The sequence below is a fragment of the Primulina eburnea genome, chromosome 6 (genome assembly GCF_022965805.1).
Source record: "Primulina eburnea isolate SZY01 chromosome 6, ASM2296580v1, whole genome shotgun sequence".
NCBI lineage: Eukaryota > Viridiplantae > Streptophyta > Magnoliopsida > Lamiales > Gesneriaceae > Primulina > Primulina eburnea.
The window spans coordinates 9,246,466-9,318,554 of NC_133106.1; the positions used below are offsets into that span (position 1 = coordinate 9,246,466).

General features: G+C 39.0%; 2 protein-coding genes and 1 pseudogene across 3 annotated transcripts; 2 read left to right on the forward strand and 1 right to left on the reverse strand.

Moving 5' to 3' along the window:
• The first annotated feature begins 40,967 nt into the window (after nt 1-40,967).
• On the forward strand, nt 40,968-42,626 carry LOC140833806 (non-functional NADPH-dependent codeinone reductase 2-like). Of its 2 annotated transcripts, none has more exons than XM_073198233.1 (4): nt 40,968-41,424; nt 41,516-41,750; nt 41,855-42,034; nt 42,247-42,626. In XM_073198233.1, exons 1-4 carry the CDS (start codon nt 41,093-41,095, stop codon nt 42,469-42,471), a joined length of 972 nt encoding a protein of 323 aa, XP_073054334.1. In that variant the 5' UTR covers nt 40,968-41,092; the 3' UTR covers nt 42,472-42,626. The 2 variants fall into 2 exon arrangements, with proteins under 2 accessions (XP_073054334.1, XP_073054333.1); XM_073198232.1 differs by having other exon boundaries at nt 40,981-41,424; nt 41,516-41,759.
• Nucleotides 42,627-42,815: 189 nt separating this feature from the next.
• Nucleotides 42,816-47,075, reverse strand: LOC140833805 (uncharacterized; annotated as a pseudogene).
• Nucleotides 47,076-49,936: 2,861 nt separating this feature from the next.
• On the forward strand, nt 49,937-51,076 carry LOC140835304 (uncharacterized). Its single transcript, XM_073200793.1, has one exon. It carries the CDS (start codon nt 49,937-49,939, stop codon nt 51,074-51,076), a length of 1,140 nt encoding a protein of 379 aa, XP_073056894.1.
• The last annotated feature ends 21,013 nt before the right edge of the window (nt 51,077-72,089 follow it).

The window sequence follows — 72,089 nt, forward strand, 5'->3', positions numbered from 1 at the left end:
GAATGAATAAAATGTGTTTTAAAGGTTATAAGAGACGCGATCGAGGAACAGAGACGGGGAACCATATGAGAGAAAATATTTTTATTAAATAATTATTTTTAATTGTTTAATGTGTGGTGTATTTTAAATGGAATTTTTGAAAACAAAGTTTTTTTATACGCCAAGACCTATTTTCAACCTACAATCGACTTCGATAAAAATAGGGACTTTTTGATAATTCGCTAATATTTTCACAAACTTTCATAAACAAAATATTTTAAATAATAATTAATGAGCTTAATGAGCCTATTATACTAGGTTAATGAGTCAAAGCTTGCATCATGTGTTTTAATTAAAATAAAAGCCAAAAACCTTCCCCAAAACCCACCAAAACACATAGACACAACACCTATTAACACAAGGACTCTCTCCATCAGCCAAGCCACACGAACACACAAAAATTTAAACTATAAACACGAAAAAGCTTGAAAAATTTCTGCAAAGTCTTCCCCTCGTCGACGTCTCTCGCATCGCAAAATGATTTTCGAGCGTAACATATGCAAAGGCACACCTTAATCTTCCTTCAAACATCTTTCACATCATATTATATATTCAATTATCCTTGCATGAAAAATATGATGCACTACTTGAATTTTCTTTTTATGGCTTTATATGTATAAAAGTAGAGTTTTCCTTTTTCAAAATTTTTTGCTATGATGCACAAAGGGGCTGCCATGGTAGGGTTGCTTGAAGGGACATTTTTCCAACATTTTAAGGGTCTATAGATGCTTAGATGAGGGCTGCACCAGCAGGGACGAGGCTTGAACGAAAATTTTAGTTTATATGGACTAGGGTTTTGGGTAGGGCATCCTTGAGAGCCACGGCTTGTAGCTGATGTTAGGGCATGACCAGGAGACCTAAGGAGGCTGCATGATGGTCCTATGGTGGCCGCACAAAGGTTGGTTGGAAGGCTAGGGTGATCGTGTGAGGCTTGGGTGAGTGCGCATGACTTTGGGTCGGGTTGGAGGGGCTGTGGGTTCTAGGCTTCTCATGCTTGGTCCAGTAGCTTGCCTAGGGTTCAATCATGGTCCTAGGAGGGTCAGCTAGGGTCTGGTTAATGGCTAGGGCCGAAGGGATGCAAGGTTGGGAAGCTAGGGCTTTGTTCAACACAGGGCAGAAAGTTTCAATAGATTCCTAGGCGTGTTCGATGGTATTAATTGGCTCGGTTTGGGTTGTATAAGGTATGGTTAGGTATTAAAAAGTCATGGTTCAATTTTGGTTAAGTTTCGAGTCCATTCGTGTATTTTAATGTTTTATGTTAAGTTTGGAATGATTTGAGTCTTCGTTTTAAGATCTAAGAATAAATTGGGAAAGTTAGGGTTTAAAGGGCAAAACGATCATTTTACACCTGAAAAATGTTAGACGTCTTGGCAGTGCCTTGAATGCTATAATATATGTTAAAATGTTTATTTCAAATGTTTATGAGATTTTATGATAAAACGTTAATGCTAAAAGACATGTTGTATGCTTGGTTTAAAGGAAAAATGATTTATATGTGCATGATTTTTTTATAAGTGATGAAAATATTAAAAGTTGAAGGAGGTGAATTGATTGTGACTAATACAATGATACGATGATATGTAAGGCCAATGCTCAGTTGACGGGTGAGAGTGTCGCTGATTTCCACGCCCCCCAGTACCGTGGTAATACGTAGATGGATCCATCGACCTACATCTAATACGAATGTCACTATTGAGGATCTGAATTCAACAAAAAGAGAAACATATATGTATATGAAGAAAAGGAAAAAATATATGATGAAATGAAAATGTTTAAGTTATGCATGTTTATGAAAAACTATTTTCTTAAAATTATTTTCATTGTTGCTCGTGAATTTATATTTAGTACTTGCTCTCATGATTAAAGTTTGTTCAGTCAATAGACTCACCAGGTGTGATCGATGCAGGTGAACTTGATATTGATGGAGGTCTTGATGGTTGAACTAGCTGGACTGAAGGTGCACACAACCCGAGGACTGTCACTAGTTTCCCGCATTATGATTTATGATAACTTTAAAATTTTACAACTTATATGATGTTGATAGGTTTTGTGAGATTTAAAAGTTTATGATTTATTTTGTTAAAATGTAAATTTAGGTTTGGTTGACGATTTACGATTTTACGTTTTGAATTGAGTTCCTTTGGATTTTCAAATAATAGTTGGTTGGTTTATTTTAAATAGTGCAAAAGTACTTTAAAAAATTTGTCTTATATATATATATATATATATATATATATATATATATATATATATATCATTTCGTCCTACAAGAAATATTAATATTTACAGCACAACATCAACGGCTTACATCAAAAGCACGTTGTTAATGTTTTTATCCGTGACGTGCCCGTGCATGCGTGCTGTTAATAGTATTAGATCTCACACATACAGTAGCGTGCAATAAAAGCACGCTGTTAATGTTCTTATTCGCGGTGCTTGTGCGATGCGCGCCATCGATTCTTATTATTCGCAGCGTGCGTTGCGTGCTGTCGATTCTCGTATATACACGACCTGCAGTATCCGATGTCAATATCATTATTCACATGAAGCATTGTCCACTGTCAATACCTACAAGCATTGTCAGCTGTCAATACCTATGACTTTCAATAGCTTTTAACTGTGCAGCATGTAATGCACATTGCGGAAAGTCCATTTGCACGCTGCGAAAATTCATTTTTGTTGTAGTGTCCAAAGAGTTGGAAAAGACAAAAAAAAATTAATACAATTTAAAGAAAAACAAGTAGTGGATGTTTATAAAATATAATGGTTTGCCATAGATCCTTCCACATTCTGATTGGTGATTGGAGATTGCCTATGGATTCAGCTCGATTTTTGTTTTCGTTGTTGCGAAGTATAAAGAGACGGTGATGATGAGCATAATGAATTTACAGTGGAATCTAGCTGGACAATATCGTTCGACCTACCTTCCCCTTGAGAAAATTTTCGCGTGTAGATAGTAGGAATATCATTCAGGTGAGTGCTGAATTCTTGAAATGGAGTTTTAATGAGCAGAAGAGATTTCATAGTAATTGGGAGTAGAGAAGATCAAGTGAGAATTATAGAAACTGGAAAATTGTGCATTAATACAAGCATTATCTTTGTAATTTTGTAGCCAATTAAAAAACTTACTCTTTATGGCATGATTCATAATCTGCCAACAATATTGGTGCTTCATCCTTTGTAATCTAGAACAACTCACTTTATATATTTTTTGCTATTCAATGGCAAGCATATCTCGCTGACGTATTGAAGTTACTTACGGTTATTAAATGTGGGTTTTCATTTTGCCAACTATATTTGAGAACTGTTTCAATGGAATCTCCGGTTAGTCACCAATGAAGGTCCTTTGATGTTAAAAAGAAAAAAAGGGCAATGTTCTTGCACTTTTTAGATGAGAAGTTTGCGTTAGTTGGTTGATTGTCTTTGTTTATGACTTTATGATCCTTTGTTGTCAGCAATAGATTTTTGTATAAGGATTTTCAAGATTTAAGGACTCAATTGCTTCTTTAGTGTGTTAACATGTTGTGGTCCACCAAGTAATTATTGTTGTTTATTGTTGTTAATCTTATCTTGCTTGGACATAATGGCGGAGCCAGGATTTTAAGTCTACACAGATTGGATTTTTTAACAAAAAATAAAATAATATATGACAATTAAAATAAGAAGATACATGTTCATTGTAATCTAAAAACTTTTATCATTAACAAGATCTTCAATATTTTTGCTATGAAACTCTCAAGATTTGAAAACTTCAGTAAAACTCTGACATTATAATATTTTATATATCCATCACCTTAAAAAATTTATGAAGCTTAAATAAAATGGTTATATCTAAATATTTCCTGACTAAAAGATAAAAAAGATGAGCTGAACATACATACCTACCTATATTACTGAATGTGTAATTTTTGATTATTTAAAGTATAATATTTATTAGTTACATAATCTTAGTCAATACTTAAACAAACTCTCTCTCTCTCAATACCGATCAGATTATAAAGTTACAATTTTTTTGTTTCAAACAACTCTCGGACAAATCACAATTATGAGATAGTTGATATTTTCTAAGAATTCTCGTGAAAAACTACATCAAGCTCATAATGTTATAGCTGACATTTCAAATGATGCATTTCATATTTCATTAGATGCTCCTTCTTACCGATAGTATAAATCTTATCAATGTCGAACCATTAAAATATTCTTTTGGTTCCAAACCACATCGAAGCATAAGTAGGAGATGAAGCAAGTAAAGCAAGCTTCAGGCAAAACTATGAGTTCAAATAGAATAAGACGAGGTCAGCTCAAATATTAATACTGATGCATTTATAAATTGGAATTGATTGCAATGAAACAATGAATTGGCAAGATTTGAGAACTAGAAAAAGAAATAAGATTTGAGGTGAGGATTTGACCCATATTTGTATAAATATATAGTGAGTGTACTTGAGAAATTGGTCTAAGGTTGAGGATTCGAGTGATTGGGAACAAGACAAATCTAATTAAAATTTTGTTTCTTCAATGTTTTCATCATTTAAGGTAGTCTCATGAAGTTGAATGAAATGGATCCAAGTCAAGATCGTTGGGCTTCTTTTACTTATAGATATGTCTATAGGCTAGAAAGTCATTTAGTTTAATTTAATACATAATTTTTTAGGCGTGATGAAAGACTAAAACGGCGATGATATTCTAGACATGATGAAAGATGAAAACGGGAGAAAAGAAAGAGAAGAAAAATATCAATTTTTAAATTTTTTGAGTCAATTAACGAACAAACCCATTAATTTATAAATGAGCTTAATCTCCAATAACTAAAATGTTAAACATTTAGATAATTTCTTCACGTATGCCTCCCATGTTATTTATACTCTTAAAAAGCTTGTATCTGATCTTCAAAATGTTGTATATGTAAGGATTATTTTGTTCGACAGATGCTAAAAATAATAAAAATATCATAATAAGATTAAGAATAGTAAATTTGTGTTTTGTAAGAATTAAATGTTGTGTCAGATGTTACAACATTTCGGACAACATCTACATGCAGCTGAAAATTAACTTTTATAAAATAAATTGACTTGAAATAAATAGATGGACAATATGCACAAGTATAAATACTTGTGCGGTGCCTTATGGCAAAAATTAATCACCAGAAAACCACAATGTTTACACAAAAATCTATCACTAGTGATTGTACCAAAAATCAATTTCCTCAATAAGTTTAGAAAATAAAAGTTCTCAAAATTAAATAACCAAAACAAAAATAAACGTAATCCAGAAATCAAAACTTGATCCCGGAAACCACTATCAATTAGATACAATTTTCAGTCAACATCGTTACGGATATTGTCTATAGATGTTGGCAACATTCAGCGCAACACAAGAATCACCACTCCAAACAGCAACGGCTTCGAGAATAATTTTACTCTGCAAATCTCTGCTACGTGTGTGTATGTATGGTCGATATCGAAGCAGCCTTTATCAATAAGCTTTACCTCTTATTTATAGGTGAAGAATCATATCTCCACAAGGAAACCTAAAATAAAAGAAAAGTGAGAGTTTTATTAGGAATAAAATCTTTTTTATACACTAATACCATATCTCTTGAATTATGATCTCATTATCTAAGGAAGGCAATATTATATTAAATATTTGCTCAATCAAATCAACAAGAAAAACTATATTAGGAAAATAAATAAAATATATCATTTAAAATCGAAATATTATTTCCCTTCAATCTCCCCCTTTTTGCCTTTTTTGGAATGAGATCAAACCCATTTATCCTTGTTAAGATCAAATAAACTCCCCTTGAGTTTTATATTTTCTCCCCCTGAATAAATTACTGTTTGTAAAGGTGTTGTTAGAATTTTTGGCAACACTTGCACCAGTTTCATCAATAGTTTAGAAATAGACCAGGGCAGAGATATTAGCCAAAACAAGAATACAAACAGAAACATTAATAGACAATTAAGAGAAGAAATAGAAACATTTAAACCGACAAAATCTAAACATCATCATCTTCATCTTCCTCATCCTCAGTTTCTTCATCCTCACTGTCCTCTTCCTCTTCATCATCCTTGGTCCCTGACGGACCAGCACCAGTTTGATCATCTCTCCTTTTTTGTCCATGGACGGCCATTTCTAACATGACACTGATGGCATCAGCCAAAATCTCATAGTAGGCCAAGTCGGCCTTAGCTTGGGCAATTTCCTTAAGAGCATGATCGAGATGGGCCTGGGCACCTGCTACGATAATCTTCACATAACCAGGTTTAGGTGGTCGAGATGTGGAACTAGGAGACGGGCCGGTAACAGGAGGTACTGTGGTAGAGGCATTTTTAGAGGTGCCTGCGGTGGTCGCTGGAGGTGATGAATACCAGGGGAGGCCTAGCGTTCGAGTGCCTTTGAAGAATGCAGGGGCAATCTTAAGGGGTTCCCCGAGATCAGAAAGTTGCTCAGTGATATTCCTAACAAAATCTTGTGAGATCAGAAGCCCATAGATCAGACTTGGGTATGGGAGCTTCGATGATTTAAGACCACCATTAGCATACTGCATTACTGTATGGAACACCAGTTTCCCGAAGTTGAAGACCCGATTTGTGCCAAAGGAGTATAAGAACAAAGCTTGGTGTCGAGTGACAGCACTGGTATTTGTAGAGGGTGTACAGTTTCGTACTGACAGCTTGTGGAGCACGGAGTAAAATGAGGTTAATTTTGCTGCGGATAACTTCTGTGGATGGGTTGGAAAGTGAGTAACTAGTCCCCCGGTGAGAGTGGAAGTTACTAGGTGAATGTCTGGGGCAAGACCATCTTCATCTTTGGCAGGAGTCTGATAATATGCATTGATGATTGTAAGATTGAACTCATAGATCTGGTTGCGGACAACCACTTTCCCATACTTTGCAGATCGTTCATCACCTACACCAGGTGTAAGGTTCGCGTAGAATTCTAACACAGACCCAAGACTAAACGGTGTGACTGCAGAAACTGTGAAGAGTAAGGAGAAATGTTTCAGGAAGGTTATCATATTATGCCTCTCAAAGGCATCGGTGTCAACATTCCTCTCCTCAATGAGGTCTCGAGTGGCATAAAGATGCCACTGGACATTGGCGTGCTCAGTGTAAAATTTTGCAGAGAAGGTGGAGTTCAAGTCATATGCACTGAGGTCAGTGTCGTCCTCAGTGTTGGCATCATCCTCGCCAACTTCTTGTGCAACGGGTGCAATTTCCTCAGAGAAAACATCTTCTTCGGTAACTTTGGCAGTGGAACTGCTAGAGTCAGTATGGTCTTCAGTTTCTGGAGGAGCAATAGGAACAGCATAGGCTGCAGGTTTCTAATGTTTCAAGTTGGCCATGAATTGGGCCAACGTGATTTCTTTAGCAGTAGAGGGTGAGGGCTGTTGTGGAGGAACATGGGGTGTGCCCTCATCAGATTCAGCGGCTGTGCTGGAGGAAGAACTACTCTTTTTAGGCGGAGGTGCAGTCGTCTTGCGAGCCACAAACTCGTAATTGGCATCATCATAATCATCCCCTGAGGAGTTTTCAGGATCAACAAGGGATGGACGGCTTGGCCCTTCTCCTTTGCAACGAAATCGCTTTGAGGTGGTCAAATCAGGGTTATACCCTGCTTGTCTTTTGGAACGGCGAACTTGTTGGTGCGGAGGTTTGAACACTTGAATTATTGGTGGATTATCAACATCAAGAGAATTTCCCGGTTCGCCTGGAGCGATTACTTCCAGCGGTGTGGGTTGATTTTCTACAGGAACAATTTCCATGGAGGGATCTATAGGAGATGTCGTGGCTGATGTTGGTGAAGGAGCGACAACACTTTCACGGTATCTCATCTCACTTCGTATATCGTGACGATTGTATCCCTTTCCTGCCATGTGCACGAGATAAGTTCCAAGTAAGGAGAAATATCAAAAGATTTTGCGGAGAAGGAAGTTTTTCAGAGAGAAATAGCGTAAAGACGGTACGGAAAATCGAGAACCAATTAGGCGGTGTAAATTAATGTGATAAGTGTGAATGAACAGTGCAACGGTAACAAAATCAAACAGTCAAATGAGCCCAAAAATGGTAAAACGAAATAATTCATTCCACTGAATTTCTCCCAACGGTAAGAAGGTAACGACACTGTTTAAGAGCTTCACACCTTTTCAGAAATTACTGAGACAATTTTAGACTAACAACTTTTCAAAATTTCCAGAATTAACTCCACATCAAACTTTAGCACCACTAGAAGTCAAAGATTACACGAATTTGAAATACTGCAGAAATTGGATTTTCTTAGAATTTGGACATACGAGTATCCTTGTGACAGAACAAAATTCACACTGTTATGTTTGCATGACTTAAGGGTGCCTAATAAGAGAATGTAACATAAATAGAAACATGTGAGCAAATATGAGAGATGTGTACAGATGTAGTGTTGTCACAAATGTTGGCAGCATCATCTGACAACACCCACAATTCCAAGACATTTTCCAATTTTACTTCACAATGATTTAGGAATTTTCTGAACATAGGAGTGACAGCTCCCACACTAGAAGAACAGTCTTCATTGGACTCCTCTAGGTACCTTTTTCCATTTTCTCCTATTTCTGTAATACCATTTAGAAGAGGTAGCTCCCACACTTAAAGTCTGGCCTTCATTGGGCTACTTTAGGCAGCTTTTTCCATCTCTCCTTCTAAACACAGACCCAATATAATTAGTGATTATATTTCAATATCTCGGGTTACTTGTCACCTTGATTAGAGTCAAGTGATCATACTTAAAATCCTTTTGAGGCTAAGTTTACATGTACATGTAAATTTAGCGACAGTTAAAGAAAAAACTGTCGCATGTTTAAAACTAGTGACGGTTTCGGAAAATTTGGCGACTGCTACAATTATACCTTCGCTCAATCTAGCGATCGTTTAGAATAAACTGTCGCCGATTTATAATTTCGCGACGGTTTAAGTAAAACCGTCGCCATTTTCAAAAAAATTCGTTCCCACCTGAACTTCCCCCCATTTTCTTTCACCACCCTCTATAAATACATGCAAATTTGCTTCAATTTCTTCCACTTCACTTCACAACAATTAAAGTTTTTCTCACTTACACAATTTTACAACTTGACAACACTTAATATTTTTATCTCTTACACGATTTTACCACTTTACAACACTTAAAATTTTTATCTTTTACATGATTTTTTTACCACTTCAAAACAATTAAATTTTTATCTCTTACACGATTTTATCACTTCACGACTTTTAAATTTTTTTATCTCTTACACGATTGTACCAATTCAAAACACAGATTTATTAAATTCTAAATTTTTTTTATTTTACCTAAAATATTAGCGACGGAATGTATAAACTGTCGCTAAATAGAGACAGTTTTTCACATGAGCACCGTCACTAAATAGAGACGGTTTTTCACATGAGCGCCGTCGCTAAATAGAGACGGTTTTTCACGTGAATACCGTCGCTAAATTAACGACGGTTGCTTTATGCTAGCCGTCGGAAATATCTTAGTTTCGACAACACTTTTTCATTTGCGACGGTTTTTCAAAACCGTCGCAAGTTGTAGCTACGACAACGGTCCAAAACCGTTGTCTTTGAGCGGACCATTTAACAACACTGGCTTTAACAACATTTTTAAAATTGCTACGACAACGGTTAAAAACCGTTGTCGTATGTCATTTTTCTTCTAGTGAGGAATTGTAAATGCGTCAGAAAACTATGCTACATAGTTATATCACAGTATGAGTGCAATGCAGTATGTCTAAGTCCTAAAGATGCATATGCAAATGAGATGTTGTCCGAGATGTTGTAACATCTGAGACAACATTAAAAAAAATGATTAGGCAGAACACATGCTGAAAGACTTCCGAAGGTTGGAGAATCTCTCAAAATCTAATGCTTTGGTGAATATGTCGGCCAGTTGGTTATTCGTATCAACAAACTCCATTCGAACCAATCCTTTCTCTACAAGATCTCGAATAAAATGATGTCTTATGTCAATGTGCTTTGTTCGTGAGTGTTGTACTGGATTTTTTGAGATGTTAATAGCACTTGAATTATCACAGTAATAACTAATGGTTCACTCTTAAGCCCATAATCTTCTATCACTTGATTCATCCACAAAAGTTGAGTGCAACCACTTCCAGCTGCCACATATTCAGATTCAGCAGTTGAAAGTGATATACGGTTCTGTTTTTTGCAATGCCAAGAAATCAGATTATTGCCAAGATAAAAACTACCTTTTTAGGAAGGTCAATATCCTTTTGCCACCAATCGCGCCTTGAAGGTCAATACCTTCCCATCCGCCCCAAGTCCCTATGGGAACCGTTCCCTCAGGTGGATCTATAAGATCCGCACGTGGTTTGAATGCTTGGAATTCATCTCAGATTCCATAGCTTCAAGCCATTTGGATGAATCGGCATCAGATAACGCTTCCTTGAAGATCCTTGGATCACATCCATGGTTAGGCTCATCATGGCCCTCTTCAAGAAGCTGACCATACCTCATAGGTGGTCTCGAGACTTTCTCGGATCTTCTAGGAGCTTGTATCTCCTCTCTTGGCTCTTCAGGTGTGGGTTCTATAATTGTGGGTGTCTCTCGAACCTCTTCGAGTTCTATCATCTCCCATTTTCTATCCAATAGAAAATTCCTTTTCCAAAAAAGTTTCATTCCTAGAAACAAACACCTTTGTTTCTTGGGGATGATAGAAATGATATCCAATTGAATTCCTTGGATATCCCACTAAGTAACATAAAATGGATCGACTATCCAATTTATCTCCCACTACCTGCTTCATAAGCAGGGCACCCCCATATTCTAAGATAAGAATACTTAGGAGGCTTACCTATCCATATCTCATATGGTGTATGCCTTTGAATGGACATTTAGTGGAATATCCTTTAATTTTAAGTTATAGAGATCGTTTTCAAGTTATCAAGTACCAATTAAACATTCATTCTTGTAAATGTTGCAAACACCTTTGCTAAATAGACAAATATATCCATCTTTATCACAATAGAAATGGAAACAATGTTTTTCACCAAAAGGTACAAACAAAACATCTCTTAAAAATCAACTTAAAATCATTGTTCAACAATAAGTAAACATCTTCAACAGCCTTGGCAGCAACTCTTGCTCCATTGTCCATCCTCTAGAAGGTCACACCTTCCTTAAGCTTTCTACTTCTTCCCATCACCTGTAACTCATTACAGAGATGTGAGTCACAACCGGTATCTAATACCCAAGAAGTAGAGTTAATTGAAATGTTTACTTCTATTTAGAACATACCGTTTCCAGAACTTTTCTGGGCCAGATATTCCTTGCAATTTCGCCTCCAATGTCCAGGCTTCTTGCAGTGATGAGAAACATCACTAGTCTTGTCAGCCTTAACTGGTGTGGCTGCCACAACGGGATTCGGAGATTGCCTCATCAAGGGCACGTTCTTCTTGGGACGTTGGAAAGAACTCTTCTTTCCCTTCCCATGTGGATCAATCTTCGTACCAGATGAAGAACCCACATAAAGAACCAACTTCTCTTTCTTGATGGTTGATTCAAACGTAACAAGCATATTCACCAACTCCTCAAGGGTCGGCTCCATCTTGTTCATGTTGAAGTTAACCACAAAAGGATCAAATGAGCTAGGCAATGATAACAGCAACACGTCGGTGGTCAACTCCGAAGGCAAGATCAGATCCATGCCAACGAGCTTTTCCACGAGCCCGATCATCTTTAGGCCATGCTCATGGACCGAGGCCCCATCTCGCATGCGCAAAGTGATCAGCTCCTTGACGGTAGCATGCCTAAGAGGCCGAGTCTGCTCACCAAAGAGCTCTTTGAGGTGCATATGAATGTCAGCAGCATTCTTTGCATCCTCAAAACGCCTCTGCAGCTCATCATTCATAGAAGTCAGCATATAACACCTGGCTATCAAGTCATGGTCACACCATTCCTTGTAAGCCTGCAATTCCTCAGGATTGCAGTCAGTCGGAGCCTCAACAGGGGGCGACTCATTCAGTGTATATGCTACCCTTTCCGAATTCAAGACGATTTTTAGGTTTCTTAGCCAAGTGAGGTAATTAGGTCCAGTTAATATGTGTTTTTCGAGTATTACGGATATCGGATTGCGAATCGAAGACATTGTCAATTTGTACTGAAAAGTAAAAACAGATAAATGTTGATGACTATTTTAAAATATTTAGTAAGATATGAAGTTTGGACTTTTACTTCATAAATATTTGCTCCCACTGTTTTGACATCTTTCACTACCCTCTAGTGAAAACGGGAAACTCCTTTCCTCAGTAGGTACGTAAGGTCCAATTAGCGAATTATGATCCCGAATAATATCAGCCAATCACAATTCCTAAAAGGTAGTTTCCAATTGCATCACAATGCAACCCTCTACGTAAACTTTTTTCTCACGTTTGATTAGGACCCAATAATATGACGTCGTTCATCTTCACGTGTCAAGCTTTACCCATCGATGTTGAACCTTAATGGACGGTCGCCATGAGTTCGCCCAATAATATGAGCCGAAATCATGGGAGTTCCACGTAGTTCACATCACCATGTCAATGGATGTCACTGAAAGCGGACCGGTTACGGTGGCCGGAAACGCAACGGAAGCACAAAAATCAAATTTTGTTATGTAAAATTTCGGCCACCCCATGAAAAATCTTGTGTAATATTTACAAAAATCAAACCATACAAAGGATGTTAAAGAAATGTACCTATCAACTTTAAAAAGTTGATTGTGGCTCCAACTTTGTTGACTAGCAACAAAGCTCTTGAATGGATGAAGATCTTCAAGCCTCCTCCTTACTCCAAAATTAAGCCCACCACCAACTAGGTAAATCCCCTCACAATTTGCACTAGAAAAATGTGAGGATTTATCAAAGAGAAGTGTGTGTTCTTAAACAATTCAAGAACACAAAGAAGAGAGAAAAATGGGAGAGAATTTTTAGAGCATGTTTCGGCCATCTCATGGTTGAGGGAAGGGAGAATGAATTCAATTCCTTGTCTTGGTGTTGCAAAAAGCAAAAGTGAAAAGTAGCATGCCTTGCATTATTTTATTAAAAAGTAATCTCCAACCCTTCACCTCCCATGCATGCATATTATATAGTTTTTAATCAAATTAAAAACTTTGGACTAAATTTAAATATCTCAAACACATTTGAGACTATTTAAACATTACTTGAATTTACTCAAGTCCCACTAGTTTAAATAATTATTTTAATTGAGCTCTACAAGACTCAATATTATTTAATTAATCCAACACTTGAATTAATTTAATTATTTGGGCTCTACTAGGCCCACTAGTGTTTAATTAATTCAACACTTGAATTAATTTATTTAGTCCATAATAATGTCTATGAAAATCACAATTTTCAATTACATTATTCACTTGGCCAAATTTTAATTTAGAAACACTTCCATAAATCAAAATTTACATTTCTCTCATAGAAGTCATACTTCTATTTTTCTTTACACTTATAAACACATTTATAAGCCGTTCAACACTTTGAACTATTTTCTCCTTTATAGAAGTCATACTTCTAATTTTCCTTTACGCTTATAAACTCCTTTATAAGCCGTTCAACACATTGAACTATTTTACTTCTCATCGGGATTTACAAAGCTAGTACTTGTGTGGCCCTCAATGGTTCATTGATACAACTAGCCGTGGGTTCACATCTCAATGTGATTCGGACTAAACATGTCCTTATTCGAGCATACCCCAATCGCTCCATTCTTACTTATCAACTCCTTGATAGTAAGAACGTCAGAACTCAAGTCTGATAGTACCCAACCAATCACGTTAAACGCCTAGCAGCATCGCTTACGTGATTCCCTAGGTATCACATGATAGTGCCTGCAAGAACCATTCAATTATGGTTAGCGTACAGTACGGTCCCTTCAACTCATATATCCCGATCGATTCGACAACCATTGGTATATCGAGAGTTGTCCAAGAATCGATACTATGTGTCATGTCGTAGTTGCATCGATGGTGTAATCTATGAAACACCTTTCATAATTACAACCATACTCTGGCCAGAGATTTCGATCTACATACACATGATAACACATAGGATATCCATACCCGAAGGTAAGCGGTGAATCCCCGACTACAATGCATCGACTCCTATGTGTTTCGACAGAACACCCAACCTTGCCACCTGATGACCCCATGAGAGTCGGTAAACAAGTCAAAGTGTAATTCTAGCACATAGAGTCTCAATGTTGTCCCGGGTCATAAGGACTAATTCTGTACAACCATAAACCAGGACTTTTCCACTCGATAAGTGAGAACCACTTGGAAAGTCCTTTTATGGAGGGTTGTTCAGTGCACTCTACAAGGAGCACCTATCTGCATGTTCGGACATCACAATGTCCCCTACCAATGAAACATGGTACTCACATCGCAGATACTAGTCTCTAACTCGAGCGGCCTATATCCTTCTTAGTGGCGGCTGAATCGACTAGGAACTGTTTAGAATATACAGTATTACAAATATGAGTTTCATGATACTCATCATATGAGCATCCCATATTCTTTCTACTATTTGTATATTCAAGGGCTTTATCTATGCAGCTAGCATGGGTATACAGATAAAGATTTGCCAAAATAATAATTTCAAATATTATTAAAATAAAGACTGCTTATACATAGAGTTTCATTGTGAACACTCGGCCAACACTTGGCTCGACGTGCACCTACTCTAACAATCTCCCACTTGCACTAGAGCCAACTACCTATATGCGTAAAACCCATTGATTCGCGATGCTTGTCGAACAATGGTCCAGGTAAAGGCTTAGCTAGTGGATCAACAACATAATCTGCGGAGCCGACTTTGTCAATAGACACTACTCTTCTTTCCACAATCTCTCCGAGGATGTGGTACTTTCTCAATACGAGTTTGGATTTCTGATGAGACCTTGGCTCCTTTGCTTGAGCTAAAGCTCCCGTGTTGTCACACAACACCGGGATAGGAGCAACTCCATTAGGAATGACGCCCAACTCTTGGACGAAATTCCTTATCCAAACAGCCTCTCTTGCTGCATCTGATGCAGCAATGTATTCGGCCTCTGTGCTGGAATCCGTAATATTGTCTTGCTTGGAACTCTTCCAAGAGACAGCAGCACCATTGAGCATGAATACAAAATAGAGGTTGACTTCGAGTTATCGATATCGCTTTGGAAGCTAGAGTCGGTATAGCCTTCCAATTTCAGTTCTCTACCCCATAGACCAAGAACAACTTATTGGTCCTTCTCAACTGCTTGAGGATGTCTTTCACAGCTTTCAGGTGTGGAAGACCAGGGTTCGATTGATATCCTTTCACTACACATAGTGCAAATGCCACGTCAGGACGTGTAGATATCATCCCATACATGATATTACCAATTTCCGAAGTATACGGAATGCGTGTCATCGCCACTATCTCTGCATCTGTCTTGGGAGACAGACTTGGATATGGACACGCCATGACACACTGGTAGACGTCCTCTCATGGACTCATCCATCGAGAACCGCTTCACGATGGTATCAATGTATGTGGACTAGGTGAGACCAAGCCATCTTTTCGATCTATCTCAATAGATCTGTATCCCAATACAAAAGATGCTTCACCCAAGTCCTGTATCGAGAACTCACTCGCTAATCATATCTTAGTTGATTGCAACATTCCTACATCATTCCCAATGAGTAGAATGTTATCAACATAAAATATCGGGAATGTCACGACACTCCCACTGACCTTCTTATACACTCAGGGTCCCTCATGATTCTTAGTAAATCAAACTCTTTGATCGTACTATCGAATCTGAGGTTCCAACTCCTAGATGCCTTCTTTAGACCATAAATAGATCTCTGAAGTTTTCATACCATATGCTCACTTCCGACAGATGTAAACCCTTCAGGTTGAGACATGTAAAACACTTTCTCAAAATCCATATTAAGAAAGACTTGTCTTAACATCCATCTACCATATCTCATAGTCATACTATGCAGCTATGGCTAATAAAATCCTTATGGACTTGAACATTGCGACTGGGAAAAGGTTTCTTCAAAGTCAACTCCTTGTCTTTCAGTGTAACCTTTTGCCACCAATCGCGCCTTGAAGGTCAATACCTTCCCATCCGCCCCAAGTCCCTGTGGGAACAGTTCCCTCAGGTGGATCCACAAGATCCTACACTTGGTTTGAATGTATGGAATTCAACTCAGATTCCATTGCTTCAAGCCACTTGGATGAATCGGCATCAGATAACGCTTCCTTGAAGGTCCTTGGATCACATCCATGGTTAGGCTCATCATGGCCTTTCTTCAAGAAGCTGACCATACCTCATAGGTGGTCTCGAGACTTTCTCGTATCTGCTAGGAGCTTGTATCTCCTCTCTTGGCTCATCGGGTGTGGGTTCTATAATTGTGGGTTTCTCTCGAACCTCTTCGAGTTCTATCATCTCCCTTTTTCTATCCAATAGAAAATCCTTTTCCCAAAAAGGTTGCATTCCAAGAAACAAACACCTTTGTTTCTAGGGGATGATAGAAATGATATCCAATCTTAATTCCTTGGATATCCCACAAAGTAACATAAAATGGATCAACAATCCAATTTATCTCCCACTTACCTGCTTCACATAAGCAGGGCTCCCCATATTCTAAGATAAGAATATTTGGGAGGCTTACCCATCCATATCTCATATGGTATCTGCCTTTGAATGGACATTTAGTAGAATATCTTTTACTTTTAAGTTATAGAGATCGTTTTCAAGTTCTCAAGTACCAATTAAACATTCATTCTTGTAAATGTTGCAAACACCTTTGCTAAATAAACAAGAATATCCATCTTTATCACAATAGAAATGGAAATAATGTTTTTCATCAAAAAGGTACAAACAAACATCTCTAAATTAACTTAAAACTATTGTTCAACAATAAGTAAACATCTCTTAAGGTCTTGGCAGCAACTCTTGCTCCATTGCCCATCCTCAAGAAGGTCACACCTTCCTTAAGCTTCCTACTTCTTCCCATCACCTGTAACCCATTACAGAGATGTGAGTCACAACCGGTATCTAATACCCAAGAAGTAGAGTTAATTAAAATGTTTACTTAAATTTAGAACATACCGTTTCCAGAACACTTCTGGGACAGATATTCCTTGCAATTTCGCTTCCAATGTCCAGGCTTCTTGCAGTGATGACAAACATCACCAGTCTTGTCAGCCTTAACTGGTCTGGCTGCCACAACGGGATTCGGAGATTGCCTCAACAAGGGCACGTTCTTCTTGGGACTTTGGAAAGAACTCTTCTTTCCCTTCCCATGTGGATCAATCTTCGTACCAGATGAAGAACCCACATAAAGAACCAACTTCTCTTTCTTGATGGTGGATTCAAATGTAACAAGCATGTTTACCAACTCCTCAAGGGTCGGTTCCATCTTGTTCATGTTGAAGTTCACCACAAAAGGATCAAATGAGCTAGGCAGCGATAACAGCAACACGTCCGTGGTCAACTCCGAAGGCAAGATCAAATCCATGCCAACGAGCTTGTCCACGAGCCCGATCACCTTTAGGCCATGCTCATGGACCGAGGCCCCATCTCGCATGCGCAAAGTGATCAGCTCCTTGACGGTAGCATGCCTTAGAGGTCGTGTTTGCTCACCAAAGAGCTCTTTGAGATGCAAATGAATGTCAGCAGCACTCTTTGCACCCTCAAAACGCCTCTGTAGCTCATCGTTCATAGAAGTCAGCATATAACACCTAGCTATCAAGTCATGGTCACACCATTCCTCGTAAGCCTGCAATTCCTCAGGATTGCAGTCAGTCGGAGCCTCAACAGGGGGCGACTGAGTCAGTGTATATGTTACCCTTTCCGAATTTAAGACTATTTTCAAATTTCTTAGCCAAGTGAGGTAATTAGGTCCAGTTAATATGTGTTTGTCGAGTATTATAGATATCGAATTGCGCATCGAAGACATTGTTGATTTGTACTGAAAAGTAAAAACAGATAAATGTTGATGACTATTTAAAATATTTGGTAAGATATAAAGTATGGACTTTAACTTTATAAATATTTACTCCCACTGTTTTGACATCTTTCACTACCCTCTAGTGAAAACGGGAAACTCTTTCCTCAGTAGGTACGTAAGGTCCAATTAGCGAATTGTGATCCCGAATAATATCGGCCATCACAATTCCTAAAAGGTAGTTTCCAATTGCATCGCCATGCAACCCTCTACGTAAACTTTTGTCTCACGTTTGATTAGGACCCAATAATATGACGTCGTTCATCTTTACGTGTCAAGCCTAACCCATCGATATTGAACCTTAATGGACGGTCGCCATGAGTTCCCTCAATAATATGAGCCGAAATCATGGGAGTTCCACGTAGTTCACATCACTATGTCAATGGATGTCACAGCTTTCCGGCACCCAGGGCCCCCTCAATAATATGAGCCGAGCCCCGAGTACGGGTAGCGTTCATCATGCACCCATTGTCGATGGAAGACAAGGAAATTATAAACAAATTTATAATTCCCCTTTTCGGGCTTGATATTAATTTTGAATCTTATTCAAAATGAGGGTTTTTAATTTTGAAAGGTCTCATCATTAATTTTATTTTAAAAGCTCGCCATGTTTGATCGTATGTTTGCCGGATTCATGCAACTTTGTTATTATCATAATAATAACGCACATACTCATTATTTATAACATATCATGCATATATTATAAACAGTAAACAAACAAGGATGATCAATCGCCCCAATACTAACGGTCCGTGTGAGCTAAACACGGACCTAGGTCCAATCCTAGGGTAAATGCACGGGATGCAAATGCAACATTTACATAAGCTTCCAATATTTACATGTCTTCGATCTTCATAATCATCATGGCCACCATCTTCCAATCTTGATCATCCACTATACTAATATTTACAAATAAATATCCATGGCAAATAGGGATACATCTCATGGGGTGGGAACGGGCCATAAACCAAGCCCACTTTAAATTGATAATTATTACAATCATACAACACAAATATCCTAGCATACACCTAGCAAATTGGGCTTGGGCTTTTGATCATCCTTCATGCATAATATCACATATCATACACCATCAATTAATTATCACTATAATTAATTGATCCAATATTATATATCTTGATCCAATCACTAACCGCCACAATTATAAATTAAATTAACAAAGTATACAAACACCTTTGTCTACTTTCAAATTAATTTATTTATAATCGAATTTCTTGTAAATCACAATTTACTATAAATAATTAAAGTCTCACTTCAATTATTTATTTTATGAGAAAATATGTGCAACATTTGTAAATTTAAACTTAAGGGCCCAAAAACCATTTTCCACCAAAATTACTTTGGCCCATTTAAATTTCACAAATTATGTTGGCCATCCAATGGCCCAACATCTCAAGGCCCATGACACTTGGATTAACCAAAACACTTTTGGAAACCCTAGCTGTCATCGCCGTCGCCGGAGCTCCGTCGCCGGAGCTCCGTCGCCGGATTCCGGCCACAACAAAAAAATTTTTTTTTTATTTTAAAAACTGCATTTCGGGCAGCCCCTTGGGCTGCCCCTCGGCTGCCCGAAATTCTCGGGCAGCCCCTCGGGCAGCCCTCGGGCAGCCCCCGGGCAGCCCCCGAAAAATTATTTTTTTTTTTTTTGTTTAAAATTTCGGCCTTCACCATACATGCACCAAAAAATTTCTCAAGCGGTTAGAAATCGATCTCAACATAATATTACGTAAATATTACACAAAATCCGTAACCTAAGCTCTGATACCACTTGAAAGCGGACCGGTTACGGTGGCCGGAAACGCAACGGAAGCACAAAAATCAAATTTTGTTATGTAAAATTTCGGCCACCCCATGAAAAATCTTGTGTAATATTTACAAAAATCAAACCATACAAAGGATGTTAAAGAAATGTACCTATCAACTTTAAAAAGTTGATTGTGGCTCCAACTTTGTTGACTAGCAACAAAGCTCTTGAATGGATGAAGATCTTCAAGCCTCCTCCTTACTCCAAAATTAAGCCCACCACCAACTAGGTAAATCCCCTCACAATTTGCACTAGAAAAATGTGAGGATTTATCAAAGAGAAGTGTGTGTTCTTAAACAATTCAAGAACACAAAGAAGAGAGAAAAATGGGAGAGAATTTTTAGAGCATGTTTCGGCCATCTCATGGTTGAGGGAAGGGAGAATGAATTCAATTCCTTGTCTTGGTGTTGCAAAAAGCAAAAGTGAAAAGTAGCATGCCTTGCATTATTTTATTAAAAAGTAATCTCCAACCCTTCACCTCCCATGCATACATATTATATAGTTTTTAATCAAATTAAAAACTTTGGACTAAATTTAAATATCTCAAACACATTTGAGACTATTTAAACATTACTTGAATTTACTCAAGTCCCACTAGTTTAAATAATTATTTTAATTGAGCTCTACAAGACTCAATATTATTTAATTAATCCAACACTTGAATTAATTTAATTATTTGGGCTCTACTAGGCCCACTAGTGTTTAATTAATTCAACACTTGAATTAATTTATTTAGTCCATAATAATGTCTATGAAAATCACAATTTTCAATTACATTATTCACTTGGCCAAATTTTAATTTAGAAACACTTCCATAAATCAAAATTTACATTTCTCTCATAGAAGTCATACTTCTATTTTTCTTTACACTTATAAACACATTTATAAGCCGTTCAACACTTTGAACTATTTTCTCCTTTATAGAAGTCATACTTCTAATTTTCCTTTACGCTTATAAACTCCTTTATAAGCCGTTCAACACATTGAACTATTTTACTTCTCATCGGGATTTACAAAGCTAGTACTTGTGTGGCCCTCAATGGTTCATTGATACAACTAGCCGTGGGTTCACATCTCAATGTGATTCGGACTAAACATGTCCTTATTCGAGCATACCCCAATCGCTCCATTCTTACTTATCAACTCCTTGATAGTAAGTGTAGTGACCCGTTCCAGAATCACCTACTAATCAGAACTTAAGCATGCAATTAACTTAATAAAACTGAATCAGATAAACAGCGGAAAAACAACATATACAGCCCGATCGAATCAGTAAGTACGAATACTAAAACAACCAAATCAAACTAAATCCCAAGAATAAAATACCAGCAACTACAGGTCAACCCCTGCTAGCTCCCTGTCCTCTCCCTCCTGGACCGTCCAACCTGAGACCTGCCCCATCGAATAGGGTGTCCAAAACAGAGATAAACCGAGGACGTGAGCATAAAACGCTCAGTACCGAAAGAATGAGTATACAAGACTATGACATGCATGTATGCAAAATGTACTGGATACCAGGGTCTGGGTATAACGAAAAACTGCTCAGGCAAATGACGTCAAGGTATGTAGCACTCTGCGCCGTCGCACCAGGAGGTGGCTCCCATACCATAAACCTGTGGATATACCGGTATCCTGACCACCGTCGGCCAACGGGGTCCAACCATCCACAACAACCGAGGGCTGAGCACCCTCTGAACAGGCTATCTCAAAAGATAAACAGGCCCAACATGATTATGCAAATGCCGCATAATAAACCATGCATCATATGTCAGATAATAATGCAACACATAAACATGCAACACATAGTAAAGCATACTCAACCAGGATATCTCGGATAGTACTTCCGTACCTCAAACCAGTAGATCCTACTAATCAGCCCTAGAATCAAGCCTACAATCCAAGTGATACCATATCACTAAACCACATCTAAAAGCCTTAACTAGACTAATAGATACTTCCAAATCTCAAGGGAACCTAGAACCATACCTGCGTCCGTAGTCAGCCCACTGATGCCGCTAGCTCCCAACTAGAGCACAGCTCCGCTACAAAGCCAGTAGCTCCCTGCTAGTGCCCGAACCTCGGGAAAAGCTAGAAACCCATCAGAAACGACTAAAACGCTCTGGAACTCTCGGAATTGGTAATTGAAAAGTGAAGCCTCGCGCCTCTATTTATAGACGACGATCGGACGATCCGATCCACTTCGGAAGATCCGATCCTGTGCACTTCGGACGATCCGATCCACTTCGGACGTTCCGAACTCTGCATGTCTTCCACGTGTCCAGCCACCTGTCTTCGGACGATCCGAACCTCTTCGGACGATCCGAACCCTGACACGGTCTACTGTTGACAAGACTCGGTCAGACACCGAACCGAACGGTCCATCCGAACCCACTTCGGACGATCCGAACCTCTTCGGACGGTCCGATCCTGGTTCGTTCCTTCCGAACTCGCAGAATATAATTAATCCAATAATTACTCAATTTAGGCATCGGGATACTACATTCTCCCCCTCTAAAAAGGATTTCGTCCGCGAAATCGAGTCTGAAGAATAACAATTCTGAACAATCAATACATTCATCTCAAGAATGAATTACAAATTGAAAGCCCAAATGAAATTACAATCATAACTGAAAATGCTACAACTAGAACAACTCAGGATGCTCTGACCGCATGCGACTCTCTAGTTCCCAAGTAGCTTCTTCAGTACCTCGGCGCTGCCACTGCACTAAGACAAGAGGAATAGTCTTATTCCGCAGTACCTTATCCTTCCGGTCTAAGATCGAAACCGGTCTTTCTACAAAAGACAAATCCGGATTCAACTGAACTTCTGTCGGATGCAAAACATGGGACTCATCCGCTACGTATCGTCTCAACAAGGACACATGAAACACATTGTGAACACTAGACAGATACGGTGGCAAGGCTAATCTGTAGGCCAAATCTCCCACACATTCCAAGATCTCAAAAGGACCAATGAATCTCGGAGATAGCTTACCCTTGAGTCCAAATCTCAGAATCCTCCGAAAAGGTGATACCTTGAGAAACACTTTCTCGCCTGCATCAAAATGAAGAGGCCTGCGCTTGGTGTTCGCATAACTCGCTTGTCGATCCTGAGCAGTCTTAATCCGCTGCTTGATCACAAGAACTTTATCCTTGGCCTGCTGAATCAATTCTGGACCCTCGACCTGTCGTTCTCCGACTTCCTCCCAGAACAGAGGAGTACGACAACGTCGACCATACAACGCTTCAAACGGAGACATACCAATACTCCTATGAAAGCTGTTGTTGTATGCAAACTCTATCAGTGGCAAATGATCCTGCCAAGCTGACCCGAAATCCATCACACAAGACCTCAACATATCCTCAAGCGTACGAATAGTCCTCTCTGACTGTCCGTCAGTCTCTGGGTGATACGCAGTACTCAAACTCAAAGTAGTGCCCAAAGCTTGCTGAAAGCTACCCCAAAATCTAGACGTAAATCGAGGATCTCTGTCACTAACGATACTCACAGGCACACCATGAAACCGTACAATCTCCTGAATGTACAACCGTGCCATCCGATCGAAAGTGAAATCTCTGTTATACGGAAGAAAATGGGCAGACTTGGTAAGCCGATCTACTACAACCCAGATAGCATCTCTATTCCCCACAGACATAGGCAAGTGAGTCACGAAGTCCATCGTGATATGCTCCCACTTCCACTCCGGAATAGGAAGATTCTGCAACAAACCTCCAGGTCGTCGATACTCTGCCTTTACCTGCTGACAGACCAGGCACTTGGAGACATACTGATAAACATTGCGTTTCATACCTTTCCACCAAAATCGAGTCCTTAAATCTTTATACATCTTGTTGCTCCCCGGATGAACACTCAACTTGCTACGATGAGCCTGGGACAAAATCTCCTCCCTCAAAGTGTCATCCTCTGGTACAACAACACGACCAGATAAGCACAAAAGACCCTGAGACTGATAGTGGAAACCAGAAGTATTATCTCCATCAGCCAACCGAGCTAATTTCTGAACCTTAGAATCAGACATCTGAGCATCTCTAATCCGAGAGTACAACACTGGTTCAGACAAAATAGTAGCCACACGGATACTCTCTGATCCCTTCCGATGCTTATAATTGAATCCCATCGAACAGAAATCCTGAATAATCCCAGATACAGCACAAGTCTGAAGAGCAGACAATCTCACCTTGCGACTAAGAGCATCAGCCGTGAGATTCGCAGATCCTGGATGATACTTGATCTCACAATCATAATCCTTGAGTAGATCCATCCAGCGACGCTGACGCATGTTCAACTCTGCCTGAGTGAACAGATACTTCAAACTCTTATGATCGGTGAAAATCTCAAATCGCTCACCATACAGATAATGGCGCCAGATTTTCAAAGCAAAAACGATCGCTGCTAATTCCAGATCATGAACAGGATAGTTCTCCTCATGAGGCTTCAACTGCCTCGACGCATAAGCAATCACATGCTCATTCTGCATCAAAACACACCCTAGACCCTGCAAAGAGGCGTCGGTGTAAACACTAAAACCACCAGATCCAGCCGGTAAGGCCAAAACAGGCGCAGATGTCAACCGTCTGCGAAGCTCCAAGAAACTCTCTTCGCACTCTGATGTCCACTCAAATGAAACATCTTTCCGAGTGAGCTGAGTAAGTGGCTTAGCAATCTGAGAGAAGTTGACAATGAAGCGGCGATAATACCCAGCCAATCCCAGAAAACTGCGGATCTCGGCTACTGTCGTCGGACGCGACCAGTTCAATACCGCCTCCACCTTGCTCGGGTCAACTGAAACTCCCTCGCTAGAAATAACATGACCAAGGAATACAACCCTGTCAATCCAAAACTCGCATTTACTCAACTTCGCATAAAGCTGATTCTCGCGAAGTATCTGTAAAATAATTCTCAAGTGTTGTACGTGTTCTCGCTGATCACGCGAATAGATTAAGATATCATCTATGAACCCACAACAAATTTATCCAAGAAGTCTCGAAATACCCGATTCATCAGATCCATAAAAACTGCTGGTGCATTCGTCACCCCAAAAGGCATAACCAGAAACTCATAATGCCCATACCGGGTCCTGAATGCAGTCTTTGATATATCTCCCTGATGAACTCGAAGTTGATGATAACCAGACCTTAAATCGATCTTGGAATACACAGAGGTACCTTGCAGTTGATCAAATAAATCATCAATCCGTGGCAACGGATACTTATTCTTTATCGTAGCACGATTCAACTGCCGATAATCTATGCAGAGCCGCATAGAACCATCCTTCTTTTTGACAAAAAGAACTGGTGCTCCCCACGGGGACACACTGGGTCGAATATACCCCTTGTCAAGAAGATCCTGCAACTGCTGTTTCAATTCTTGCATCTCTGATGGAGCTAAACGATAAGGAGCTCTGGAGATTGGTGCCGTGCCTGGCACTAAATCAATGCTGAAATCCACTTCCCGAAATGGAGGAAAACCAGGAATCTCCTCGGGAAAAACATCCGGAAAATCGCAAACCACTGGAATGTCACTGACCCCGACACTGTCTGCGGACGAATCAATAGCATAGATAAGGTAGCCTTCCCCGCCCGACTCTAAGGCACGACAGGCTTTCAGAGCAGAAACCACAGGCATCGGGGGTCGCGCTCCCTCTCCATAGAAAAACCAACTGTCGCCCTCCACTGGACGAAACTGCACGAACTTCTGGTAACAGTCCACAGTAGCTCTATACACAGTCAGCACATCTATTCCCAGAATGCAATCAAAATCCTCCATCGCAAGAATCATCAAATTAGCAGTTAAGATATTACCCTCAAACTCTAGAGGACAACCCATCACTAGACGTTTAGCTAACACCGAATGACCCATCGGTGTGGAAACAGATACCACAATGTCCAAAGAAGTGAAAGGTAAAGCATGACGCTTAGCAAACCTCGCAGATATAAATGAATGCGATGCACCAGTATCAATGAGAACGTAAGCAGGTAATCCACATAAATTACAAATACCTGCAATAACTCTCTCGTTCTCCTCAGCAGCCTGATCCTGGTTAAGAGCAAAGACCTGCCCTTGAGTACGCGGTCGGAGGTTAGAGCCCTGAGTAGACTGTCCCTGCTGTGGCCTCTGATGAACTGAAGCCTGAGAACCAGATCCTGATCCTCCACCCATCTGTGGACAATCTCTCTTCATGTGGCCCATCTCACCGCACCTGAAACAAGCACCCGCAACTCTGCGACAACGCTCTGTCGGATGGTCCTTCCCGCAATGCTGACACGGGCCCTTCTTCTTCCCAAAATGGTGAACTCCTCCAGATCCAGAGGAAGAAGAAGTAGATCCAGCCTTCTTAAATGATTGGGCACGGGGACCCAAAGAACTAGTAGGACGAGCAGACTGCATGGCTCGACCCTTCAGCAAACTGCCCTCTGCCTGGCGACAACGGTTCACAAGGCCCTCATACGACGTCGGATCATCACAGACCACGACCCGATCATAAATCTCCTGATTGAGGCCCTGAAGAAAATGATTATACTTGGCCACCGCATTGTCACTGACGTGCGGAACATATGGGAGCAACTCAAAGAACTTCTGCTGATACTCATCAACAGACAAACTCCCCTGCTTCAGATTGATCAACTCAATCGCCTTGGTCTGCAGAAGAGCTGGCGGAAAGTAAAGCAGCATGAAAGCAGCTCGGAAATCGGCCCAAAGAACTCGGCCCTGTCGCTGAACTATCGGTGCAGAGGTAGACCTCCACCACTTACGTGCACCGCCCTCCAGCAAGAAATCAAGGGTATCCATCTGCTGCTCCGCCGAGCACTGGAAAGACTTGAAACAGCTCTCCATCCTCTCAAGCCAGTTCTCCGCAACATCCGGAGTCTCGCCGCCCGAAAGAGGTTTCGGCCCCATCTGCAAGAACCTATGCATACTGAAACTCCGAGGCTCATCTCGTCGGTGTGGACGACGTTCCCGATGCTCTCGACGACGCTCCCGATCGTCGCGGTCTCCCCAGCGTCCCACGCTGCCATGACTACTAGCATCGTCGTCAAAACCAGACATCTCTACAAAAAGTCACCAGAGATTAGACCCAAAAGAACAGTTCTAAATCCCAAAATCTTAATGCATGCTCTGATACCATAAATGTAGTGACCCGTTCCAGAATCACCTACTAATCAGAACTTAAGCATGCAATTAACTTAATAAAACTGAATCAGATAAACAGCGGAAAAACAACATATACAGCCCGATCGAATCAGTAAGTACGAATACTAAAACAACCAAATCAAACTAAATCCCAAGAATAAAATACCAGCAACTACAGGTCAACCCCTGCTAGCTCCCTGTCCTCTCCCTCCTGGACCGTCCAACCTGAGACCTGCCCCATCGAATAGGGTGTCCAAAACAGAGATAAACCGAGGACGTGAGCATAAAACGCTCAGTACCGAAAGAATGAGTATACAAGACTATGACATGCATGTATGCAAAATGTACTGGATACCAGGGTCTGGGTATAACGAAAAACTGCTCAGGCAAATGACGTCAAGGTATGTAGCACTCTGCGCCGTCGCACCAGGAGGTGGCTCCCATACCATAAACCTGTGGATATACCGGTATCCTGACCACCGTCGGCCAACGGGGTCCAACCATCCACAACAACCGAGGGCTGAGCACCCTCTGAACAGGCTATCTCAAAAGATAAACAGGCCCAACATGATTATGCAAATGCCGCATAATAAACCATGCATCATATGTCAGATAATAATGCAACACATAAACATGCAACACATAGTAAAGCATACTCAACCAGGATATCTCGGATAGTACTTCCGTACCTCAAACCAGTAGATCCTAGTAATCAGCCCTAGAATCAAGCCTACAATCCAAGTGATACCATATCACTAAACCACATCTAAAAGCCTTAACTAGACTAATAGATACTTCCAAATCTCAAGGGAACCTAGAACCATACCTGCGTCCGTAGTCAGCCCACTGATGCCGCTAGCTCCCAACTAGAGCACAGCTCCGCTACAAAGCCAGTAGCTCCCTGCTAGTGCCCGAACCTCGGGAAAAGCTAGAAACCCATCAGAAACGACTAAAACGCTCTGGAACTCTCGGAATTGGTAATTGAAAAGTGAAGCCTCGCGCCTCTATTTATAGACGACGATCGGACGATCCGATCCACTTCGGAAGATCCGATCCTGTGCACTTCGGACGATCCGATCCACTTCGGACGTTCCGAACTCTGCATGTCTTCCACGTGTCCAGCCACCTGTCTTCGGACGATCCGAACATCTTCGGACGATCCGAACCCTGACACGGTCTACTGTTGACAAGACTCGGTCTGACACCGAACCGAACGGTCCATCCGAACCCACTTCGGACGATCCGAACCTCTTCGGACGGTCCGATCCTGGTTCGTTCCTTCCGAACTCGCAGAATATAATTAATCCAATAATTACTCAATTTAGGCATCGGGATACTACAGTAAGAACGTCAGAACTCAAGTCTGATAGTACCCAACCAATCACGTTAAACGCCTAGCAGCATCGCTTACGTGATTCCCTAGGTATCACATGATAGTGCCTGCAAGAACCATTCAATTATGGTTAGCGTACAGTACGGTCCCTTCAACTCATATATCCCGATCGATTCGACAACCATTGGTATATCGAGAGTTGTCCAAGAATCGATACTATGTGTCATGTCGTAGTTGCATCGATGGTGTAATCTATGAAACACCTTTCATAATTACAACCATACTCTGGCCAGAGATTTCGATCTACATACACATGATAACACATAGGATATCCATACCCGAAGGTAAGCGGTGAATCCCCGACTACAATGCATCGACTCCTATGTGTTTCGACAGAACACCCAACCTTGCCACCTGATGACCCCATGAGAGTCGGTAAACAAGTCAAAGTGTAATTCTAGCACATAGAGTCTCAATGTTGTCCCGGGTCATAAGGACTAATTCTGTACAACCATAAACCAGGACTTTTCCACTCGATAAGTGAGAACCACTTGGAAAGTCCTTTTATGGAGGGTTGTTCAGTGCACTCTACAAGGAGCACCTATCTGCATGTTCGGACATCACAATGTCCCCTACCAATGAAACATGGTACTCACATCGCAGATACTAGTCTCTAACTCGAGCGGCCTATATCCTTCTTAGTGGCGGCTGAATCGACTAGGAACTGTTTAGAATATACAGTATTACAAATATGAGTTTCATGATACTCATCATATGAGCATCCCATATTCTTTCTACTATTTGTATATTCAAGGGCTTTATCTATGCAGCTAGCATGGGTATACAGATAAAGATTTGCCAAAATAATAATTTCAAATATTATTAAAATAAAGACTGCTTATACATAGAGTTTCATTGTGAACACTCGGCCAACACTTGGCTCGACGTGCACCTACTCTAACAGTCACAGCTTTCCGGCACCCAAATCTCCCCCAATAATATGAGCCGAGCCCCGAGTACGGGTAGCGTTCATCATGCATCCATTGTCGATGGAAGACATGGAAATTATAAACAAATTTATAATTCCCCTTTTCGGGCTTGATCTTAATTTTGAATCTTATTCAAAATGAGGGTTTTTAATTTTGAAAGGTCTCATCATTAATTTTATTTAAAAGCTCGCCATGTTTGATCGTATGTTTTCCGGATTCATGCAACTTTGTTATTATCATAATAATAACGCACATACTCATTATTTATAACATATCATGCATATATTATAAACAGTAAACAAAACAAGGATGATCAATCGCCCCAATACTAACGGACCGTGTGAGCTAAACACGGGCCTAGGTCCAATCCTAGGGAAATGCATGGGATGCAAATGCAACTATTACATTAGCTTCCAATATTTACATGTCTTCGATCTTCATAATCATCATGGCCACCATCTTCCAATCTTGATCATCCACTATACTAATATTTACAAATAAATATCCATGGCAAATAGGGATACATCTCATGGGGGTGGGAACGGGCCATAAACCAAGCCCACTTTATAAATTGATAATTATTACAATCATTCAACACAAAATATCCTAGCATACACCTAGCAAATTGGGCTTTTGATCATCCTTCATGCATAATATCACATATCATACACCATCAATTAATTATCACAATAATTAATTGATCCAATATTATATATCTTGATCCAATCACTAACCGCCACGATTATAAACTAAATTAACAAAGTATACAAACACCTTTGTATACTTTCAAATTAATTTATTTATAACCGAATTTCTTGTAAATCACCATTTACTATAAATATTTAAAGTCCAACTTAAAATATTTATTTCATGAGAAAATGTTTGCAACTTTTGTAATTTTAAACTTAAGGGCCCAAAAACTTATTTTTCACCAAAAATATTTTGGCACATTTAAAATTCACAAATATGTTAGCCATCTAATGGCCCAACAACTCAAGGCCCATGACACTTTGATATTCCAAAACACTTTTGGAAACCCTAGTCGTCATCGCCGTTCGCCGGAGCTCCGTTGCCGGATTCCGGCCAACATGCCAAAATATTTTTTTTTATTTTCGAAAGGGGACTGTTCGGGCAGCCCCTCGGGCTGCCCGAGCTGCCCGAAATGGGCAGCAACATGCTTCCCGAAACACCCACAAAATGCCTCGGATTTTTTGGTTGCAAAAATTACACTCATGCGGTTAGAAATCGATCTCAATATAATATCTTGTAGTTGCTACACAAAAACGTAACCATAGCTCGGTTACCACTTGAAAGGGGATCGGTTACGGTGATCGGAAGCGCAACGGAAGTTCAAAAAAAATCAAAATTTTCATCAAAATTTCGGCCACCCTTTTGTCTTGTGTAGCAAATACAATAAAACACAAAAATGACATTCAGAGTGTGTTAAGAAATGTACCTATCAATCTCAAAGATTGATTATGGCTCCAACTAAGGTGTAAATACCTTAGCTCTTGTATGGCTAGAACTTCTACAAGCTTCCTCCTTACTCCAAAATTAGGCCCACCACCAACTAGCCAGAGCCCCTCTTATTTTGCACTAGAAAAATAAAAGGATTTTTCAAAGAGAAGTATTTTTCATTCCTCAACACTTGAAGAACAAAAGGAGAGAAAAATTTGGGAGAGAATGAAAATGAAGAATTCGGCCATTGTGTGTGTGTGAGGAGAGAAGGAAGACTAGACTTGGTTGTGGGAAAAGGTGTTCCAAAAAGTTGCATGCCATGCCTTGAAAACTCAAAAAATAGTCTCCCAACCTTTCACCTCCCATGCATGCATATTATATGGTTTTTAGCAAATTAAAAACCATGGACTAAATTTAATTATCTCAAACATATTTGAGACTAATTAAACATTACTTGAATTTACCCAAGTCCCACTAGTTAAATAATTAATTTAAATTGAGCTCTACAAGACTCAATATAATTTAATTAATTCAACACTTGAATTAATTTAATTATTTGAACTCTAATAGGTCCACTAGTGTTTAATTAATTCAACACTTGAATTAATTTTATTTAGTCCATAATAATGTTTATGAAAATCACAATTTTCAAATACATTATTCATTTGGCCAACTTTTAATTTAGGAACACTTCCATAAATCAAAATTTACATTTCTCTCATAGAAGTCATATTTCTATTTTTTCTTTACGCTTATAAACTCATTTATAAGCCGTTCAACACATTGAATTAATTTCTCTTTTATATAAGTCATACTTCTAATTTTCCTTACGCTTATAAACTCTTTTATAAGCCGTTCAACACATTGAACTATTTTACTTCTCAACGGGATCTAGAAAGCTAGTACTTGTGTGGCCCTCAATGGTTCAGTGATACGACTAGCCGTGGGTTCACATCTCCATGTGATTCGTACTAAACATGTTCTTATTCAAGCATACCCCAATTGCTCCATTCTTACTTATCAACACCTTGATAACAAGAATGTCAGAACTCAAGTCTGATAGTACCCATCCAATCATGTTAAACGCCTAGCAGCATCGCTTACATGATTCCGTAGGTATCAAATGATAGTGCCTGCAAGAACCATTCTATTATGGTTAGCGTACAGTACGGTCCCTTCAACTCATATATCCCGACCGATTCGACAACCATTGGTTTATCGAGAGTTGTCAATGAATCGATACTATATGTCATGTCGTAGTTGCATCGATGGTATAATCTATGAAACCCCTTTCATAATTACCACCATACTCTGATCAGATATTTCAAACTACATATACATGAAAACACATGGGATATCCATACCCGTAGGTAAGCGGTGAATCCCCGACTACAATGCATCGACTCCTATGTGTTTCGACAGAACACCCAACCTTGCCACCTGATGACCCCATGAGAGTCGGTAAACAAGTCAAAGTGTAATTCTAGCACATAGAGTCTCAATGTTGTCCCGGGTCATAAGGACTAATGGTGTACAACCATAAACTAGGACTTTTCCACTCGATAAGTGAGAACCATTTGGATAGTCCTTTTATGGAAGGTTGTTCAGTGCACTCTACAAGGAGCACCTATCTGCATGTTCGGACATCACAATGTCCCCTACCAATGAAACATGGTACTCACATCGCAGATACTAGTCTCGAATTCTAGCGGCCTATATCCTTCTTAGCGGCGGCTGAATCGACTAGGAACTGTTTAGAATATACAGTATTCCAAATATGAGTTTCATGATACTCATCATATGAGCATCTCATATTCTTTCTACTATTTGTATATTCAAGGGCTTTATCTATGCAACTAGCATGGGTATACAGATAAAGATTTGCTAAAACAATAATTTCAAATATTATTAAAATAAAGAATGCTTATACATAGAGTTTCATTGTGAACACTCGGCCAACACTTGGCTCGACGGACACCTACTCTAATAGCAATAGCTAGCAAATGTCGGATAGACTCAATGCGGGCAACAGGTGCAAAGGTCTCATCAAATCAACCCGTGTGTATCCTTGAGCAACCAACCTTGATTTGTTTCGAATGATGTTTCCTGATTCATCAGTTTTATTTTTAAAAATCCACTTTGTTCCAATTACATTGCCATGGTCAGGAGACGGAACTAAAGTCCAAACATCATTTTGAACAAACTCCTCAAGTTCATCATGCATATCATTTATCCAAAACTCATCTTTTAAAGCTTCGTCGGCATTTTTTGGTTCAAATTGAGATATAAAGCACGAAAATCTTACCTGTGAGTACGTAGTACTCCTGCACACTAGTCCAACCATTTTTCGGTAGTCGACTTTATCTTTCTTCCAGGTTTGGACATCTTCACGCATTCCTCCAATGATTTGAGACAATGGATGGTTCTTTTGGATTTTGCTTGGAATACACGGTCCATCATCTGCTGCCTCATCATTGCTGTGAGCATCTTCTTGTGGTTTGGTGACTTCAGTGTCACATGTTGTGCCAGATGTTGCAACATCTAAGGCAACATCTGTATTTTCCAGTGAGGTTCGAGTTTCCAGAAGGTCTTCAACGTCATCTTCAGCAGTTTTCTTCTTAAGATCTGCACAATCATCAAAAACAACATTAATTGATTCCATAATAATCCTCGTTCTTAGATTGAACATACGATAAGCATGACTATTAGTAGCATATCCCAAGAACAAACACTTATCAATCTTTGAATCGAACTTGGCAAGTTGATCCCGGTCATTCAAAGTGTAACATACACAACCAAAAACATGAAAATATTTAAGGTTAGGCTTCTTTCCCATTATGATTTCATAAGAAGTCATGGTTGAACCACTTCTTAAATAGACCATATTCAAAATATGGCATGCTGTATTAAGGGCTTCTGCCCAAAAACGCTTTGAAATATTCTTTGAAGCTAGCATCACCCTTGCCATTTCTTGCAGAGTCATGTTCTTGCGTTCGGCAATGCCAGTTTGCTGTCGGGTTTTTTTGTGCTGAAAATTCGTGTGAAATACCTTTCCTGTCACAGAAGGATGAGAAGGATGTGTTTTCAAATTTTTTACTGTGATCAATTCTGATCCTTCTCACTTTTAAATTATGGAAGTTTGATATTCTTGTGAGCAATTGTTTAAACACATCATAAGTGTCTGATTTCTCCCTAATGAAGCTAACCCATGAAAACCGTGAGAAATCATCAACACACAACAAAAGAATACTTCTTACCTCCAACGCTTTCTACTTCCATGGGACCCATAAGATCCATGTGCAGTAATTCCAGACAGCATGTTGTCCCAGATGTTGGCAACACTGGGTGCGACACGCGTGTCTGTTTTCCTTTTTGACAATCTCTGCACACATATGATATTCCAGATGAAAGATTAGGAATACCTCGTACTGCATCGTACTTGCTCAAGTTCTTCAAGGTTTTGAAATTTGCATGTTCGAGTTTTTGATGCCAAAGGTCAAGTTCGGTGATTTGCACATGTTTGCACGAAAGTTCCTCACCTATTTGATAGCAATTATCCAAAGACCTTGTACCTGTCTAATGCACTTGTTAGATTCATCAAAAACTTCACAAGTATGTTTATCAAACTTAACAAGCAAATTATTATCACACAATTGGCTTATGCTTATTAAATTTGAATTTAATCCTTCAACATGAAGCACATTGTGGAGCTTTGGTAGTCCTTCAACTTTCAAAGTACCCTTTCCAACAATTTTTCCTTTAGCTCCCCCTCTATATGTCACTCTGCCACATTTTTGTTCAACATAATCGGTGAGACATTCTCGTGATCCAGTCATGTGGCGCGAGCTTCCACTATCAAAGTACCAATGACCTGCAGTGTTAGTTTTTAACGAGGTATAGACAACTTTATAGTGCGTTTTTACCTTTGGTACCCAAATTTGTCTTACTGTAGGTCAATGGTGGAAGGTGTTGCAGGAAGTGTTAGACAACATTCGGGGCAACATCCTACTCGACTTTCGATTCATACGATCATCCCTGAGTTTAAAACAGTAGTGCTTGATATGTTCAGGCCTAAAACAGTAATAGCACACATACCTTTGTTTTCTCTTCTTAGTAACAGATGCAGTGGGTTGTCTTTTCGGTGGAAGGCTTTTGGTTGAAGATGTAGATTGTGGCGGTGTGAATGTTTCAGTTTTTCTTTTCACAAAGACAGTGGATTTTGAAGATTCACCAGTTTCATATACACTGTCTTTAAATCCCAAACCCTTCTTGTCATCTCTTCCCATTGAAAGAATGGTTTCAAATTTTGATGTGCTCGAATTAAACTTGGACAAGGTTTCAGTTGATTTTTGGAGTTCTTCTTTGATCTTTCCAAGTTCCAAATCCTTTTTGCTCAAAATTACCTCAAGTTTGGCAACTACGGCTTTTAGATCAGTGTTATCCTTCACAAGACTTGTGTTCAACTTGTTTCTTTTGGTCCAATCTTCAAATAACTCTTCATAAAGCTTTTGCACACTTTCAAGAGTGATTCTTCATCATCAGCTTCTGATTCATCATCTCCACTCAAATTTCCAGAAGTTGTGGATTTCAAACATACTGAATTTGTGCAGATGTTGCAGCCAAGTGTGGCAACACTTAGGGCAACACCTAAAGGATTCACCTGCAGCCAGCGATTTTCTGTAAACAGTGCAGTCAAGGAGGTTTGACTTTCTTCATCAGTGGATTTCTCCTCAACATCGGATTTTTCATCGCTTAGAGACACATTGTAGCCTTTGTTTTTTCGCAATCGGTTAGCACATTCATTGTCATAGTGTCCAAAGCCCTTGCACTCTCAACACTGCACTGAATCATACCTTTTTGAATTGTATTGTCCCATGCCTTCATTCATTGGCTGAAATTGTTGCTTGGCAGGGTACTTTTGTGACTTTTCAGGTGCAGGAAGGATAGGAAATTTAGATGGTTGTGCATCCTTCTTTTTATCTCGGATTCTTTTCAAGTAATCACCAAATTTTTTTGTGATAAAGGAGATAGAATCCTCGCAGAGATCAGAATCATTGACTTCTTGAGATATTTGAAGGAGTTCGTTGTAGGAGTAATTTGAAGCTTGGAGTGCAATTGTCTTCCCTTTATCCTTCTTCTGCATGTCCAGGTTCATCTCGAAAGTACGTAATGAACTGATAAGGTCTTCCAATGCCATCTTTGAAGTGTCCTTAGCCTAATCTATTGCGCAAATTTTTATGTTGAATCTTTCGGGCAGAGAACGGAGGACTTTGCTAACTAGACGCTCATTGGAGATAGCTTCTCCAACACTGAATGCCTCATTAGCAATTTCCCGTAGGCGGCGATCGTACTCGAGTATGTTCTCAGAATCTTCCATCCTCATCATCTCGAATTTGGAAGCAAGCATCCTTAATCCGGTTCGTCGCACACTATCAGACCCTTCACAGTGACTTTGGAGGGTATCTCATGCACTTTTAGCCGAAATACAGTTTGTGATTAAACTGAACATGTTCATGCCAACCGATGTGAATATAACATTCAAAGCCTTTGAGTTGTGGTTCGAAGCACTTCATCAGCAGTCCAGTCAGTTTCATGCTTTGGCCGTTTGTCACCCTCTTGATCTATCATGACCGGTGGAGTCCATCCATTGATGACACGCTGCCATGACCGTTCATCTAAAGATTTTATGTATTATCTTATTTTGACCTTCCATAGGCTGTAATTGGTACCATCTAGAACTGGTGGTCGAAGTGCTGCGCTTGCAAATGAATTGTCCATTTGATTAGTTCTGTCAAACAAAAACAAAAACAGGAATCAGCACTTAGTATATCAAGAGTAGGCTCTGATACCACTTTTAAGGATTATTTTGTTCGACAGATGCTAAAAATACTAAAAATGTCAGAATAAGATTAAGAATAGTAAATTTGTGTTTTGTCAGAATTAAATGTTGTGACAGATGTTACAACATCTCGGACAACATCTACATGCAGCGGAAAATTAACTTTTATAACACAAATTGACTTGAAATAAATAGATGGACAAGATTAAATATGCACAAGTATAAATACTTGTGCGGTGTCTTATGGCAAAAATTAATCACTAGAAAACCACAATGTTTACACAAAAACCTATCACTGGTGATTGTACCAAAATCAATTTTCTCAATAAGTTGAGAAAATAAAATCTCTCTAAAATAAATAACCAAAACAAAAATAAACGTAATCAAGAAAGCAAAACTTGATCCCGGAAACCACTATCAATTAGATGCAATCTTCAGTCAACATCGTTACGGATATTGTCTATAAATGTTGGCAACATTCAGCGCAACACGGGAATCACCACTCCAAACAGCAACGGCTTCGAGAATAATTTTACTCTGCAAATCTCTGCTACGTGTGTGTATGTATGGTCGATATCGAAGCAGCCTTTATCAATGAGCTTTACCTCTTATTTATAGGTGAAGAATCATATCTCCACAAGGAAACCTAAAATACAAGTAAAATGAGAGTTTTATTAGGAATAAACTCTTTTTTAAACAATAATATCATATCTCTTGAATTATGATCTCATTATCTAAGGAAGGCAAAATCATATTAAATATTTGCTCAATCAAATCAACAAAGAAAACCATATTAGGGAAATAAATAAAATATATAATTTAAAATAGAAATATTATTTCCCTTCAGAATATATAGTCTCTAAGAGTGATATATATGTTAGACATAAGTATATGGCCGTTAGAAAAGGTTATGTATTGTTTTTGACATTGCAACGGTCATATTTGACTTTCTGACAGGTGCAGGTATATTTCGGTTCTAAGAGCAAAACATCTGATTGAATGAACCGGTCGGTTGAGCGAAACGATTGAGTGGATGACCAAAACGGTGGAGTGAAGTGGTTGAGTGGATGATCAAAATAGTTGAGTGAAACGTTGTCTAGTCTGGTGAATATAGCTCTTGATTCGTTGATTTATGTGCAAAATGATAAACATGAAAATTGTATCCAATTTTATTAGCTTTCTATAGAATCATGAATCACGCCATTTCGAGTTCATGAGAGTAATATACTTGAAATATCGGACTTTGTACACACTTAAGGTCTTTATGCAACATGTGCAGAACTAGCAACTTAATTGCGAATTATCAGCTTCTTAAGCTTTGATTGAGACTTCAATATTTAAAGATGATTTGTAGATAATTGTATTATCTTTTCACACATGCTGAATCGTTCCATTTAAATAATTGAGCTGAGATATCACCGAAATATCAGAGCCAGTCTATCGAGTCGTTCGGCTCGAAGATGTTTGGACGATCAGATTTTGAGACAACCATTTCACCTCGATAACATTCGAATTCACTCGACGGGCCTGAGATATGATTTCTAGATAATTGTGTTGGCTTTCCAACCATTTTGATAGCTAGTCATTTGGAATATTAGTTTGTGAGATATCATCAAAATACTGCAGCTCACCTAAATTTGGGTAATTTCGAGTTTCAACTTCAATATTGAATTAACAACTTCACACTTGAAATAAATTTGTCGGAAACATATAACAAGTTTTGTTATCATCAAAAACAAGATTATTTGAGTTTCTAACAATTTTCTCCTAATAATATATGTATTTGAAATTCATTCTACTTTTTATCGATTATTTTATTTTTAACAATAAAATTATAATCGAAATTTTATATGGATAAGCTTTCGTGAACTCTAACCCTATTGAATAAAATTAACCAAGGTTAGGTACGACATTAATTGAGCCATTAAATTTGTTGACATCCTTTTCTTGAAATTTAGGTACAGCAATTTTTCTTCGTGAGACATAATTAAATTAGTTGAAGGCCATGCCGCCTAACCAACATAAACTATAAAATTATCTATATCTTAGCTATATAAGTTTGAATGTTTTTTTCACATGATTAAAAAAATCACTGGAAAAATAAAATTAATAAGGTAAAAACTTATGTGAGACGGTCTCAAGAGTCATATTTTGTGAGACGGATCTCTTATTTGAGTCATCCATGAAAAAATATTATTTTTTATGCTAAAAGTATTACTTTTATTGTGAATATCGGTAGGGTTGATATGTCTCACAGATAAAGATTCGTGAGATCATTTCACAAGAGACCTACTCAATTAATAAACAAACTTCTAATTTTATTATTAGTATTATTATCATTATTACTTAATTTCTTCAATAGGAGCCCAATTTGACCAAAATTTCCATCTTCTTTCTAGATAAACAAACTACCCAAGTTTTTTCTAAAAAAATAATAAATTTTTTTAGGAGTCATCACTTGTGGATTAAATAATTATTATATTATCTCACAAGTGTGTTTATTCATAAATATTCGAGAACTCAATTGTCATCTCTTACAATTCTTCCGATCAATAAAATTTTGACCTATGATTCGGAACTGACACATAAAATTAAATTTGGACGTTCATATGAAAAAAAAAAATGTGATTAATTAATTATGACAAAAACTTGTGTGAAACGGTTACACAGATCGTATTGTGTGAGACAAATCTCTTATTTGGGTCATACATGAAAAAAATATTATTTTTTATACTAAAAGTGTTACTTTGATTGTGAATATCGGTAGGGTTGACCCATGATAAAAGTTAATGAGACCGTTTAACAAGAGACTCACTCGATAATTAGTTCTAGAAATCGGATTAGTTCTAGAAACCGAATATATTTGACTGCCCAAAAGTCTCGATTCAAAAACATTTTTCAGTTCAAAAACTTTGAATTTCCTCGAACACACAACGTTCATTACACGCGTGCCTACGTAGTTGTAGCAAACGCAATTCATCACCGCCAACCAAGAACATATATAAATACCATCACCTCCATCCTTGAATTCCCAACATTTCAATCTCAAATAAACAAATAAAACCAACCCTTAGAATTTCTGTTCGAGTGATAGTTTTTTTTTTTAAAAAAAAAATTGATCTTTTGATTTGAAGTTGAATACGTGCGATGGCATCAAATAGTTCATACGAGACCTCTTGGGCTGATCAATGGGATCCTCAACCATCGTATAGTTATCCCACAAGTAACACGAATTCGAATTCGTCGTCGAAGTTCTCCGGCAAGGTTGACAAGACCAAGGCGGCGGCCACCACCGGTGTGAAGAAGGTTAAGGCGGGAGCCACCGCGGGATTCCACTGGATGAAACAAAAATATCAAAACAGAGCACATAAGTAGAGGAAGTTTTATATATACCTGGAGACTTGTTGTGAGTTGGAGTTGTTTCGATGTTAGTTTTATTACTTTTTATTTAGAGTTTGTATTGTGAATATATATGTAAAGAATACAGAATTCATTTGATTGTTGTTTGTGAATATAAACCAAATGCTATCTTTTGACTTTCTTGTTTAACATCATGAAATCATATATATATAATACACCAAAGAAATGTAAAATTAACAAATTTTACTTGACATAAAATGGACTAGAGCATGTGAAATCAGCTAGACTCAATGGATGGAATACTCGTGCATTGTTTTCAAATCCACTTTCAAGTTTTTCACACCATCGATCACCAATCCATTTTTCGAAAAACTTGAACAAATAATGCTCATAACTAGCATCTTTTTCGGATAGTATTCATGCTCTCACTACGCTGTCTGGTTCTCCATTTCATTTCCTAAAGCATTTGCCGCAGCTCGGGGTTGATCTGTTTGAATTGTTTCAGGTTGCAAAACATATCAGATAATCACTTTAAAATCTGCAGTTTGCGCCACTAGACAATGGTTTCTGGACTAGATGGTACTTAATTTACTATTTGTATCACCAAATTTAAAGCAGATATGGTGGTCCCATAATCAATTTAGTTTGTGTTCTTTCTATAATAATAGCAATCCTTTCTTACCATCCTACCATTCTTCACTTCCGTTTCCAACACTATTCGTTTTAATATCTTATTGGTTAATGGGAAATGTTGGTGAAAATCTTGGAATAGGGGCAATATAATGATAAATGATGTATCTTTAACTTTAAACCATTATACCGCGAAAATGGAACTTTCCAACCATTTCCACGCCGCTTGTCGTAATGCTATTAAACCACAATCTCATAATATTATACTTTATATTTTTATGATGCAACGCATATATATTACTTGGCTTGTTGTGTTTTATGTTTCATACTTTCTTATATAAAAATGTATAAGATTCCAACCAGCACAAGGCAAAATCGAAAATGAACAAGTAAAACTGACTTGTCAACTATATAAGTTAAATAATATACTCACCACAGCCTCCAAAAAATGGATACCAATCCAATCATCTTACCTATCCCAGAAATCAATCTGAATTCAGGCACTGGAAAGATACCTGTTCTTGGATTTGGAACAGCATCTGATCCTCCTGTTGATTCGGAAACAACAAAGAGAGCTGTTTTAGAAGCCATCCAACTTGGTTACAGGCATTTTGACACTGCTTCACTGTATAATTCAGAGAAACCTCTTGGAGAAGCCGTAGTTGAAGCTGTAAACAGGGGCCTGATCAAGTCGCGGGAAGAGCTATTTATCACTTCTAAGCTTTGGTGTAATGATGCTCATGGCCAATATGTTCTCCCAGCACTAATGAAAACCCTCAAGTAGTATATGCTTTTAATACTTGTCTTTTAGTTTTTGTATGGGAGTCAACTGTTATGGAATGTTTTTTCCTCTGTGTTGCAAAATTTGCAGAAATCTAGATACGGGTTACGTTGATTTGTATCTGATACATTGGCCTGTGAGTGCTAAGCCTGGAAAAATGGAGTATCCCATTAAAGAAGATGACTTTCTTCCTATGGATTTTGCCTCGGTCTGGACAGCCATGGAAGAGTGCCAAAGAACTGGCCTCACAAAATCTATCGGAGTCAGCAATTTTTCTTGCAGGAAGCTTCAGGAAATCTTGGACATTGCGAGGATTCCACCTGCTGTAAACCAAGTTATTGAGATGACAAAAATTTAAGATTGGAAAATATTGTTATTGAAATTTTATAGATGATGAAATGATTGACTAGTAAGTGTTGAATTTGACAGGTTGAGGTGAATCCATGTTGGCAACAAAAGAAGCTGAGAGAATTCTGCAAGGACTGGGGAATTCTTGTTGTTGCTTATTCTACTTTAGGATCAGTCGGAACATTTTATGGGACACAAAGAGTTCTGGAATCAGAAGTGCTCAAGCAAATAGCCCAGACCAAAGAGAAGACTGTTGCTCAGGTAAAATACACTATAGCCTATAGGCCTGAGGTTTAAAATCTTCAAAATTTTGTATATTATTTTTGTAAAACGAAAACTGATGCAAAATAGTTACTGACATCATTATATAAAATTTCCTCTTGTGACACCCCATCCCTTCATTCCCATTCCCTTTTCCTTTTTGGTTACAACTTTTGGTTTCAACTACGAATCTTGTGGGACGGATAACACAGGTTTGCTTGAGATGGGCTTATGAGCAAGAAATTGGATTGTTGGTGAAGAGTTTTAACAAAGAGAGAATGGAGCAAAATGCAGACATATTAGGGTGGTCTTTGAGTAGTGAAGAAGTTGATAAGATTAGCAAAATCCCACAAGGCAAAGTATGTCTTGGATTGGATTACAGATCAGTCCGCGGCCCTTACAAGACAATTGAGGAACTTTGGGATGGAGAAATTTGATTTGGACTTCAACTTCATATATCTTCACACACAATGAAATCTAGTAAGTATAGCCCAAACCCTCTGGATGACTCGAGACACAGCATAGGGATGTTAGATTTTGTATTGTATGATGACGAATAATGCTATATATGTGATATGTACCTTCAACCTCTTGATACGTATCATTCCAACTATATCCACTGTGATACAACGATCAACAGAATATAAATTACACTGTATGCATGTTAGTTTACGGGTTAGTTTTTAACAAATTCACACTACTAACTTTGATTAAATTGCAATAAGCAACTAACATACTCGTTGCTAGTCATTCATAATATAACATAGTATAAAATGTCACGAGTCTAGAAACTTTGTTGAATTCTCACATGGAACCGTAAGCTAAATATTACATTCATCGTAAGTGGAAACTATTGATCTAAGTTGGACAAGTATTATAAGCTAGCACCGCAGTACGAAATTCGATAATTTTTTGTACAATTCTAATCATATCCAAAACCAAAGATCCAGCAATCAGCAATGAGTAGGCCTCTCATAAGTTGGAGGCAGAGAAGGGCAGTTCTCATTCATGTTCGCGTATGGCTCCAAAGTGTTATAAAATGGCAATTCCATTTTATACTCGCCCAATATTTGGCAGAAAGGAAGCTGATCCTCATCATTGTTGCACCAATTTGGCAAATTTGTCCTGTTGCTTTCAAAAATCTTGAGCATGTAAGCGTCCCTGATCTGCAAATGGACAAGCAGAGATTGTAAGATAAAACAGGAGCAAATCCACAAATCTGGGGGCAGAGGTGGTGGGGTTGAGCAGGGATGAGGGGAGACAAGCTGACCAAACGAATGGATTATGGAGGGACCAATAACAAAAAGTCACATAACTTCTCAAGTTTTATTCATCTAAGGGGCCTGATAAATAGATTCCTTTACGGTGGCTGTGTATGGAGACAGGCTCACGGTGCTTACCGTAAACTCAGTTACTTGGATTGAATTTGAAATCGGTCCAAATACTCCAGCTGCTTTATACATGGCAAGAATAAATGCCACGCATGTTGTAGACTTCCCATCACTATAAACCCATTCATCTTGTTCAGGAACAGTGATTAGTTGATCAAAAGTTATGCCACGTTTTTCAGTCTCGGTTATAATTTCATACAAATCCAGATCCTACAAAATTGAAAAAACAAGAGATGAGACATCTGGCAACCATTAAAACTGAAGTTTGGATAAACTTTATCGTTGCTTCCAACGTGTTTAACTTCCGAGTGAGGCCATCAACAGAAGCAAGAATAACGCACATACAAGTTTACTCACAATTCAGATTTTTACCAGTAAAATTAACTAGAAAAAGTGTGATACAAAATAGAGATTGTCTTTTCCAGATCAACAATACATTTATCGCAGTATAATCATCACTGGATTCAATTTTAGGCTTGCGTCATCAGTCATAATAATCAAATTACCCTGAAAATACAGTTTTCAAGTTTGTAGTGTATCCTTCAGAAACTAGCCGGCAAAAAGACAAATAACGAATTCGGTTTTTTTAAAAAAAATAAAAAAATAACAGGTGACCTCAGTCCCAAGTCGCATATTAAGAGCTTCATTCCACATGTTTGCAGCATATGCTGGCTGCATTCTGGTCCACATAGACATGACAGAAATGACCTGCAAACAATCTTCTGGTCAGGAAAAACAAGCAGTCCTCATTCTAATCTGAATTCAGAAACAAAGTCCACTTCAGCGAGCTATTAATGAAACCAACATTAAGATGTCATATGATTGGAAAATTTCATTCAAGAGAGCATATAAAAACACATACCAAGTGAGCATCTAGAGGTGGGGGATAATTGTCAGCTACAGTGTCTATCCAACTAAAGATCATATTGTGATAGCCATATGGCTTGCCGGACATCTGCCGAGCATATTCCCAGGCTGCAGAGTTATTAAACCTTGCTCGCACTTCTGGATGTAAGGGCAGCAAAGCTATTTGTGGATTGGAACTATCCTTGAGCGCCAATTCCCACCATTCATCCCAGGGAAGTACAACAATAATTTCTTCGCCCTGCAGGTAACAAGGAGACCCGTAGCAAAACAACATAAATATCCAAATGTAAATGACTCTCAAGCATCATAACAACTTAAACAGAGAATATGATAAACTATTTAAGAGCCATAAATCTCAATCTCAAAACCCTTCTATTAATTTTTTTTATACAAGATGACAAATAAATATTTCCTACTTGCTATAACAAGTGAAAATACTTCTGAAGAGCCAACTCATCAGGTGTTAAAATAAATTCCTTGACATGATATCCTTGGCAATCTGATGTATCTCACGTGTCATTACTCCAAATTTGCAATTTCAGCCTTACAAAGTCAAAAGCACTATTAAAGATATTAAAGGGAAATCAAGTAAATAACATTTGCATTACATGGTATTGCAACTTTAAAAATTTGTAATGTTATTTTCATCTTCCAATAGCTATCGAGTTTAGCTCACAGGAAATATACTACTGACATAAAAATGCCAAGTTCCCGAATTAATGCTTTCATTAGTGAAAAAAAGAAGGAAAGAACTGAAATTCAAGTATCTTGGAAGCTTCTTCGTTGACATATCATGTTACGAAAATGTGTTAAATCTTAGATGAAAATAGAGGAGAGTCGGTGGAATCAACATTTACATACAGCCAGAAATATATCACACACTGCACACCTTTTCATTCTCGTGTCCAGACTCGCCAACCCAAAGATTACCCAAGTCATCCTTCAGGCATACAGCTGTATGTCCAGCAAATGCACCAGTGACCCACTTCTCCAGTGTCTCAAATCCACCCCCATCGTCCACGGATCTTTGAAACAGCTAAAAAGTCTCCAGAATGCACATCTTGTGGGTTGATCGTAGCACGGGATGGTTGATGACGTTTTTCAAATGATGCACTCATATGTTTCTTGAGAAAAGCCAGGTTAGCATTCTGTCCCCAACCAGTGTTGGAAAACAGAGGCAGTATATCAACCATCGAGAGCAGTGTCCCAAGCATTCCTGAAGGCATAAGAAATACTGAGATCCCATGTTGCTTTACCTGCTCAATGGGGTTCCAAATGTCAGCTTATACTAATCAAAGTTATCATAAGCAAGTAACTGCTAAAAAAACTCGTACATATTCCACTTCAGCAGGTTCCTCCCAAGATTCAATTCTAAGAGTGTGGTCTCGGGCAGAAAAATAGTAGTCCCAAGTAACCCTATAAGGCGTAGCAAATACATATAAATCCATACATGTCCAACTGTGGGCTGCAGCAGTCTGAAAAAAGTAACAAACAGTTTAAACGTAAGTAGAATCTCGATAGATAGACACTAATATTGAAAAAAAGGAAAAGAAAATAGATTCTTTCGAATGGATAGCGCATAGAATTCGATTCACATGTACCAACATATGTAAAAATATATATGATTATCCGGTATCTCCAACCTGCACAGGTCTTATGGAATAACTACATACTAGTCTTAACAACAGCCTTAAATGTATTTATTTATGCATTCTGAACAATAAGACTTCCAATAAGTAGCAGAATTTTCATCAAACAACAACATTATCCAGATTTTTACAAAAATCAATGAACACTTGTATTAGACATAACTCAACCAACAACAATTACGAATTCAACCACATCATTGTGATCAATCTACTTATTTGGCACTTTCCCCAATTTTTTAACTAAGAATGCATCACATCTCCTGCAACGAATGAATTGATAAATCTCAAATAATGCCCATACCATGAACTATCATTTCCCAAACCAATTTTTAGTCTTCAAACTGAATTACACCCTACTCTGCTTGAAACATTTAATTGGGCCACAAAAACCTCAATTACTCACAAATATATCAACAGAGGACGAAAGATGTCTTTTGTGAAGTTTTATCGGTTTGAATCTAAGCATTTTTTAACTTTTTATCTGGATGCCATTGTTCGTGATAGCAATACTCGCACATGATACGTAAGAGCCACATAAATAAATCTCATTCGATATAAAATTATTGCCCACTACCCCAATTTAGCAAAACAAGTATAGCGTCAAACAAATGCACACAATCAAACCAGCATTCCAATTCAAATTTCCACTCACGACACACACATAAAAAAAACGATATTCACGAATATATATCAAGATCACAAACCGATAGATGAATAAGGCCGCCCCCAATCCCCCGATCACCAGAATCGGTGAAGTCAATCTTCGCCTCGTTATCGAAGAAGCAAGCGCCTTTCCAGTTAATCGACCCATTATTCGGCGTCAATGATCCAATGTACTGCGGCAACAAATCCACAGCACTGTGAATGTTGTTGAGGACAGGCCAAGATATCTGACGCGGCAGCACCGGAAGAACGTCGTTCACTCGAAACGGGACTTTCAGTGCTTCCCCAAATTCAAACCCTAATCCAAGAAGGAGGATAAATCTCAGAATCCATGAAATCTTCTGAGAAAATAGCATAGTTTTGAAGATTGAAAGGAATGAAATGAATCCGAATTTGAGGAATGCAGTGATTTCATCTAAAGATTTGACCAGAGGAGAGCTGCCGCCTGCCCCTGGCTTGGAATTTGGATAAAATTTATGGGTAAAATGGTAATTTAATTTAGAGTCCAGGTGTTCGTAGCTTTGAATAGCACAGGCGTTTTAACTTGGTCCGGACATTTCAACGATGCATATAAATTTCATTAATGGCAAAAACTTGTGTGAGACGGTCTCACGGGTTATATTTGTGAGACGGATCTCTTATTTGGGTAATCCATGAAAAAGTATTATTTTTTATGCTAAAAGTATTACTTTTTATTGTGAATATGGGTAGGGTTGACCCGTCTCACGGATTAAGATCCGTGAGACGGTCTCACATGAGACCTACTCTTCATTAATTACCTATTAGTTACTGAATTAGCATATAGAATTGTCAAGATAGGTTAAATTTGTCATTATCTACATATATAACTTTTTATCAAAATAGAAAAGTTCTTGTCCAAATTACTTACTTAAAAAAGAAAATACAATATTAGTTAGCCTTAAAAAAAATTGGTTTAGTATTAAAAGTTATCACTTAAACAAGGTTTTTTAATGGACATTAAATTATCATTTAGTAATTGAAACGACCTCGAAATTTTCTTTTTAAACTTAAATCATAAATTCTAAATTACTAAATAAAATAATTTAACATAATCATGAATCATAATAATCTATCAATTTAAATCTCAAGAGCATGAATTAAAATCCTAAATCGATCTTTGAAAAGATCGGCCAACCATAAAAATAAAACATAAAAATATCTCTAATAAAAATCATTAGCAAAATCTTTAAATCCTTAAATCTATCTAGCTAGTGCGGAAACATAAAGGCCCTCGGGTGTGTACTGCTGCACTCGATCCCCTCAATTGTCACCGCCTTCCGTAAATCATCAAATCCTGCATCATACAAACCTAGTGAGTCTGAAGACTCAACACGTTCTAAACATAGATAACAAATAATATATATACAAGCACATGCATTTAAAAATCATATTTTTATTTAAAATAGTTTTTGGACATAAATAAACCATTTAAAAATCATTTGAAATAAACTTTAATCATCATCATGAATCATATATCATAAAAATCATTTTAATCATAAGCTTTTAATTATATATCGTTTTGGGTGAAGTTTGATCCTTGAAAGTGACTAGCTTTTATCCTTTGGTCGATGATAAGCACGAATTATATAGCATTTTAGGGATTTTATTTTGTCGTATTCGTGCTTATTTGGCATTTTCTATTCCGAGTTTTGCGCTTATTTCGTCTCATTATGGCTGTTTGCAGGTTTGACCAAAAGTGGGTGTAAACCAAAGAAATGGAAGAAAAGTCAAGCCTCGCAACGCCACATCAGAAATACCCGGAAAAATAGGAGAAAACACAAAAGCTTTGGGAAACAAAGGCCTATACACGGACCCCGGAGACGGGTCCGTGTCATTCAACCATAAAGAAGAAATCACCCGAAGAAGCACGGGCCCAGGCACGGACCCCGGAGACAGGTCCGTGCCATTCAATTGCCGAGAACCCAACTTAGAGGGTCTGCACGGACCGCCAGACGGACCCCAGGACGGACCTCTACACGGGGTCCGTGTCCAGTGTTCCGGAAGAATTTTGAGGCAGAATCTACACGGACCCTTTCCCGGATGCAAGCACGGGGTCCGTGTATGCAATATCAGATCGAGAATTTGGCAAAGATTTTGTTCGTGAGTTTGGAGATATAAAAAGAAAAAAACCTAACACGAGAGGGGGGTTGAATATTGGAGACGGCAGCCGACTTTTAGGGAGAAAAGGCGCAAGCTTTGAAACTTTGGGAAGACGGCGACGACTGGGGAAAAACGAGAGGACAAGACAGCGCAATTTACACGCAAGATCCGCACACCGTCATTGAGATTTCTCTTCCCTTTTATTTTCTCATTGTCAAACATGAATTCAATTATTAAATTTGATTTTAGTTTTGAATTTATGGAGTAGTTTTCTTTTATGATCGGGACCACGATAGGAACAAACGATTGATTTTTGTTTATTCATTGAATTGTTTGATTTATGAAATTATTTCTTGTTATTGATTAATATTTGCGTAATTTTCTTGCTTTTAATTTGGCCAATTAATTGCATGTTTGTTGTTCAATCTTGACTCGAAAGAGAATAGATTGAATTTAGCTTCGAAAATATTAATCAACACGCGGTTAAACCGACTAGAAATAGTATTCGGTTTCAGTGTGCAATTTCAGGCGACAGCTATAATTCCTTCAGTGATAAATGCGTTTTGTTTAATTAAATTCAATTAGAAATCATTGGACTGTTAAATAAAAATAGGATTATAAATTCTATTAATAGATTTATGATTAAATTAGGGAATTGCATCGTGATATCGAATAATTTGTGGTTAAATAATTCCAGTGCATGATAATAATTAAAGTTTGTTACCGTCGTGTGTTTCCGGTCATTTTATTTAAATTTGAAAATCCCAAGTCCCAACTTCTCTGATATTTGATCTAGTCATTAAATTAGCATAACTTAGTTTAAAATCCACGTAGTTGAAATAAAAATCAAATCACTCATTATTATTTGCCTAGATTAAATAAAATAATTGAATCTTAGTAATTAAATAATAGTCTCTGTGGGATCGATACTTGGACGTCTGTCCATTTACTATAACTTGACCTAGTCCGCTTGCTAGAATTAATCCCAACCGAATTCGTCGGTCAAGTTTTTGGCGCCGTTGCCGGGGACTATTTATTTGATATTAGGATAAATTATTTGTTTGAGACTAGGCTTTTGTTCTTAGTTTTAAATTTTTTTTTATTATTATTCTTTCTTTAGCATTCTAATTAATTTTATTTCAGCTTTTATACTCTTGTGGAGCTTAAATCGTGCACTTAAATTTTTGATTTCATGGGTTAGCTCGTGTTATATGAGCCGTGCTCAAGACGTCAGGAATCTAGTGCCACTTGATCTTGAGATTGAAAGCACTCTCCGCAGTATCCGCAGAGCCCGAAGGAACAACAACTTGACTCTAGAATTTGAATCTGAAGCAGAATCTGAAATAGATCGTAAACCAGAAGTTGAGGAAATGGCCGGAGAAGAGGATAACCGTACATTGATGGAGCTTCATCGACCAGCATTCGAAGGTTATGGGTCTAGTATAATCCGCCCTACGATTCAGGCAAATACATTCGAGCTGAAGCCAGGCATCATCCAGATGATCCAAATGCAAGTAAAGTTTGGTGGAGCACCATCTGAAGACCCCAATGCACATCTGGAGAATTTTCTGTCAATCTGTGATATGATTAAGTGCAATGGGGTGAGTACTGATGCCATTCGACTCAGACTATTTCCATTCTCCTTGCAAGGAGAAGCTATGGAGTGGCTTCGTGACCTTCCAGCTGGTTCTATCACTACTTGGGATGGGCTAGTTGAGTTCTTCATGCACAGGTATTTTCCCCCTACTAAGATTACACAACTGCGAAATGAAATCACTTCATTTAGACAGAGAGATGGGGAATCACTGAATTCAGCATGGGCGAGGTTTAAAAAGATGTTGAGAATGTGCCCGAGACATGGTTTTTCGGTAGGCCAGCAGGTGGAGACATTTTACTATGGGGTAGATCCTTCTGTGAGATCTATGCTTGATGCGGCAGCAAATGGGAGTTTATACAGGAAAACGCCAACCGCAGCACTTGAAATCATTTCTAATATGGCGGAAAGCAATGTGGGTTGGCAAGATAACCGAAGGGAGAAGAAGGTCGGATTCCTTGAGATGGATGCTTTGACAGCGATTACAGCGAAACTTGATGGATTGACACATCAGATGGCACAGTTACAAGCGCAGAAGTCAATAGCAGTCAAGTCAGTGAATCAGATCCAAGGAAATGCTGAAATAGTTGGTGGTCCACCTTGTGACATGCCATTCATGCCGGATATGCCTTGTGAGGAAATACAGTGTTTTGGAGGAGATTCAGTAAATTATTTGGGAAACCAGGGGCGTCAGCAAAACAATCCATACAGTTTCTCGTATAATCCAGGCTGGAGGAATCATCCAAATTTCAGATGAAGACCGTCAGAAAATGCAGTTGTGCCATTACAGTTTAATCCTCCACAACATCCTATGCAGCAAAAGCCTCCTCAACAACCACCTAAGCCTCCACAAGGTGTTGGACCCTCTATGCCACCCGGTTTCAAGCCACAAGATGGCAAGTCAAACCTTGAGGACATGCTTTGTCACACCCTTACTCTATACGTAGCATAATTACCATAATCAAAATAGGATTTGAATGATATAACTATATTATGAATCAAATCAACAAGGGGCATCACTTTGACGGTTTGTAAAATTTTTGGCATGATGTCCCTATATTTTGTATAAGCTCAAACCAAGCAACAACATTTATATATACATAGACACAAACTCAACTTAAGCAACAACATCAACCCATATATATATATAATCGTATTCTTACACACAAACATATTCTGTACCATCATACCCCTAGACATAAACATTGTAAAACTTGTTTCAAACCCTGACATTCAATTCATTATAATACATATGCGGAAGCTATACTACAAGAAGCCCAGTTCTTGTCGAGGTGAGGCACGTCACTAGCATCCATTGGCGAACCGGCATCCTACGCATCTTCACTACCTGATCCTGTAATACATGAGCTACGTGAGTTTATAAACTCAATAAGTTGGCACTTGTACGTATCAATATGCATCGAAGGAACATACATATCAAGTCGTGATCAACAATGAATCTTAAAAACATGTCATACCGTAGCATATATTCAATGTTCATTTTTGTACTTGAGCCTCATTAGTTGACCTGTACTACCGTGCTTGCTTTATTATATAGCTACTACTGTGTTGGACGTCAGGGAGCAACCTTTGGCAACCCCACGCCCCATGAACATATATTGGCCAATAGCTTTGGTGGACTTAAAACCACCCATGATGTCAACAAGCTCTATATCATGTAAAAATCAGTCCTTTTCCTTTCATGTTCATGTTCATGTTCATAACATAGCACCCATCATCAATATTCATGAGGTCCTTACATATTTAATACATAACAATGGAATATGGTGCTATGTTTTCATCAATAAACATACTAACAATGTACATATATCAGTAGACAATGAGAAGCATTTGAAATTCATAATATTACTCATGTATTACTTCAAGAACATGCCAACTTACAGTCCAAACGTACGAATACTTGTTTGAGACGATGTATCTCGCTCCTATGCTGTCAAATATATCAAAAATCCATTCACTATATCTATATGGTCTTATACATGTATAACAACCATTACAAAGATGAAAACTTACAACTCTAAGATGCCCTTGGGATGGAGAACCAAATTATAACTTCAATTGATGAAGGAAATGAAGAAAGGAGCTTTGGATGATGTTTTCTAGACTTTTCTCTCGAGTTTGGCTGAAGAAGAGGTGAAAGAAACTGATGGAAATGATTAGAACTTCGAAACTTATCTTCATATATATTAGGCGGCGCTCGGGCGGTAGTTTTCTACCGCTCGAGCGCGGAATGTTCTGTCCAAGAGGTAAAATTTTCGTGCACTGGCGCTCGGGCGGTCATATTCTACCGCTCGGGCGCCATATGTTCTGTAAAATTGGTGAGCTTGTAAAGTACCGGCGCTCGGGCGGTAAAATCTTACCGCTCGGGCGCCACCTGTTCTGCCTCTGCGCACTACTTCATCAAAGATCGCTCCCGAAACGTCTCTTCCGTTCATAATCTGGAAAAGTGGTAAACTAGGAAGTTGTAGCTCTATGTCTTGGCTTGAATCGCCCACTAGTTTCAGGTCATTTGGAGGTCTGAGTAAAAAGTTATGCCCATTCTCCCAACATGTGTCATTGTAGGAGTGACGATACACACAACTCACTTCGGGGCGTTTTTGGCTTGTCTTCCACAATGATTTGTACAAAACCCAAAACGTGAAAGTTGTAGCATTATATCTTAGCTTTCTAAGGGTTAAGGCCTCACACAATTTGGATCAATATTCAAATCATTATGCTAAAACCCGTACGAACTACCATATTTACGTCTCATTTCCCACAACTTCCATTACACTATCATTACCTACACATCTTACTCTAACTATTTAGGCATATATTCATTCTCAATATACCATGGACAATATAAAAGTCATGTTCAATCTCAATATTGATACCTCAATCATCACTTTAAATCTAACAAGCTAAACAACTACATAATAAACGATATAAACGCATTATTATCATTTGTACGAGTAACCGGGCATTACAATTCTCCCCTCCTTCAAAGAATTTCGTCCTCGAAATTTGACGTACCATATAGTTCGGGATATCTCTGTTGAATCTCGTCTTCGCGTTCCCAAGTTGCTTCTTCGATTGCATGATTTCGCCATAACAGTTTCACCAAGGGTATTTCCTTGCCTCGTAACACTTTTGATTTCCTATCGAGGATTTGGACCGGTCGTTCTTCATATGAGAGATTCGAAGCTAGCTCCAATGGTTCGTAATGAAGAACGTGAGAAGGATTGGTCAAATACTTTCGTAGCAAGGAAACGTGAAAAACATTGTGAACATTTGACAAGTTCGGAGGTAAAGCAACTCGGTAGGCTCTGTCTCCTATTCTTTCCAAGATTTCAAATGGACCGATATATCTTGGACTCAATTTTCCCTTCTTACCAAAACGCAAAATGCCCTTCAATGGTGATATCTTTACAAATACATGGTCACCACCCTGAAATTCCAATCGACGACGTCGCACATCAGCATAGCTTTTCTGTCGACTCTGGGCAGTGTGCATTCTTTCTCTGATCTTGGTTACCAATTCAGCTGTCTGTTGTACCAATTCAGGGCCTAACAATTTCCTTTCTCCTATTTCATCCCAATGTACTGGAGATCGACATTTTCTACCATATAATGCAGTATATGGTGCCATTCCAATGCTTGACTGATAGCTATTGTTATATGTAAACTCAGCCAACGGTAGTTTACTGTCCCAACTACCTGGGAAGTCAATAGTACATGCCCTCACATATCTTCTAAGATCTGATTCACTCGTTCTGATTGTCCATCAGTTTGAGGGTGGAATGCTGTGCTGAATGACAATCGAGTTCCCATAGCATGATGCAAGCTTTTCCAAAATGCAGATGTAAATTTTGGATCTCTATCTGATACAATGGACACTGGGATACCATGAAGCCTCACTATCTCCTTGATGTATTCTTCAGCATATTGATTCATCGTGTATGTGGTCTTCACCGGAAGAAAGTGAGCTGATTTTGTAAGTCGATCCACAATAACCCATATAGCATTGAATCCTCTTTGTGTTCTTGGCAAACCAAGGATGAAATCCATTGTAATATGCTCCCATTTCCATTCAGGAATGGGTAGTGGTTTCAGAAGCCCTGCTGGTCTTTGATGTTCAGTTTTGACCTGTTGACAAGTTAGACATTGTGCAACAAATTGAGCAATGTCTTTTTTCATACCTGGCCACCAAAATAATGGTTTCAAATCCTTGTACATTTTCGTGCCTCCTGGATGGATCGGATAGGGAGTAGCATGAGCATCAATAAGAATGTCGGTTCTGGTCGTTCCTTGCTTTGGTACACACAGTCTCCCTCGATATGTCCATATTCCTTCCCCATCCAATTCAAAGTTCAAATTTCCTTTTTCTTCATCTCGCTGCCTCAATTGTTGTAATTCATTATCAGTGTTTTGTTCGACCTTAATCCTGTCTGCAAGCGTTGGTCGAACCATAAGAGATGATAGATGAATTGCAGCTCCCTTTGGAATAACATCAAGTTTCAAGTTCTGCAAATCCCATAGGATTTGTTCTTGTACTTGCATTGCAGCAATAGAACTGGACTTTCGACTTAATGCATCTGCAACAACATTGGCTTTGCCTGGATGATAATTAATAACACAATCGTAATCCTTCACCAATTCCAACCAACGTCGTTGTCTCATATTCAGTTCTTTTTGCGTGAATAAGTATTTCAGACTCTTGTCGTCCGTGTAAATTTCACACCGTTCATCATACAGATAATGGCGCCATATTTTCAATGCAAATACCACTGCTACCAGTTCTAAATCATGTGTGGGATAGTTCTTTTCATATTCTTTCAATTGCCTAGAGGCATAAGCAATCACCTTCCCGTGTTGCATCAAGACTGCTCCTAAACCTTGTTTCGAAGCATCACTGTACACTACAAAATCTCCTGATCCTTGTGGAATAGCAAGGACCGGTGCTGATGTCAATTTTGCCTTTAACTCTTGAAAACTGCGATCACATGCTTCGTCCCATACAAATCTCACATTCTTTCGAGTTAAAGCAGTCAAAGGCAATGCTATCTTAGAAAATCCCGCTATAAACCGACGGTAATAACCAGCTAGCCCAAGAAAACTGCGTACCTCGGTAACAGTGGTAGGTCGTAGCCAGTTATTAACAGCTTCAATCTTACTTGGATCCACTGATATGCCTTCTTTTGAAATGATATGACCCAAGAATGCTACTTGTTCAAGCCAAAATTCACATTTCTTCCATTTGGCATATAAATGTTTATCCTTCAAAGTCTGCAAAACTAATTGCAAATGTTCTCGATGCTCCTCTACAGTTCGTGAGTAGATTAAAATATCATCTATAAACACAATCACGAACTTGTCTAGGAATGGCTTGAAAATTCTGTTCATTAGATCCATAAATGCAGCTGGTGCATTCGTTAGTCCAAATGGCGTTACAAGAAATTCATAATGCCCGTACCTGGTTCGGAAGGCAGTCTTAGAAATATCAACTGACTTCACTTTTAATTGATGATAGCCTGATCGTAAATCAATCTTCGAAAAGATAGCAGCTCCTTGTAGTTGATCAAACAAATCATCAATTCTAGGGAGTGGATACTTATTTTTGATTGGGTACCATCCTTCTTCTTCACAAATAAAACAGGTGCACCCCACGGTGAAAAGCTCGGTCTAATAAACCCTTTATCAAGCAACTCCTGTAACTGTTCTTTCAGTTCTTTCATTTCTGTAGGAGCTAATATATAAGGAGCTTTGGAGATCGGATGAGTTCCTGTCACAACATCAATTACAAATTCGATCTCTCTATCTGGGGGTAAGCCTGTTACATCATCAGGAAATACTTCTGGAAATTCACAAACGACATCTGTATCTTTTAGTTCACGAACCTGTGGATCAATAACTAAAACAGATGCTAAATATCCTTGACACCCCTTCTGTAATAATTTACAAGCCTTCATACAAGAGATTATCCGAAGAGGTAAGGATATACCTGCACTTGCTACTGTGAATGGTTCAGCTCCTACTGGTGCAAACTTGATCATCTTCAGGCCACAGTCAATATTAACTCTGTACTTCGAGAGCCAATCCATTCCCAATATCACATCAAAATCAGTCATCCTAAGAACTATCAAGTCAGCATACATCTGATATCCTTGGACATAAAATGGACACCCTCGCACGATTTGGTCTGTCTGTAATTCTTGCCCGGAAGGTAAGGATATGGCGAGTTGTGTCTCTGTTGTACTTGCTGTAATGCCCAGTCTCCTTACAAACGATTCCGAAATAAAAGAATGCGTGGCTCCTGAATCTAGTAAAACAATAGCAGTAATACCAGAAATCAAGAACATACCAGTGATCATCGACGTATCCGCATCCACTTCTTCCTTGGTCATGGAGAAAAGGCGTCCCTGTACTTTCTCAGAACTTCCTGGACAATTCTTGGCGAGATGCCCTGGCTTTTTGCAACGATAACAGACATTAGAACCTTGCATACATTCCCCGCCATGAAGTTTGCCACATTTAGGACAAGGTGTTCTGTCCTGTTCTTTACGTGGAGGGGGTCCCTTTGTAAGGAACGATTTAGGGAGCCCGAAAACAAACAACGGAAGCATAAAATTTAAAAATTTCGGCCCCTATACATTTGTGTAGCAAAAATACAATAAACACCAAGAACTCATTCATAGGGAGTTAGAAAGTGATTTACCTATCAACCCCTTGAGGTTGATGTATGGCTCCAACTAAAGTGTAAACACTTTAGCTCTTGAAGGTTGACAAGTCTACAAGCTCCTCTTCCAACTCCAAAATTAAGCCCACCACAAGCAATGTAAATCCCTTCTTGTTTTGCACTAGAAAAACAAGAAGATTTTTCAAGGAGAAGGCTTTTATTCTCCAACACTTGAAGAACAAAAGAGAGAAAAATTTGAGAGAATTGTGTGTGTGTGTGTGTTCGGCCAAGGTGAGAGAAAAAGAGAGTGAGAATGACTTAATTTTTCTTGTCTTGGTGTTGCTAAAAGCAAAAGCCAAAAGTTGCATGTCATGCAATTTTTTATTCAAAAGTATTCTCCACCCCTTGGTCTCCCAAGCATGCAAACCCTAGTATATATTGCATGTGGGCTTGTAACTATTACAAGGCCCGTGGACTTTTAATTGTCTCAAACATTTTGAGCCCAATTAGACTTTATTTGATTTTACTCAAGCCCACTAGTCAAATAATTATTTCCAATTGGGCTCTACAAGGCCCAATGAAATTTAATTAATCCAACACTTGAATTAATTTAATTATTTGGACTCTACTAGGTCTACTAGTGTTTAATTAATTCAACACTTGAATTAATTTAATTAAGTCCATAATAATGTTTATGAAAATCACAATTTTCACATACATTATCCAATTGGCCAAATTTTAATCTAGGAACACTTCCATAAATTAAAATTTAATTTTCTCTCATGGAAGTCAAAATTCTATTTTTCTTTACGCTTAAAAACACATTTATAAGCCGTTCAACACATAGAACTATTTTACTTCTCATCGGGATTTACAAAGCTAGTACTTGTGTGGCCCTCAATGGTTCATTGATACAACTAGCCGTGGGTTCACATCTCCATGTGATTCGGACTAAACATGTCCTTATTCGAGCATACCCCAATTGCTCCATTCTTACTTATCAACTCCTTGATAGTAAGAACGTCAGAACTCAAGTCTGATAGTACCCAACCAATCACGTTAAACGCCTAGCAGCATCGCTTACGTGATTCCCTAGGTATGACATGATAGTGCCTGCAAGAACCATTCAATTATGGTTAGCGTACAGTACGGTCCCTTCAACTCATATATCCCGACCGATTCGACAACTATTGGTTTATCGAGAGTTGTCTATGAATCGATACTATGTGTCATGTTGTGGTTGCATCGATGGTGTAATCTATGAAACCCCTTTCATAATTACCACCATACTCTGATCAGAGATTTCAACCCACACATACATGGAAAAACACATAGGATATCCATACCCGTAGGTAAGCGGTGAATCCCCGGCTACAATGCATCGACTCCTATATGTTTCGCCGTAACACCCAACCTTGTCACCTGATGACCCCATAAGAGTCGGTAAACAAGTCAAAGTGAAATGCTAGCACATAGAGTCTCAATGTTGTCCCGGGTCATAAGGACTAATGGTGTACAACCATAAACTAGGACTTTTCCACTCGATAAGTGAGAACCACTTGGAAAGTCCTTTATGGAGGGTTGTTCAGTGCACTCTACAAGGAGCACCTATCTGCATGCTCGGACATCACAATGTCCCCTACCAATGAAACATGGTACTCACATCGCAGATACTAGTCTCTAACTCGAGCGGCCTATATCCTTCTTAGTGGCGGCTGAATCGACTAGGAACCGTTTAGAATATACAGTATTACAAATATGAGTTTCATGATACTCATCATATGAGCATCTCATATTCTTTCTACTATTTGTATATTCAAGGACTTTATCTATGCAACTCGCATGGGTATAAAGATAAAGATGCGCCAAATTAATAAATTCAAATATTATTAAAATAAAGATCGTTTAATACAAAGAGTTTCATCGTGAACAGTCGGTCAACACTTGGCTCGACGTGCACCTACTCTAACAATCTCCCACTTGCACTAGAGCCAACTACCCATATACTTAAGACCCATTGATTCGCGATGCTTCTCGAATGATGGTCCTGGTAAAGGCTTAGTTAGTGGATCAGCAACATTATCTGCGGAGCCGACTTTGTCGATCGACACTTCTCCTCGTTCCACGATCTCTCTGAGGATGTGGTACTTTCTCAATACGTGTTTGGACTTCTGATGAGACCTTGGCTCCTTCGCCTGAGCTATGGCTCCCGTGTTGTCGCACATCACCGGGATAGGAGCAACTCCATTTGGAATGACGCCCTACTCTTGGACGAAATTCCTAATCCAAACAGCCTCCTTTGCTGCAGCCGATGCAGCAATGTATTCTGCCTCAGTGGTGGAATCCGCAGTACTGTCTTGCTTGGAACTCTTCCAAGAGACAGCACCACCATTGAGCATGAATATGAATCCGGAGGTTGACTTCGAGTCATCAACATCGCTTTGGAAGCTAGAGTCGGTATAGCCTTCCAATTTCAGTCCTCCACCCCCATAGACCAAAAACAACTTATTGGTCCTTCTCAAATACTTGAGGATGTCTTTCACAGCTTTCCAGTGTGGAAGACCAGGGTTGGATTGATATCTACTCACTACACTTAGTGCAAATGCCACGTCATGACGTGTAGATATCATCCCATACATGATACTACCAATAGCCGAAGCATACGGAATTCGTGTCATCGCCGCTATCTATGCATCAGTCTTGGGAGACCTAGACTTGGATAGGGACACGCCATGACACATTGGTAGATGTCCTCTCTTGGACTCATCCATTGAGAACCGCTTCACGATGGTATCAATGTATGTAGACTGGGTGAGACCAAGCAATCTTCTTGATCTATCTCTATAGATCTGTATTCCCAATACAAAAGATGCTTCACCCAAGTCCTGCATTGAGAACTTACTTGCTAACCATATCTTTGTTGATTGCAACATTCCTACATCATTCTCAATGAGTAGAATGTCATCAACATAAAGAACAAGGAATGTCACAGCACTCCCACTGACCTTCTTATACACACAGGGTTCCTCAGGATTCTTAGTAAAACCAAACTCTTTGATTGTACTATCGAATCTGAGGTTCCAGCTCCTCGATGCCTGCTTAAGACCATAAATAGATCTTTGAAATTTGCATACCATGTGCTCACTTCTGATGGATGTAAACCCTTCAGGTTGAGACATGTAAATCTCTTCCTTAATATCCCCATTAAGGAAGGCTGTCTTCACATCCATCTGCCATATCTCATAGTCATACCATGCAGCTATGGCTAGCAATATCCTAATGGACTTGAACATCGCAACTGGAGAAAAGGTTTCCTCATAGTCAACACCTTGTCTTTGAGTATAGCCTTTTGCTACCAATCGCGCCTTGAAGGTCAATACCTTCCCATCCGCCCCAAGTTTCCTCTTGTAAATCCATTTACACCCTATGGGAACAGTTCCCTCAGGTGGATCCAAAAGATTCCACAATTGGTTCGAATGCATGGAATTCATCTCAGATTCCATTGCTTCAAGCCACTTGGATGAATCGGCATCCGATAACGCTTCCTTGAAGGTCCTTGGATCACATCCCAGATTAGGCTAATCATGGCCCTCTTCAAGAAGCAGACCATACCTCACAGGTGGTCTCGAGACCCTCTCGGATCTTCTAGGAGCTTGTATCTCCTCACTTAGCTCATTGGGTGTGGGTTCTACAACTGTGAGTGTCTCACGAACCTCTTCGAGTTCTATCATCTCGCCCTTTCTATTCAATAGAAATTCCCTTTCCAAAAAGGTTGCATTCTTAGAAACAAACACCTTTGTTTCTCTGGGATGATAGAAACAATATCCAACGGAATTCTTTGGATATCCCACAAAGTAGCATAAAATGGATCGACTATCCAATTTATCTCCCACTGTATGCTTCACATAGCAGGGCACCCCCATATTCTAAGATAAGAATACTTGGGAGGCTTACCCATCCATATCTCATATGGAGTCTTGTCAACTGCCTTTGTATGGACATTGTTCAACAACAGTGCCGCTGTTTCAAGCGCATATCCCCAAAAGGATGGCGGCAACTCCGTGAACCCCATCATAGACCGAACCATGTCCATCAAAGTCCGGTTACGACGCTCCGAAACACCATTCAACTGCGGTGTAGCGGGCGGAGTCCACTGCGAGAGAATCCCATTCTCTCTAAGATACTCTTGGAACTCGCCACTCAAGTACTCACCACCTCGATCCGATCGAAGTGTCTTGATGCTTCGTCCCAATTGTTTCTCTACTTCACTTCTGAATTCTTTGAACCTTTCAAAGGCTTCAGACTTGTATTTCATCAAATACACATACCCATACCTCGAAAAGTCATCGGTAAAGGTGATGAAGTAGGAATGTCCATGCTTAGTGGTGATGCTAAGTGGACCGCACACGTCGGTATGGATCAAATCCAATAACCCTTTGGCTCGCTCCGCATGGCCTTTAAAGGGAATTTTGGTCATCTTTCCTTTTAGACAGGATTCACAAGTCGTGAGAGCATTAATATCGGACATATCAAACATGCCAACTCCCACTAGCTTGTTCATCATTCTTAGGGAAATATGACCTAATCGAGCATGCCATAATTGTGCCGAATTAAGAGTATCTTGTTTGCGCTTATTTGTTGTTGTTATCGTTTGGACATTGTTAAGTGGAATATCTTTTAATTTTAAGGTGTAGAGATTGTTTTCAAGTTCACCCGTACCAACTAAACATTCATTCTTGTAAATATTGCAAACACCTTTGCCAAATAAACAAGAAAATCCATCAATATCAAGCAGAGAAATGGAAATAATGTTTTTAACCAAGTCTGGTACATACAAAACATCTCTCAAAACAAGCTTAAAATCATTGTTCAATATTAAATAAACATCTCCTACGGCTTTGGCAGCAACCCTTGCTCCATTGCCCATCCTCAGGAAGGTCTCACCCTCTCGGAGCCTCCTACTTCTTCCCATCACCTGCAAATCATTACAGAGATGTGAGCCACAGCCGGTATCTAATACCCAAGAAGTAGAATTAATCGAGATATTTACTTCAATATAGAACATACCCTTGCCAGAACCCTTCTGCGCAAGATATTCCCTGCAGTTACGCCTCCAATGTCCAGGCTTCTTGCAGTGATGACAGATGTCAACTGTCTTCTCAGCCTTGGCTGGCGCGGCTGCCACTACGGGACTCGGAGTCTGCCTCTTCAAGGGCTCGCTCTTCTTGGGGCGCTTGAAAGAACGCTTCTTTCCCTTCCCAGGTGGACCGGTCTTCGTGCCAGATGAAGAGCCCACATAAAGAACCGACTTCTCCTTTTTGATGGTGGACTCAAAGGTCACAAGCATGTTCACCAACTCTTCAAGGCTGGGCTCGAGCTTGTTCATATTGAAGTTCACGACAAAAGGATCGAAAGAGCTAGGCAGCGACAGCAACAGCACATCCGTGGTCAACTCCGATGGCAAGATCAAATCCATGCCAACAAGCTTGTCCACGAGCCCAATCAACTTTAGGCCATGCTCATGGACCGAAGTCCCATCTCGCATGCATAAAGTGATGAGCTCCTTTACTGTGGCATGCCTCAAAGGCCGAGTTTGCTCACCGAAGAGCTCCTTGAGGTGCATATTAATGTCAGCAGCATTCTTAGCATCCTCGAATCTCCTTTGCAGCTCATCGTTCATCGAAGCCTGCATATAACACCTCTCCTTCAAGTCATGGTCGCACCAATCCTTGTAGGTCTGCAATTCCTCAGGAGTGCAGCTGGTCGGAGCCTCAGCAGGGGGCGACTCAGTCAGTGTGTATGCGATTTTCTCCGAGTTTAAGACAATCTTTAAATTTCTTAGCCAAGTGATATAGTTTGGTCCGGTTACAACGTGTTTTTCGAGAATTACGGAAAACGGGTTGCGAATTGATGACATTGTCACAGATTTGTACTGAAAAGTAAAACAGATAAATGTTAATGACTATTTTAAAATATTTAATAAGATATAAAGTTTGGACTTTTACTTTATAAATTATCGCTCCCACTGTTTTGACATTTTCACTACCCTCTAGTGAAAACGGGAAACACTTTCCTCAGTAGGTACGTAAGGTCCAATCAGCGAATTGTGATCCCGAATAATATCGGCCATCACAATTCCTAAAAGGTAGTTTCCAATTGCATCGCCATGCAACCCTCTACGTAAACTTTTGTCTCACGTTTGATTAGGACCCAATAATATGACGTCGTTCATCTTCACGTGTCAAGCCTAACCCATCGATATTGAACCTTAATGGACGGTCGCCATGAGTTCCCTCAATAATATGAGCCGAAATCATGGGAGTTCCACGTAGTTCACATCACTATGTCAATGGATGTCACAACTTTCCGGCACCCAGGGCCCCCTCAATAATATGAGCCGAGCCCCGAGTACGGGTAGCGTTCATCATGCATCCATTGTCGATGGAAGACAAGGAAATTATAAACAAATTTGTAATTCCTCTTTTCGGACTTGATATTAATTTTGAATCTTATTCAAAATGAGGGTTTTTAATTTTGAAAGGTCTCATCATTAATTTTATTTTAAAAGCTCGCCATGTTTGATCGTATGTTTGCCGGATTCATGCAACTTTGTTATTATCATAATAATAACGCACATACTCATTATTTATAACATATCATGCATATATTATAAATAGAAAACAGTACAAGGATGATCAATTGCCCCAAAACTAATGGCCCGTGTGAGCTAAACACGGGCCTAGGTCCAATCCTAGGGTAAATGCAAGGGATGCAATACAACTACATTATTACATTAGCATCCAATATTACATGTCTTCGATCTTCATAATCACCAAGGCCACCATCTTCCAATCTTGATCTTCCACTATTCTAATATTTACAATTAAATATCCATGGCACATAGGGATACATCTCATGGGGTGGGAACGGGCCATAAACCAAGCCCACTTTAAATTGATAATTATTACAATCATTCAACACAAATATCCTAGCATACACCTAGCAAATTGGGCTTGGGCTATTGATCATCCTTCATGCATAATATCACATATCATACACCATCAATTAATTATCACTATAATTAATTGATCCAATATTATATATCTTGATCCAATCACTAACCGCCACAATTATAAATTAAATTAACAAAGTATACAAACACTTTTGTCTACTTTCAAATTAATTTATTTATAATCGAATTTCTTGTAAATCACAATTTACTATAAATAATTAAAGTCCAACTTCAATTATTTATTTTATGAGAAAATATGTGCAACAATTGTAAATTTAAACTTAAGGGCCCAAAAACCATTTTTCACCAAAAATATTTTGGCCAATTTAAATTTCACAAATTATGTTGGCCATCCAATGGCCCAACATCTCAAGGCCCATGACACTAAGATTGTCCAAAACACTTTTGGAAACCCTAGTCGTCATCGCCGTCGCCGGAGCTCCGTCGCCGGATTCCGGCAACAAAAATTTTTTTTTTTTTTTTTTAAAACTGCACTTTTTCGGTTGCTGCCCGAAATTTCTGGGCAGCTCGGGCAGCCCTCGAGCAGCAACATGCTGCCCGAAAAAATATTTTTTTTTTTTGTTTTGATTCCAAAAATTTTCGGCCTTATGGATTTTCATGCACAAAAATTCTCAAGCGGTTAGAAATCGATCTCAACATAATGTTATTGTATTATGCTACACAAAATGGTAACCATAGCTCTTGATACCACTTGTAAGGAAGGATTTAGGGAGCCCGAAAACAAACAACGGAAGCATAAAATTTAAAAATTTCGGCCCCTATACATTTGTGTAGCAAAAATACAATAAACACCAAGAACTCATTCATAGGGAGTTAGAAAGTTATTTACCTATCAACCCCTTGAGGTTGATGTATGGCTCCAACTAAAGTGTAAACACTTTAGCTCTTGAAGGTTGACAAGTCTACAAGATCCTCTTCCAACTCCAAAATTAAGCCGACCACAAGCAATGTAAATCCCTTCTTGTTTTGCACTAGAAAAACAAGAAGATTTTTCAAGGAGAAGGCTTTTATTCTCCAACACTTGAAGAACAAAAGAGAGAAAAATTTGAGAGAATTGTGTGTGTGTGTGTTCGGCCAAGGTGAGAGAAAAAGAGAGTGAGAATGACTTAATTTTTCTTGTCTTGGTGTTGCTAAAAGCAAAAGCCAAAAGTTGCATGCCATGCAATTTTTTATTCAAAAGTATTCTCCACCCCATGGTCTCCCAAGCATGCAAACCCTAGTATATATTGCATGTGGGCTTGTAACTATTACAAGGCCCATGGACTTTTAATTGTCTCAAACATTTTGAGCCCAATTAGACTTTATTTGATTTTACTCAAGCCCACTAGTCAAATAATTATTTCCAATTGGGCTCTACAAGGCCCAATGAAATTTAATTAATCCAACACTTGAATTAATTTAATTATTTGGACTCTACTAGGTTTACTAGTGTTTAATTAATTCAACACTTGAATTAATTTAATTAAGTCCATAATAATGTTTATGAAAATCACAATTTTCACATACATTATCCAATTGGCCAAATTTTAATCTAGGAACACTTCCATAAATTAAAATTTAATTTTCTCTCATGGAAGTCAAACTTCTATTTTTCTTTACGCTTATAAACACATTTATAAGCAGTTCAACACATAGAACTATTTTACTTCTCATCGGGATTTACAAAGCTAGTACTTGTGTGGCCCTCAATGGTTCATTGATACAACTAGCCGTGGGTTCACATCTCCATGTGATTCGGACTAAACATGTCCTTATTCGAGCATACCCCAATTGCTCCATTCTTACTTATCAACTCCTTGATAGTAAGAACGTCAGAACTCAAGTCTGATAGTACCCAACCAATCACGTTAAACGCCTAGCAGCATCGCTTACGTGATTCCCTAGGTATCACATGATAGTGCCTGCAAGAACCATTCAATTATGGTTAGCGTACAGTACGGTCCCTTCAACTCATATATCCCGACCGATTCGACAACTATTGGTTTATCGAGAGTTGTCTATGAATCGATACTATGTGTCATGTTGTGGTTGCATCGATGGTGTAATCTATGAAACCCCTTTCATAATTACCACCATACTCTGATCAGAGATTTCAACCCACACATACATGGAAAAACACATAGGATATCCATACCCGTAGGTAAGCGGTGAATCCCCGGCTACAATGCATCGACTCCTATATGTTTCGCCGTAACACCCAACCTTGTCACCTGATGACCCCATAAGAGTCGGTAAACAAGTCAAAGTGAAATGCTAGCACATAGAGTCTCAATGTTGTCCCGGGTCATAAGGACTAATGGTGTACAACCATAAACTAGGACTTTTCCACTCGATAAGTGAGAACCACTTGGAAAGTCCTTTATGGAGGGTTGTTCAGTGCACTCTACAAGGAGCACCTATCTGCATGCTCGGACATCACAATGTCCCCTACCAATGAAACATGGTACTCACATCGCAGATACTAGTCTCTAACTCGAGCGGCCTATATCCTTCTTAGTGGCGGCTGAATCGACTAGGAACCGTTTAGAATATACAGTATTACAAATATGAGTTTCATGATACTCATCATATGAGCATCTCATATTCTTTCTACTATTTGTATATTCAAGGACTTTATCTATGCAACTCGCATGGGTATAAAGATAAAGATGCGCCAAATTAATAAATTCAAATATTATTAAAATAAAGATCGTTTAATACAAAGAGTTTCATCGTGAACAGTCGGCCAACACTTGGCTCGACGTGCACCTACTCTAACACCCTTACCACGGGATTCCTCGGGTTTGGTACCTTTATTGTCTGTCTTCTTACCTTGGCCTGTTGCTTGGCTTTTCTGAAAGTACTGATGCCTTCGTTGTTGTCTGTCTATATCAATGTCATGTTCATCTTGTTCAGCCATAAGTGCTCTTTCCACTATCTCTCCATACGTAGCAACTTTGGACATTCGTACATCTCTTTTAATTTCAGAGCGAAGTCCCCGCATGAAGTGTTCGCTCTTACTTGTATCATCTTGTGCAATATATGGTACGTATTGGACCCCAGCTTCGAATTGTTGTATGTATTCTGTCATTGACATAGTTCCTTGCTTCAAGTTAAGGAAATCACTAGCTTTCTTAGCTCGTACGTCTTTACTGAAATACTTGTTGTAAAACATGGATTTGAAAGTTTCCCATGTCAATGGTATCGTAGGTAATACCACTCTTGCACTCTCCCACCATATCCTTGCATGCTTTGTCAACAAAAATATGGCACAAGTTACTTTGTCTGCATCTTCCATATGAAGGTAGGAGAAGATGGACTCCAATGACTTAATCCACTCTTCTGCTAGTGCTGGATCTGTGCTTCCCATGAATTCTGGAGAATTCAAACGTCTAAAACGATCATAAACATCTGTCTGAACAGGCACATATTTGTGTACTATGGCTTGAGCTTGTGCTTGTTCATGAGTAGTCCGTTGCATCTCCAGTAGCTGCTGGATTTGTTCACCATGGACTTTTGCTTGTTGTTGGAGTAATTGAGCGAAGTCATCTATCGGTCGTGGCACACTGCCCTCACCTTCGACTGCTGGGGCCTTGCCCTTAGATGACTCTCCTTCATGTACTTTACGTTTCGGTGGCATCGTCGCTTATCTTAACCTACATGTAGGTCACGTAGAAACACATAACTTAGCATAAACTATGGAATACAAAGATACTTACTTGCCAAGTTCTCCATATGGATGAAGTGCAGTGTCTTCCCTGTCAAAGAACCGTGGGCTCTGATACCATAAAAATGTCACACCCTTACTCTATACGTAGCATAATTACCATAATCAAAATAGGATTTGAATGATATAACTATATTATGAATCAAATCAACAAGGGGCATCACTTTGACGGTTTGTAAAAATTTTGGCATGATGTCCCTATATTTTGTATAAGCTCAAACCAAGCAACAACATTTATATATACATAGACACAAACTCAACTCAAGCAACAACATCAACCCATATATATATATAATCGTATTCTTACACACAAACATATTCTGTACCATCATACCCCTAGACATAAACATTGTAAAACTTGTTTCAAACCCTGACACTCAATTCATTATAATACATATGCGGAAGCTATACTACAAGAAGCCCGGTTCTTGTCGAGGTGAGGCACGTCACTAGCATCCATTGGCGAACCGGCATCCTACGCATCTTCACTACCTGATCCTGTAATACATGAGCTACGTGAGTTTATAAACTCAATAAGTTGGCACTTGTACGTATCAATATGCATCGAAGGAACATACATATCAAGTCGTGATCAACAATGAATCTTAAAAACATGTCATACCGTAGCATATATTCAATGTTCATTTTTGTACTTGAGCCTCATTAGTTAACCTGTACTATCGTGCTTGCTTTATTATATAGCTACTACTGTGTTGGACGTCAGGGAGCAACCTTTGGCAACCCCACGCCCCATGAACATATATTGGCCAATAGCTTTGGTGGACTTAAAACCACCCATGATGTCAACAAGCTCTATATCATGTAAAAATCAGTCCTTTTCCTTTCATGTTCATGTTCATGTTCATAACATAGCACCCATCATCAATATTCATGAGGTCCTTACATATTTAATACATAACAATGGAATATGGTGCTATGTTTTCATCAATAAACATACTAACAATGTACATATATCAGTAGACAATGAGAAGCATTTGAAATTCATAATATTACTCATGTATTACTTCAAGAACATGCCAACTTACAGTCCAAGCGTACGAATACTTGTTTGAGACGATGTATCTCGCTCCTATGCTGTCAAATATATCAAAAATCCATTCACTATATCTATATGGTCTTATACATGTATAACAACCATTACAAAGATGAAAACTTACAACTCTAAGATGCCCTTGGGATGGAGAACCAAATTATAACTTCAATTGATGAAGGAAATGAAGAAAGGAGCTTTGGATGATGTTTTCTAGACTTTTCTCTCAAGTTTGGCTGAAGAAGAGGTGAAAGAAACTGATGGAAATGATTAGAACTTCGAAACTTATCTTCATATATATTAGGCGGCGCTCGGGCGGTAGTTTTCTACCGCTCGAGCGCGAATGTTCTGTCCAAGAGGTAAAATTTTCGTGAACTGGCGCTCGGGCGGTCATATTCTACCGCTCGGGCGCCATATGTTCTGTAAAATTGGTGAGCTTGTAAAGTACCGGCGCTCGGGCGGTAAAATCTTACCGCTCGGGCGCCACCTGTTCTGCCTCTGCGCACTACTTCATCAAAGATCGCTCCAGAAACGTCTCTTCCGTTCATAATCTGGAAAAGTGGTAAACTAGGAAGTTGTAGCTCTATGTCTTGGATTGAATCGCCCACTGGTTTCAGGTCATTTGGAGGTCTGAGTAAAAAGTTATGCCCATTCTCCCAACATGTGTCATTGTAGGAGTGACGATACACACAACTCACTTCGGGGCGTTTTTGGCTTGTCTTCCACAATGATTTGGACAAAACCCAAAACGTGAAAGTTGTAGCATTATATCTTAGCTTTCTAAGGGTTAAGGCCTCACACAATTTGGATCAATATTCAAATCATTATGCTAAAACCCGTACGAACTACCATATTTACATCTCATTTCCCACAACTTTCATTACACTATCATTACCTACACATCTTACTCTAACTATTTAGGCATATATTCATTCTCAATATACCATGGACAATATAAAAGTCATGTTCAATCTCAATATTGATACCTCAATCATCACTTTAAATCTAACAAGCTAAACAACTACATAATAAACGACATAAACGCATTATTATCATTTGTACGAGTAACCGGGCATTACATGCTTGCAAAGTACATAGCAGGGAATGAGATGAGATGGCAAAATCATGATGCCATGATGCAAAGAGTGGAGACTCAACTAGGGCAGCTAGCGACACAGATGGCTACACGAGCTCCGGGTTCACTACCTAGTGACACGGAAAAGAATCCTAAAGGTGTCAATGCAGTCACGGTGACGTCTCCCATAAAGCAAGAGGTGGTTGATGTCGATAATTATGCGAAGGAGAAGGAGTCATCAAAGCAAGGATCCAATGACACAAAGGAGAAAGGTAAGTCCCTAAACTTGAACTCCAATATTGATATTAATTCACTCCCTTTTCCCCAAAGAGCTAAGCAACTGCAATTGGATACTCAATTTTCGAAATTTCTGGAGATTTTAAAAAAACTGCATATAAATATCCCATTTGTAGAAGCTTTAGCTCAAATGCCCTCATATGCAAAATTTCTTAAAGAGATCTTATCAAATAAGAGGAAATTGGTTGACTTTGAGACAGTTAAGCTTTCGGAGGAGTGTTATGCGATTTTACAAAATAAACTCCCTCCGAAGCTTAAGGATCCAGGTAGTTTTTCTATCCCTTGCACTATTGGAACTTCAAATTTTAATAAAGCTTTGTGTGACTTAGGTGCAAGCATTAACTTGATGCCTTATTCATGTTTTGAGAAGCTAGGGATAGGTGAAGTGAAACCAACTACAATTTCTCTACAGTTAGCTGATAGATCAATTAAATTTCCTAGGGGAGTTGTAGAGGATGTGTTGGTGAAAGTTGACAAGTTTATTTTTCCAGTGGATTTTGTTGTGTTAGACATGGAAGAGGATCGTGAGATTCCTCTAATTTTAGGAAGACCATTTTTAGCCACTGGGAAAGCTCTGATAGATGTACAAAAGGGTGAGTTGGTGTTGAGACTGAATGATGAGAGTGTGGTGTTTAATGTTTTTCAGTCCATCAAATATCCTAATGATACATCTGATTGTTTTAGAATTGATGCTACTAACGAGCTTGTTGAGTGTAGTTTGCAGGTACTGATAGGTGAAGATCCTTTGGAGGTTTGTTTGACTGATTCATGTTCAGGAGAGTTGGAGAATGAGGATATTAAGGAATACATGCTTTATCTGGAAGCAGGCAGACCGATTTCGAGAACGGTAAACTCTAGGATTGGGGAGCTTGGGCATGTCCCAAGACCTTTAAGGTCATCCATTGAAGAAGCCCCAATCTTAGAGATGAAACATCTTCCTTCTCATTTGAAATATTTATTTTTGTTTGACAATGATAAACTGCCAGTAATTGTCACATCTATTTTGACAAGTTTGGAGGAAGAAAAGCTGCTGCGAGTTCTGAGGGATAATATCAAAGAAATAGGTTGGAGCATTGCAGACATCAAGGGGATCAGTTCATCCATGTGCATGCACAAAATTCTGATGGAGGCTGACCACAAGACTTCTACCCAACCTCAAAGACGACTGAACCCAGCTATGCAAGAGGTGGTAAAGAAAGAGGTGATTAAGCTACTGGACGCAGGTATTATTTACCCGATTTCTGATAGTAGGTGGGTTAGTCCAGTGCAAGTAGTTCCGAAAAAAGGTGGGATCACTGTTGTCAAGAATGAAAATAATGAATTAATCCCTACTAGAACTGTTACAGGGTGGCGTGTTTGCATTGATTATAGAAAACTTAATGACGCCACCCGTAAAGACCACTTCCCCCTCCCTTTTATTGATCAAATGTTGGAAAGGTTAGCTGGACATCCTTTTTACTGTTTCCTGGATGGTTATTCAGGTTATATGCAAATTCCTATTGACCCTGAAGATCAGGAGAAAACCACTTTTACTTGTCCTTATGGGACATTTGCATATAAACGAATGCCATTCGGTCTATGTAATGCACCAGCAACTTTCCAACGATGCATGATGGCAATTTTCCATGATATGATTGAGGATTTCATTGAAATATTTATGGACGATTTTTCTGTATTTGGCTCTTCATTCGATACTTGTTTGATTAATTTGTCTAAAGTTTTGGAGAGATGTGAGGAGTCAAATTTGGTGCTGAACTGGGAAAAATGCCACTTTATGGTGAGAGAGGGGATAGTGTTGGGGCACAAAATTTCTGAAAATGGGATTGAGGTCGATAAGGCTAAGATTGAAGTGATAGAGAAACTCCCTGCCCCAACAAACATCCGAGGAGTGCGTAGTTTTTTAGGACATGCAGGGTTTTATAGACGTTTTAT

Excerpts from the sequence above, each read along its gene's own strand:
- LOC140835304 (XM_073200793.1), top strand. The coding sequence starts at position 49,937 with ATGAGCCGTGCTCAAGACGTCAGGAATCTAGTGCCACTTGATCTTGAG.
- LOC140833806 (XM_073198232.1), top strand. The coding sequence starts at position 41,093 with ATGGATACCAATCCAATCATCTTACCTATCCCAGAAATCAATCTGAAT. Across the intron at positions 41,425-41,515 it reads GCACTAATGAAAACCCTCAA|AAATCTAGATACGGGTTACG; the intron begins GTAGTATATGCT and ends CAAAATTTGCAG. Across the intron at positions 41,760-41,854 it reads TTCCACCTGCTGTAAACCAA|GTTGAGGTGAATCCATGTTG; the intron begins GTTATTGAGATG and ends TGAATTTGACAG.